At 38.6% G+C, this 72089-nt stretch overlaps 1 protein-coding gene across 1 annotated transcript; it reads left to right on the forward strand.

The window, feature by feature from the left end:
- Positions 1-28440: 28440 nt before the first annotated feature.
- On the forward strand, positions 28441-34195 carry mgat4c (mgat4 family member C; the record flags this gene model as incomplete). Its single annotated transcript, XM_079247288.1, has 3 exons — positions 28441-28572; positions 30554-30701; positions 33039-34195. The coding sequence occupies exons 1-3, from the start codon at positions 28444-28446 to the stop codon at positions 34193-34195; spliced, it is 1434 nt and encodes a 477-aa protein (XP_079103414.1). The 5' UTR covers positions 28441-28443.
- Positions 34196-72089: the final 37894 nt, after the last annotated feature.

Raw genomic sequence — 72089 nt, forward strand, 5'->3', positions numbered from 1 at the left:
AATGAGCTATAGCCAAAGCACGGCCCACAACCGAGGCATTTAACAGCACAATTAAATTCCAATGGCCTAGTATCTATTGAGTAATTAACCTTTTGTAAACCAATTACTACTGAGTATGTGATGACAAAAGTTAGGTCCTTCAGGAACCATGTCCTGTTTTAATAGACAGTCTTATGCCATATAAAAGATAGAAATGTAGAGCTATTTAAACACCCTGTTAGCTTAGCTGTGCTGAAACCCTGCCAGCTTGATTCAGCCTGAGTATTGATTAACTGGCACAAAAACGTCTCGCCGACCGGCTTGGTGACAAGGAGGCAACAAATGAATGAAAATGGATTGAGTGAAGTGCGGAAAAGTCAGGCCATCCAATCCGTTAAGGGCAGCTGTAATGGACAGGATCCAAGCCAAGTTGTTCTGATGGTCTGCATTGAGCTTTTAGCACGATGTCACCTCTCACCGACTGTTCCATCAGCCTTTGGGCGCCATCCTGTTGCTTGCATGTTCCGGATTTCCTGGGCAACTCAGATTTAGCTGCCATAATCACCTGTAAGCATCACTGCATTGCCTTCCGTATGATGATTCCAGAAGCTTGACATCTCATCGCAAACCCTTTCTGTTCACACTGCACTGTGTAAATATAACACATTGGCTGCCATTAAAGCATACTTAGTCATTTGAATGGCATTATAAATGACATGTTGATTTGTCACTAGAGGGTCATTTGTCATTTTAGTTGTGACTCCAACAATCTGGACAATTCCCAGCCTGTTACGGCCCTCATGGATATGAAGCAGCTGAGCTATAAATTTATCACAGGCAATGCCATTACCTTTAGCTTGACGGGCCTCAAGCAATGGCAGTGCAATAATAGAGAATAGATTTGATCCCATATAGGGCCTAGGCTTTCACTTGTGCCTTATTTGCTCCTTCCAGCCTCCAAGATAAAGGAGAAAATAAGGTAGCCACTGAAGTGTTATACCCACCTTAATGAAAGGTTTTAAACTGATACCGGTATTGACTCAGAAGCCCCGGGGGCATGCCGCTGTATCAAAAGCAGTGTCATAAATGAAGATCAAGAGAGCTGGTAACTTTCCCGTACACTAACCCAAAGGAAAACCAAATCAGGCTCTGCACTAATGAGTCTTATAATTACATTTTCTGTTGCAAAACAAAGACCCTCCAGTGAGATCACGGAGGAGATGATGAAATGCCTCAGATTACAAAAATATTGACTGTGATCATGGTTTCTGCATCTCTGACAGATCTTTTTCCTGTGAAAGGACCAAAGCTGTGGCTTTGACCCTATGATTTGACTTCTAGATCAATAATGAAAATGCAGGTTCATCAGTGGTTTATCCCAGGGGGACCAAAGAGACAGAGTCTGTGTCTCCTTGTGATGCATTGTGTATGAGATGTCATCCAGAATATCATTTCCTGTGTACCACCAGCACTTTGGTGATGATATGAGCTGTTAATGAAAAACTCAGTGGAGCCTGTCAACTGTCATCATATCCAAATGAGGCAGAAAGAGGGGTGGGGAAAGCAACCTAGATAAAGCCCTTTTCTTTTTCTTTTTACAAATATGAAGCTTAATTAGAATAATTGTTTTAAAAAGAACTTGTGATGTTTGTTTGCTGTTGTTTTCAAAAAGGAGAAGGAAGAATTGTTAAAAAGCATTGTCAACACTAATGGGAAGTGCCATTAGAATGCTAATGTGAAACTGTTGAAGCACACGTTTCTGCCAGCAGAAATGATGACAACTAGCCAGGATTAGCAACTATCTTTTTGTCACTACATGATATTCTGATTTCAGGGTTTTTTTTTTTTTTTCAGTTTTTCAGGCTTGTTTGCAAAGGACCTTCAGACAGGTGATTATTCGATTATATTGGTGCAAAAATTCTGCTTCTGTTATGTTGGAGTTCCTTTCAGTGGGTACATTAACATGCAAGGCAATGGTCTGTTATGAACTCAGTTAAGACTTAACTCTGAATAGGATGCTGCCATGTAAACAATCAAGATTATAAATGCAGCAGCATGCAAGTAATCTTACGTGCTGTTTTTAATGGTCACAGTTTTCACCTTACAATTTAGGTTCCATCTGTTTGTTTGTTTTTTTTCTTGGTCTAACACCAAAATTACAACCCAGAAGCCATTTTGTATTAGGTGTCCTCTTCCTGTTTGTCTCGCCCATTCTTTCATCAGCAGTCTCCCTAACTCCTTTCTTTTCTTGTAACAAGCTTCATCCAACCACAACAGTATTTTTGTTTTTATTTTGCACATCAATTATCAGGTTCAAATTTCGCCCACCGTTCCGCTGCACTTTTGTTTAGGCAGTAACGCATAAACAACATGTATGCTCATGTAAGCACACAGCCAATGGGTGTGTGATACGTCAGGGAGTAATATTAATGGGAAAGAATGTTCACTTTGAAGATGAATAAACAAAATTATTTACTTCATTCATTGCCTGCCAAGCTAGACATAGAGTTATCATTTGTATCTGCCAAAACACCAACTGTAGGTTACCAAACATGCTTTCTATGACTTATGTTGCTTTTTCGAACACCATTACTTTGGTTTATTTTTCTTAGATCAGATTTCCCACGGTTAAAAAAAGTCATTATTTGTGTTCTAAGGAAGTAAGTATGAAATGATGATGTTGGAAATTAGAAAGATTGAAATATATTGACAGACACGATGCAGACATGAGTCATAAGGACAGTGTTTCTTAACTTGCAAATGATACTATATTGATGTCAGTAATTGTATCCTGGTAATCTCAAGAAGTGTTTAGACTTGGAGTCATTACAGTTACATGTATCAATGACTCAGCAGATCCTTGTCTGATCACACAAAGTCCCCATTTCCTTTCAGTTGTATCAATCACAGGATGTGAACAGTTTTATGAAGGGAATATCTCTTATTCAACTCATGTAAACACCTTAATTGAAATGTTGTTCATTGTTCCAGTTAATTATCAGCTTGGGCTGAATAGAGGGTACATGTCCACCAGCTGGACCCGAGACAATAAAAAAACAAAGTGTACTCTACATGTCATAGTTCTTGCTGTTTTATTAGCACAAACTCATTTGTTTCTGATTAATTATGTATTAGTGTCAACTCACTAATGAAGGCGAGGTCAAAACGCAAGGAAACAATTTGAAAAGTCCATGTATCTAAACGAGTTAAGGAATTCAGCAGAGCTGAGTGCTTGAATATTTTTAACATTTAAGTGACTGCTCGGTGCCTTCGAGTGCAGATATCATGGGATGATGGGTGTGCTTGTTAAAGGTTGCACGGAGATGCTGGGCTCACCCTTGTCACAGGGCCGATTCCTCCATTCCTCCCTCTACCTCCCACCCTCTCTTTCTCCCCGCATGGTCCTGAATCAAGTGCAGAGCCTTTGCTGTGGAGCTATAGCCTGAGAACAGCACGACTCCTGTCCTCCCCACACCTTTTCACCCTCATTATCAGCCACCATCTGCCCGACCTTAGCCTCACATCACTCCTTTCCACCCAGCGAGCCCATCAACACTCCCCTCTCACACTCCACTGGCACTGTGGCTCACAAGGCAGGAGCAGCTGCTGCTTCTCTCCAACTTCTGCAATTGTCCTTTTCAACCACGTTTTACACTCAATAATCCATTTTTTTAAGCCTTCTCACATGAAAACGCTTTTTTTTTTTAGCCTCTCCACCAGAAACACTGGTCTTGAAAGTTGTATTGAGAGTGTTTTACCACAAAAGAAGTCAGATAAGTTAATGTGATACCCACTGCAAACTTCATTCATTCAATATCCAAACTGCTTCGTTTGATTAAGGGTCACGGGGATGCTGGAGCCTATCCCAGCAGTCTTTGGGCGAGAGGCGGGATACACCCTGGTCAGGTCGCCAGTCCATCGCCACTGCAAACTTTTGGAAAAGAAATCTGTCTTGTAAAAAGGCTTGCGCAGTGCTTCAATGTATTATAGACACAGAACTCTCACAGACTTATTTCAAAGTCACATTCATTTCAGTTCTAGACAGGCCCAGCATGGGTTTTGTACTGTCCTGGGTTTCCCTCAATCACCCAAACTTTTTGGTGTCAGTAGTTTGATGACGGCTATCTGGCCTGGGCTACTGTCTTCATGTTGTCTAAGACTTTGTGTGAAGGGACAGCTTACTGCCAGAGCTGGGAGAGAGTGGTGGGCTTTATCTGCTCTTCCTGACAGATAAACAGGATTTTGTGCCTGGCACGCTGAAGATTGTCAGTTCCAATCTCTTGAGAGAATTACAACCAACACTCAATGCTGGGACACCGGCTGAACAGACAGAACATCGGGCACCGTGTACAGATGAGTGGGAGATGCCGATTCCCTCGTCGAGTTTATTAATGGCTGATTGAGCCAAGGGTTCAGTTCAGTGTACTGGCAGCTCGGTTTTTCTGCCAAAATCATAAAATATGTCAAATGTGTCTTCAACACATTATAAAAAGCAGAATGTAAATGTCATCAGATATTTGTAAAACCATTGCATTTGTAGTTTGAGTTTGACAGAACAGTGGAGTGATGAAGCATATGGACGTGTGAATCATTTGAGAAATTTTTACATTTTCAACTTTCATCCGTCCTAGTGTTGTCTATGATTCTGCACCACAGAGGCTAATTTAAGTGCATAACTAGCATAAATATTTATTAAATTGGCTCCACTCTTAGTATTGTTCTCCCGAGCTTGTGAAACCCCAAGTTCAGATTTTGACCTTTATGTTCAGAAAAGAGCACGATAGGTCACTTCACTGTCTTTGTTAAATGTCAGCAGTTAGTGTCTCAAAGCAGTGGCTGACAGTTTAAGCTATGTGGGCTGGATAACAGGCACCTCTATGTCATTGTGTACTTCAACCAGGTCGGTGTTTCCTCTCATAAAGATGGTTGCTTTTTGATGCTCTCTAAATCAATTGGAACCAGTTGGCTGAAGGGCTCCTTTGGCTTTGAGTGGCGTTACCTAGAGATAAGGGAACGGAGACGTGACAGGCCATATTAACCAGCCAGCTTTCCTCCTGATTGGATCATCGCTGTGTGACTCGCTTGCAGGAGGAAGCCCAGCGCCTGATTGAACTGTCTGCTTTTCTTTTGACAAGACTTTAATTTTAATATATTACCAAAGATATCTTTCTCTTTTTCTTTTTTTTTTTCTTTGTGTGAGGTTCATATAAATTTGGGCCAATTTTTCTTTGACTCACACAAGGTTAGGTTGATGATAATTTACTGTAGAAGAGGTTTGAGGGAAAAGGGCGGTGGACAGGGTTAAGTGGATCAATGTCCATTTCTCCAGTCTACCCTAAAGCAAAGATGTTAATCTAATTTAATGTCTGATGGAGAAAGGGGGCACAAAAGAGAGATAAAATAAACTGCATTAGATTTCACAGGGGGTGGGACTCAGTTAGTTGCTATAGCATAGAATGACAGTTATCTGATTCTCACTGTCAGTGGCACAAAGGTGTGGCAAAAAGAGTCGGAGGTACCAGTATTTACAGACATGAGATGGAGGATATTAATGTTTAATCAGTTAGCTGTTTTATTTGCTGACCCTTTGAGGTTGACCAGTAAAATTATTTGCAGTATTTCACTAAAGCCCTCTTAGATCTCACTCAGAGTGGTTGTGTAAAATGTTCAATTGATGGGAGCAGCTGAAAACATCACTTTTAATCAAGCTTCAGTTTGTTCAATGGATTTACTTTAGTTGTGTGCACTTGAATTTAATTTAATCCAAAAATTTTAATGAAAAGGGGGGAAAAAATCTAATTAGCATATCTGACGTTAGACTGGCTTTTAAATAATGCACATTTGTCCTTAAAAGTTACTGCTATACTCCAGATTTGTGCTGTTTAGAACATCAGTTGCAAATCTCACATGGTTTGTTTTAGATAAAGAATTTTAGGATTTAGAGCTTGTTTGGTCTGAACTCTGGCAAGATCAGTTACCGACAGATGTATAAAAAGCAGCGCATAACTGTGAGGACCTCAATATTTATGCACAAGTCCCACATTTTCCTCATTTATACCCTTTACTTTCCACAAAAGTGGAAACTCATCTGGACTCATTAGTTAAGTCATTTCACCTGTGTCTTGTTGTATTTGTGTGTGTGTGTGTGTGTGTGTATATATATATATATATATATATATATATATATATATATGTGTGTGTGTACGGCTTGGTTTCTGTCCCTAGTGTCTGGATCATTGTGTTAGCTTGTGTTAGATCGTGTTTCCCTGTGTTATTTTAGTTCCTGGTGTTAGTTCTGTTCCCCGTGTCAGTTCTGCCTTCATTTGCTTCCTGGATTAAAAACCTCTTAGTTCTGCATCTCTGGCTCCCTCCTCCTGCATTTGGGTCCACACCTCCGCCACCACTGTGACACTAATCATTTTGACTTTTGAAATATTTATTATTGTTGGTTAAGCTAAATTCCTACTGAAATATCAGCTGAAAACTTTTATCTTTTGTGTGATTTAGTAAAAATTTGTCATGGCTGTATGACAATACAGTAGAATTCCATGTAGAGTGTGAGAGGATTTAAACGTGCATGTTATCATTGGCATATTTTTCTGTTTGTAACTAAACTCATTAAAAATTATGACTGAAAAGCAGCCTGCAGTGAGTTTTGCCATTCACATGTGTATAATAACTTTTCACAGAGAAAGCTGGAGTTTTAATATCTCTTATGCTGTCAGCAATGCTTTGGTAAATAAACACTTAGTTGCATGTTGGCTGGGACAAAGGTATTGGTCCAGTTACATGGTCTGGTTGAACTTAAACTGTTGACTTGACTGTGTGCATAAAACCATACTGAGTGAAATGAACAGGGCTTTCAGCCATTAAGGTGGGAGGAAAATGGGAGTGATGACAGATGCGCCCACAACAACATAACGTTAGTCATGCTTGCTTATATTATATTTTGTTAGTATGTAGGTCAAAGCTGCAGAACAAGTAAAGACAGACACATATTACATTTTTGACACATGCATATTTGGTCAAATCTTTACAAGTAAAACAAGAAAATGGCTTTTATCACCCCAGGAGCCTACAGTAGCAAAGGCTAACAGAGATGGACTCAATAAAACTGAACTTGTTACAAAGGGTTCACTACCTTTTCTGGCTTACTTTGGCTCATCTCTTTTAGATCCCAGCCAGATGGTCACAAGAAGCTATTCTTAATGTCTTTTCACAAAGTCTTTGGCCCTCTCTTTTTTTTATTTTTATGTGAAACTCTGAATTACCATCAATCAGTTTCACAATTCGATTAATTGGAACAACTACAGCGATTTCGGTTGAACACTACTTTATGCTTTACAGAACTCATAATGCAGATGTTTTACATTTGGAGACATGTCTCTGACATGTTTCTGTAGAGATTTCCTACTCAGTTTTTCAGAATCAGAAATGGTGAAGAACTTTTATACAATACTGAAATTTGTTAAGTACAAGACAGAAAGCAAGATGTTTTGTCTTTGCTAGTTTCATTATACTCTTACCACAGACTATCTCAGTGCTTTTTAACGTCATGCCTACATAGTGGTAACTTGTTAGCCTCTTATATTCTGCTTTTGATTAAAATCCACACAATCAGTGTTTATATTCCTGGTGAGAGTTCAGGTATGTTTCCAAAAAATGCAACTGATAATGGAAAATATGATCCAATGTACTTCCAATTAATTGATAGAGATTAATAATAAAAATTTGATTACTTTATCAAAAATTGGTAATTAAACATTGGCTCTATTGTTTTAGTCTTGTGCACGCTTCTGTTGTTATCCTGTTGCTGTTTGTTTCATTAATAATCAAACTGCTTGGATGAGCTTTTCCTGCAAGCTGAGAAAATATGAAAAACAAGTAAACATTTATTTAGAATAATGGGAAAATTCTGATATTTGCATATACATTGTTTCATTGTTAATTCACATTTTAAACAGTGAAACACTGTGGAAAACAATTTTCTGTCCTGTAATCCCAGTCATCACAAAGCTGTGTGAATGCACAAAGAATCGAGCCAGTCAAAGAAATTCTGACTTTGAAGCTGTCAGCTATCAGCAGCATCACACATCTATGTCTAATGCAATGTTTCAATATTTTGCAGGCTGCTGCTCCCATATGGTGCGTTACAGTTCCCCTCTCTAAGATCCCACCATGCATATTATTGTGTGCTATTTTGGGCGACTCCCTGCCATGCAGTACATAGAGCGAAACGTGGGGATTTCACCAAACGTCTGTGCCCACCAGGGCCAGTTGCCCCAGCAGCTGTGACTGATAAAGCGGATCCTCTCCGCAACAGTTAAAGAAAAAAAAGGCGAAACTTGTACTCTTCTCCCTCTTGACTCTCAACCCACAACTCCTGTCTTGTCCCTGAGGCGCAAACGTCCAACTTCCAAATGCCAACTCAGTCAGGAGTTACCGCTGCTATTTCCCTTGTGAAAAATGTCAGATGGATGGTGATTTTCTGCTTTACGATTTCACAGGAGTGGTGACCATACCGTGTCAGGGAGGTACTCTGTCCCACTTTGATAAGTGGGACATAATAATGAAAATGCCTTTTGGAAAAACTAAGGTAATGGCTCCTTTAAGCTTAGACAGGTCAGGTTGAAATTCCAACGAGCCACATTTAGCACACTGCTGCCGTTGTTATCTATTTACTTTTCATTCCTGACGCCATGTGCCGATTCATTCATGGTTTTTGTTTTGCCAGTTTGTTAAAAATCTCAACAGATATGCACAGCAGCCTTCTCCACAGAGGGTTGATTTTGGGTGTATTCCTCTGCCAGGTGACAGCCTGAGGAGGCTGCAGCTTAGCAAACACCGTCACTCTTCCTGAACATGGGGCAGTAATCATGCATGCAGTCCCAGTCCCAGCCAAAAATAAAACAAGGTGTGAAAATAAGCGCCACTGCATCACTGGATAGGGAGGGGGTGGGGGGGGAGGTGTTAAAGGACGCTCAATGACATGCCGGACACATTTAACATCCCAGTATTTGATATAAAGAAAAAATAAACAAAAACAAATTGTAGATTTTATGTCCACTCCAAGACCGGCAACATTAAGCCTCTAAAGAAAGCAGTCACAGAGCAAATTCTATGATTTGACTGTGGGTTGAGGCATACTGGCAGAGCAGAGGCTACTTAAAGCAGTTACAGTGAGATTTTACTGTCATTTGTCATATTTCTTTTTGAGAGCATGAAAAAGAGGCTTACAGGATATTTTTAAACTCTCTTTGATGGCTTATTAGCTGGACTGGAACACTTTGACTGGCTTAAAATGAAGTAAAAATATGCAATGTTGATGGCAAAAGACTAAAGATAAATTAGCATTTCTGTGGTTATCTGCCACAGAATGGAACATGTAGAAGATATTCTACAGTGTTTTAAAAGAACAAGTTCATACATTAGAAATATTACAGTAGAATTTTTTTTAAGATAGATGCTTTTTTGGAGAAGCTGTTTCACTGAAACTTTTAAATATCCTTTGATTCCTTTTTAATTGTCTGAATTAGGGATCCAGTGATTCATTGGCACAGATGGGACATTTGGAATCTGGCGAATGTTTGGCTGAACAGCATCTGACTATCAGTCACACACAATGTCAGTGTTCTTTTTGACACCAAATTTTAAATAGTATTTAGTCATCTGAATCCCATGAATTTCATTGTAGTTTTAGTAAAATGGGTTAAATAAAACATTAAACAAAATCTAGAGTAGATAAATGAGTGAATACGGGTTAGTAACAGTGGTTCAAAACATTTGCCAAAAGTCATTATTTACATCTTGATGAAATTGCAAATCTGTTAACATGGACTAAACTCAGCATCCCACTATTAGAATGAGGTCTTATCACTTCATGTATTTATCTGCAAATAGATTTTCAGGTCCATATTTTGCATCCAACATAAATGTAGCAAAGTATAAACATGACAGAAGATATATTTTTTTATGAATTTGGAATAATACCGACAACTTGTAATTATAATGCCTATTTTGTTATCCTGTCCACATGAAAAGGTTTGCAGGTACAGACTTGAGCCTCAGGCCTGCTGATACATCTTGTGAGATCTCCCCTGAAGCTATAGACAAATCTGGCAACTGTTTTGTATTTTGCGCCATCTTGCAGCTGTTTATTGAAATTTACAGCGTTGTTGAGAAGCTGCCTTGGTGAAAGCTTTCATGTGGATGCTGAAAGTCAGTCTGAGCCCATTAACACACCAAAGTTCTCTTTGTTACAAAATAGAAAAATCACAGTTTTGTCCTTCCTCAGCTGGCGGAAATTCTTTCTCATGTAGTTGTTTTTTTTTCTTTAAAACACACGAATAAAGTTGTTTCATCTGCATGATTGTAATAGTTTGTTAAAATTCGGACCTGTCTGGAAGCATAACTGAGTAGATGACCAAGAATTGATCCCTGGAGAATTCCACAAGTTCTAGTCAATAAAAGACTGGTCCAGAAAGTCCAGCCCAGTTGTTGACCCTCTTCAACAAGATTCTATGATCTACAGTGTCAGACACAGCGCTGAGATCCAGCAGAACCAGAACTGACACATGACCAGAATCCGTATTCAGCCGTTAGTCCTGCAACACCTTGAACAGAGCTGTCAGTGCTGCGATGAGGTTGGAAGTGTGATTGAAATGTATCCACACATTCTGCTTTCATTCAAAATTGCAGTAATAGAATACTAATGTTATAACTTTAGCAACAATGTACTCATAATTTTTTTCTGCTTTCATTCAGCTTGAATGTTCCACTGCATGTGTATATTTGTCCCCTCTTTGTTATGGATGATAACATGGACTTTCAAGCGTGAACATACCTAAATGCCACTTTAAATTTGTGATAATCAGTGTACGTAAAAACTTTAATGTAATCACAAGTTCAACAGTGTTAGTTATCTTTTAACAAAACATCACACATGGAATTCAGATAAGAGATCTTTTTTTTGTAAAATATTTTTAATGTTGATTTTAAATGGTCTTTAGGGACCTGTAGCTGCGTATGTATTTGATGCCAAAGGAAGCTGCTGATGCTCATTCTCCACTTTTTAGTGACCTTTTTGCATAAACTCTAAGTAGAAGCTCCTTGTTTTGCCCATAACTCTGAAATAAGAAATGCTGCAGGTGACTTTAGAAGTATAATACATTCTCACTTTTGTTGGACTCAAATCATGACATTAAGGCCTAACTGATAATGGTGCATTGTGATGATGATGAGCAAATGATGAGGATGATGACTGAGACTGCACACATACCATGCCATTATGACAATGACCAACCTCAAAGGACAAATTTAGAGACTAATTAAACAACTTTGTGTGATTTTATGTGACTGTTGCACAACAGCACACTTTAGCATGAAGGATATTTTACAGTGAAAGAAAGGAAATAAAGCATTAGGTTGAATCATTCTGGATGAGAGATCTTTTGTTCTTCAGCAAGAACTGGAGGTTAATAAACTACTGTCAGTTTTGATATTTATCAAAATGATGTAGCTAACATTAGCCTTAGGGGCTAGAATGCTTACTGTTGCATTACCGCAGCCCTTCTCAGCTCCTCTGGCATCATAGGTTTCCATATATGAATTCTTGAATGTCAACCATGCTTGATATTATCAGTCTGTGAGTTTTCAAGTAGATATTTTAAGGAGTCTAGGACTGAATCCGTTAAACCTCGGATGACTGGATAATCTTGGCTTAAGAGCTGTACCGACCAAGGTCCACTTTGAATGTCAGGAGGGTGAATCTTGGATCAATTACCCTGGAAGTCTTGTACTCTGAGAAAGGCATTTATACAATGTCACCTGATAAATTCCTAACTAAGCATCATTAGCTGCCTGGGAAAAATCTTAAGAGTGATGAGGAATGAGATGCTCAAGTGGTCAGAAGACTATAAATTTGCACTACTACTTACTACTACTTCTGGTTATATGCCAAACTGCATTTCATTACTATGTACCTGTACATATGTAATGACAACTAAGTTTAACCTGATTTAAGTCTATCCAGCTATTTGGTCAATCCAGAAAATCAGTTTTGCTTAACTTATGAAAGAATATTTCTCTGGTTTGTCAGATTTTATTGCACCTTGGCATACTCAGTAAAGCCAAGAAAAAACACCTCGTGCCACCTTCATTTATTCATTTTCATGGACAATTTGCTCAGTCTACCTTCACAGTTTTATCTCCCATTTGATAAATGGAGAAGTCTGTAGAAAGTACAGGTCAGATAACATACCGGAGTGCTCACTTATCCAGTAACAATGAAGGAGAACGTGTCTGAAATAATCAGACACGTTCCCTCAGAACCTCTTAAACTTGCTTCCCGCCCATCCTCTCATTTGTTCCTGGGGGTCAGGTGAGGATGGAGCACCTCGATGCAATTGCACATGCAGGCCACACAGACACAGAGTCGAGGTCATGAATATTTAAGAAGGGAGAGCACAACGCTTGAAGAACTCTAATCTCAATTCAATGGTCACCATGCATATTTGATTAGCTCTGCCCCTCTTGTTGGGCAGCAGGAAAAGGATAACTGCTGGGACCCGGAGTTTAGGAAAAGTAACTGGCCCTCTCCACCTTGATGAATAAGTAAACATATTCAAGCAGGCAGAGATTCAGTCGGCAGGCTTTGAGTCGATAACAACTAGATTTGTTTTCTTCTAAAGGCGGTGTTGTTTACAAGCTACCGATTACCCCTCAAATTTGATCCATCTCTCAACAGTTTTCACTTGGCTTCGACGCTCGGCTCTCATGGTCCGACCACATTCTGTTTTTTCCTTTCCGCTTGTCTAAGCAGCAGCCTGGGAAAGGTGGATTTCATGGTGCAATAAAGAAGAAATTAGCTTGTGCCTGCACTGAGCTCGAGTTTATGAGGCTCCATAAATATTTGTCATCTAAAATTTGGGTCAATTTTAGAGCAGCCCCCCCCCAACTGTGGAGACAGAACTTGATTTTCATGAGCTGTTATTCTTTGCGAATACTTGAATTGTTCTCTTTGCTTGAAGTGAGCTCCAATCAGAGCTTATTTAATTATAATTCAGCCTTCTATAAACAAGCAGCGAAAAAATGCATAGTAATCTGCAGCATTGGTGTGCAAGTCTGCTCCAGTGGCGACTTCCGCAATTTGTACGCAGCACGGCACAAGTTAAAAGTGCACATTCTTTACATCAAACATTGATAAGTGTTTTATTTCACACAGAATCTAATTCGTTCCATTGCCTGCGTGTCATCAAACAAATAAACAATGATGTCTACAAAATGGCTTTGTTGTTCAACATACCAGCTTATTAAAATGGTGTCTCATTAGAGGCATTGTGCAGCTGTTTTACATGAGATTAATTGTCTTTTTTTAAGCACTTTCTCATTATAATTCGGTCTTGCAAATGGGTTTGCTGGAAAAAAAAAAGGAGGGAAAAAAAACAATGCATATTCATTTTACAGGAAGCTTAGAAATTGTTCGGAAATGAGCCAAAGGTGGAGCCAGGCTTGTATGCCGACTTACGCAGAATAATAAACCACAAGAGCCTCTACTCTGGAGGTGAGAACGGCTGTGTCTGCGGAATATATTTGTGCTGAAAACACCACTCTCAAATCCAGAAGAGACAAATGCAGTCTGCATTTATAAGCCTGAAAAATGAATTGGTAAAAGGCTTAACTTTAAGTCATAAATATTGTTAAAAAGATGTGCATAGTAAACATTTGAGCATTGACAGGCTGTTTAGTGTTTCTGTTTCTGACTTTGGCAGGTGAAGATTTGGATTCAAGGCAACACTCTTGGCTACTTCTTTCACTCTAAAGACATTAATAATGTACATGGACAAGCTTTTAGGAGTTTCTGATTTGCTCTTTCATAAGGTATGAGGAAATCTGCAACATACTCTCCTGATAGAGTGGTCTGGATGCACTTTGAAGAAATGAATAGGGATGCTCGTCTCTTTTTCTTTTTTTCCTCCTCTGACATACTATTTTGGATGTGTAATGGGTATTTTTCAATTTTAGAAGGGCTCGCTTGGTTTGAAAGCCTGCCTGAGGCGGATAACTAAACAAAAAGTTTTTTTCTTTTTGCCAAGTTTATGGACTCTTACCTGAGGCTAGATGGAGCACATCAAAGGCAAAGGGCATCCTTTGTCAGCATCTCAAACTGACAACAAAAGATCCACCATGAGAATAATTGAGACCGAAAGAGAAGAAGTCCCTTTTGGCTCTACATCCAAAAACAAGGGACATGGTTTCACTGACCTCCGTGTTGAAATAACCCTAAGTGCACCCTCTTTCAAATCTGTAGCAAGACCTTAAAAGAAACATTAACAACAGTGTGATCCTTTGTCATTACCTTAAAACTGGGGAAATGAAAATTCCAGATAAACCACTGTAGCTCTCTGAACATCCTACCACACCACAGACTAAGTATCTGTCAATCAACATAGACATATGATCTCTACATTTAAATCTGGAATATTAAGTCGTTGGCAGCCAAAGATGTCTTTTGTGCAGTTTCTGTATATGGAAAGCCGATTTGGCCTGGTGCGTATCAAAATGCCTCCAAATGCCACACACATGTTGTGAATGTTCTCCGACTGCACATCCTGAAGACGTCCCAATGCAAGCACCCCGCCATTAAAATACTCTAACTTCATTAAAGTCATTGCTGATGTCCTTGCTCCTTGGAGTTTTATGACCATACCTTGATGGTCTGAATTCTTATAACAGTAAGGAAATAGTTAGTTGACATACAAAGTGCCATCAACGTGGAGACATCAGTATTTACTTCTGAAACACTGAATTAAATTATAAGTGTGTTATAGTTGGCTTGGTACTTAATTCTAACTGATTAAACCAATAAAATCCTTCACAGCTTCAAAATACAAGAGATACTCAAATACTAGAAGCTTTTGTAGTGATAAATAAAAATAAACTGAATATACCATTGCTGTAAATGGGGAGGAAAACCATCATATCAGTGGCATCACAGAATTAGATGAGTGTGGAAGCTGTAACTTTTCTGGCCACACTGCTGAAAATTACCACAGAGTATCTGCAGAAGAGGTGAAGAGATTAATAACAGTTACTGTACAATATCAGGCTCTTGGACAGGTGCTTAAATGTCGAGCCCTCCACAGCTACTGTGATTTTGTCATTTGGAGCAGAAATTTCCCATTACCTACAATTTCATATGAAAAGAACTGCAGCAGTTAAACTAGAGTGACAAATTGCTCTGTTGCGGCATTATTAAAAGGTTACAGAATTGGAATCAGGTTTTATGAGGACCTGTGAGCTCATTTCTGTCCCCACAAATGCCACAGTGTTTTGCATAACCAAGGTTATAAAATAATAGGCTGATGATGGAAAACTCAAGGTCTGGGCAGTGACCGCAAGAATTTGCTGAACACTCTGCTGTGTTGCTGCTGCACAAACACGGTCGTTAAGGTTGAGTAAGTACAGAACCAAGTCCCAGAATAACTCATTAATACACAGTATGTGCTCTTGGAGACTCATGGGAGGCCAAACTCAGTCTACACAGGCAGGCTAGATGTGCAAACAATGGGCTGCATTTTTTTCATTTTATGTTTTGCAGACAAATGTAGTAATACAAAAGAAACAAGCAGAATGCCTTGCCGGATTTTTAATGCAATATCAGAATTAAGTCAAGCTTATCATTCACACATATGTTACTGTGACATCAATGATTTTCTTGAAAGGCCCTTTTCATCCATTAAAGGTTTGTTTTTGATTACCAAAGGCAGAGCTCGGCAGGGACTGCCGAGTCAGGGGTATTGGAGATAAATGTCTTTTAGTGATTGGTCTTCCCAAACATCCTTCATCAAATATTCATGATGGAGACAAGGGAGAATCTGAGGATGCAGGGATATGGGATATTCTCCAATCAGTCAAGCACTGGGATAAGTAGTCAATGGATCAGCGGTGAGACGCCTCTAGGAGAAGTTTGTTTTTGAAACTGGGGCGGCTAACAATAAATGGGTTTCTCCATTGAGGTATTGTGCTGTTCTTCTTAATTTCGACTTCTCTCCTGTCGCCCATGCTTGTCAGAGGAAAGCATGTGTGTGTGATCTCTAGGGTTGTGAGGGTTGCTTTTGAAGTGTAAACCTTTACAGATTACAGATGTCTGGATTTGAATGGTGAGCACTACTGCACTCCAATGCATGTTGTAAACACAGTAATAGAGCCTGATTCCTTCTACTTTGAGATGCTTAGCTTCCAGAATCTATACAAGCTGCAGTTATTGATTTTGACACTAACACTGTTACAATTCTCTTCTTCAAAACTACTTAAACAGTGTCAGATTTCCCTCAAAATGTGAGTAGTCAGTTATTTCAATTTAAGCTTGATGCTATTATCCCTAATAATTTAGTTCAGGGGTTCATTTTTTTATGCTAACTAACAATTTGAGTTCCCATCCCATTTTTGAAGAAAAGTTTTGGTTGATCACACAACGTTAAAGAGAAATTCCGGATTCACAAACTGTAGGAGTACCACAAGCATAAATTCACAGAACCTGTCCTGATCATTAGATCCATGTTTGCACTTTTAATTCAATTAAGTTAAACTCCAGTGTGGATTACTCCATGAATGCAGAAGATTTTAGGAAGTGTAAAAGCTGTCGTCCACACCCTGGTTAGATTAAAGCCCACCTGTTCATGGTACCCTAGTCATATAAATGAACTCTGGTCTGAACTATCATCATGGGCAAAAAGCATTCTCATTATAAGCTGCCTCTTCTAAAAGTAGGAACTGTGTTACTCATAAAAGGTCTTTATAGGCACTGAATCCACTGTTTTGCTGCTGTTAGTGTTTGCAACACTAGACAGCCTGTTGCTATTTGAAATATTTTATTTGCAACATACCATCTTGCTGTATGCATATTGTTTGCAAATTCAACAAGCATGTCTATCAGTTTGTTCATAATTTATAAAAAATCTTGCATTGTTTGGAAAAATCTGTTATAAAATCACCTAAAAAATCAAATATAGATCCAGAAATTGGCGTTTGTTTTATTTTTTGTCACCAGCTTTGTTGCTCTGAAGTTGAAACAGGAAGTATATCTGACATCCTAATTTAACTTAGAAATACTAGAAACAAGAGTATCTCTGTTAAATTTCTTCTTGAAACATGTAAAAGGGACAAATATAGGATTTCTCAACAGCTGTTGGAGGGTCTGGACAGTAGTAAGCCTCTTAATACCACCATATTAGCTGCTGCTGGTACAGACAAGCTAGCAACTTGTCAGATAGTGTTTTTTTCCGGTTAAAAAATACTCCCTGGCGCTTGCTGTATCACTCCATTAACCATTCATTCATTAGGCCTTCCATCTTCCACCCTTTGGTGTTAACTTTGACCACTCTGCCTTTCGGGAGTTTTTCTTTCGGCATAGTTATGCGCTTAAAAGTCAGGATTTGAAAATAGTTACCAGTTGGTAATTTGTCGTGCTAATTCTGTCTGCTGAAGAAAAAGTAGCGTATTCGTCTTTGCATGATTGTTTGTCTATCTTATGTTTTAGATAGGTTAGAGCGCCCATAGTGGTTGAAGAAAAATCCACAGAATAGCCGCGCCTTTGTATAAGCCTCATAGTTCAAAACCTAGGGAAAAAGTAATGCTTTTCATAGGAAATCATACTAACCGTTTGTGACAGCAGCCTGCATGTCGCTATGACCAAGACATGAACAGTTTAGTATTTCATTTTGCACCTTAGGAACATGGTAGCAGATGTAAACGTAGTGTCATTGAACGAGTAAAATTTTTATTTTTCTGTTCAGTGATTTATTTTTGCAATGACTCTAACGGTTTTTGACATGTATTGAAGAACAAGGCTGCACCTCTAAATTTACCTGAGTGATTAAATTCAGAACCCAGCTGTGTGGGCTCACACTCAGCTCTTATGCTGTCTTTCCTCTCCTTGACCAAATACCTCATTCCCTTAGAGCACTTCACTGTGTGTTCTGTCATACAGGGGCAACTGGGCCATCTTATTGTGTCTTCAGTCCTCATTTCAACAAGAAAAAGCTTCCTTGTGCTTCTTTCTCCCCCTTCACTAAATGTGTAGAAGGAAGATAGTGCATTCTCGTGTTATCTGCCACCAGCCTCTTGCCCCTTAACCATTTTCTCATTTCACAGATTTGACCAGGAGGTGACCTTGGCTTTTTAAGTGCTTTTAAGGCAAGGCCAAGTCTCCTCAACCCTTCTACTGTCTCTCAAATGGAAAAAGAGAGTAAAGAAGTGTAGAATGGGAATTCTTTTAGACCCATTCTTCATTGGTCATTTTTCCTTCTTAAATTGTCCATTTTGCCTGTAGCCACTGTTCAGCTTTTCTTTTCTAGAGAGTAGCAAAGATGACAGGATGTTTTCAGCTTTTCACGTGGGTGTGTGTTTCTAATATAGTAAATGGCCTCAGGGGAGCAGCACAAGAGCATATGTTTCTGACACAAAACAGAGGGCAGTCGGAGAGATTTTGTTTGTGAAAAGACACAGTCCATTAGCCTATTGTGATTTAACAAACAGCTAATTGAATATGTTTTCCCTGGAGAGTAGTTCACAATTTTCAGATATAAATCTTTACATGTCTCGGCTGTAGTGAAAATTTTCTATTACGATCACACCGTCACAAAATGACACAAGGGATGGGGTAGAAATTTGGACCATATGCGAATGTCTGCATATTTATCAGGGGAGAACACATGCCAAGTATGTGTTTCCAGTGGAAATGCACAGGCATTATCATAGCTCTCAAACAGCACGCTGGCAGAAAGTTAATTTGGGTCAAAGTGCTAACTGCTTAGAAGGGCCTGGGAGAGGCCGATTCAAATCATGTCTTACATCTCCTCGTTTTCATTATGAGCACTACAGCCGGAACAGTGAAAAGCTTTTCACATGTCCTCTTAACCTTAAATGTGAACTTCCTGACAACAGTCTAACCCTACTGCGATTTAACAAAGTGACCGTTGTCTTTGATCTCCATCACTTCGAGACTTAGCGACTCTGCTCACCAGTGCGATGTCCGAAAGCTTCCCTGTGAAGAACGAGCGCTGTTTGAGTTTCACCCAATTTGTGCATTATGTTCTTTGATTGTTTTGGAGCCTCTATCATAATGCGGATGAGCTCCCCAGATGGCATTTGTCCATTCAAAGCAATGAAAATGCTGGGGCCTTCTTCTCTCCAGGCAAATAAGTACAAATCAGACAGAAAGGGGAGTTTTGTAACCTGATCTGAGGCAGCTCTTTACAAACATATTTCAGTTGAGCTGCACAATTGTAGCTCGGCAGAAAGAGTGCCACAGCTCTTTGTTCTGGGTGTTTTGACTCTTGATTGCTCTGAAGCTTGGATCAACAACTCATTCTTTCTTCATATTTCATGAGAGAATATTTCTGCAGCTCGCACCACCTGTGTCATTGCTGATAAATAGAAAGGGTTTGTTGATGTCTCCAACACATCCTGGAACTAGAACAAGGTATGTCCTTCCACTGTGTGAATGTATAAAGGGAAGGACAAAGGGACCATTAGGAATTCACAAAAAGCCTGTTTGGCAGTGGTTGAAAATATTCTCGTATCACGGCACCTGAATGTCTGAGATCATTCAGGCTTTTTAAGCTCCAAGGTTTGTCTTGTACAATTCCTTATGGGGAACAGCTGGAAGCGCCATTGTCACTGCCTGTTTTCCCCATGAGGGCCACAAAGAAGGAAGCAGTGGCAGTCGGTTGTGGCAGTGTGAATGGAAAGTGGTACACTTGGACAGTGTGTCTGTGGGGAATGCATCCCATTCGGCGCACACGCAGTCTTCCCTCCACCTCCTCGGCACCTCCTCCTCCTATTAGAGTGTGGGAGCTCAAGCTGTTGACAGCGGTGACAGGCCCAGTGCTGGGAGACAATGGAGGGGAGGGCAGCGCTGCTGCTGCGGTGGGGTGGTACATCTGTTTGGATGCTCAGCACAGCCGCCTGGCCTCAGGAGATTGATGCAGCCAGGACTGGTAAAGCACACCACGTCTGGGACTGCTTTCTGATCTGAACGCTACTTGGCAGCTTGCAGCAGGAAGGAAAGTTTGTTGTGTTGCCTCATAACATGATGAGTCCCTTTGGAAGATTACCTTTTCCTGAGATGACAGGTCATCAACTTCAAACATGACTGGCTGCTGTGACACAAAAGGGTTTGTGGGGATTACACAGTGGGATCCCCAGTAAGTGCTTTTAAGCATTCATTTTGCAAAGTCTTTGCTGATAAAGGCCTTTGCTGTCAATTCTTAATTGTAATCCATAATTAGGAAAATGGCTGTGTTTCTAAGGGGCGTGGATCTCTATGGAGAGTCTCCAGATCTTTGTAGATAGTAGATTCCCTGGGAAGGTATGCTATAAGACTTTAGTAATTGTTAAACAGTTTGACCAGTTTGAATTATTAACAAAGCATCCTCTAATAATAAATAAATTTATTATTCTAGACCACAGCGCAATTTTGTTATCAACAAGAGCCTCTGTTACTCTCGGCTTTTTATCAAGAAAGAAAATCCATTGAAAGTGGCTGAAGGGCTGACACAAAGCAACTGCTGATTCCCTGCAAATCTGCCGGCTTAATTGATTATTTGTGCCGAGCTGTATATCTGCAAGGTGCAGGATTCCCAGGAGAAATAATGTAAAACAGATAACAAGATGAAATGTGAGAGAATTGCTTTCTGCTGCCCGTTTTATTAATCTTTTCCCCTTTTTTTTATTCACAATGAGTTTCCCATTTAGGTTTTCCTATTACTGATAAATGAGGCGAAAATCATAAGTTCAGTGTTGATTCATGGGGGTAAGAAAATAGTTTGTTAGGAGGTTATTTGGATTTCTGAGTGACACATGAAGGGGCTCACAGCTGTGTGTACCTGAAATTCGGAGAAGCTAATTTCTTATTTTCAAATCTCATCTTCATTATTCCGCTTTTTCATTTCCCTGCTGGTATTTAGATCAATGAATTCATTAAGCTGACACTGTACAAACGTTTCTGAAAAAATGCAGTCTATCAATTTTGTTTTCCAATTCCGGCTGCAGGAGTTCTGCAGGGTATTCTGACATCGAGATTCCACTTTTGTGGGAATGACTTATGGAGTACAACCTCTGGAATATGTGATGTGAAATTGCGGTAAATTACATGACTCATGCTTGCGCCATGTCAGCATATTTCAGCTCAGATCTGGATTTTATTTACTCTATAGCTTCACTTTAACTTCATGGTTGATATGCAAGAGCACTGCTGGTACTCTGCAGCAACTGAGCTTTTATAAATGTGGAGGGAATGGCAGAGCTTTTGTTTTGTTTAGTTTCATATGTGTCATATTGGATACTTGGCATAGGGTTACACATCAGGCCAGACCACATAATTGCTTTCCCTGCACAGGGGAGCTCCTTGTTTTCCATTCGAAGTCTGTATCCATTAGATTTTACCATTAGAGGAAGAGGGTGTAACAGGGGAAAAGAAGACAATTCCTGAAACACTCACCTAATATGCACTGCCAGAGGAACATGGGGGATATTGAAAATTACTCTTGAGATATTTTGTCAAGATTTGTAGCATCAAACTCAGAAAAACATGTCAAAACTGCAAGAGAACCAAGAGGTATTTCTAAAAACCGTGTCTTGAAGACATAATACTGAACTTTTGCATTTTTCCTCTTCATGTGCCCCCTATTGACGGCTAATTCAGCATCCATCTTGCATCCTACCTGACCTGCAAGAGACAATCTTAGAATGACTTTTGTGTGGTCCCTTTCTCTCTTTTGATCTTCTTGCATTTCCTTGCTGAATCGGCGATGGTGTATATTCAAAACAGCCAGTGCATTTTCCAACGTAAGGCGAAACTGCACTGCAACGTCACACAACATCCCGAATGTAAAAGTTGTTGCAGTTCTTCAGCCTGGGGACACTGCTGGGCTCAAAAATGCACATGATAGATGTCACTGTGTCATCCAACAAGTCCAGAACGTGGAGTTTTCAGGTTAGAAAGTTCCATAACATTAACAATTGAATTAGGGTGATTAAAAACTTGGTGTCTTAATTTTAATGTACTTTTCCCATGTCCTGTCTTTATTGCATTCACTCAACTTGGAATAAAGTATTTTAATATGGTACCTGGAAAAAATTACTGTGAAAGTAACCAAAATCTTTATGTAAAACTCCAATTAAATTAATCAAACCTGTACCTGTTACCTGTTACCTGTTACCTGTATTAACCCTTTCATGCATAGTGGCCCTATCGTGGTCACCTATTTACAAGCTTTTTTATTGCATATTCATGAATGAGGATTGTATTTTTGTAAATAAACCACTTCAGTGGATGCGAGTCATCCAGTGTTTCCACTCACTGTAGAATAAATACATATATAATATAATTGAACATAATGTAATTATGTCAGCTTGCCTTTGCCTTAAATGGGAAAAGAAAATGATACAGCTAAATTTTATAGAATATTTACATAATATAATTATGATTATATATTTTATTAATGTTTTATAGAATACATTAAAATAAATAATAAATCATCATAAATTCCAAATATCACTGAAAAATAAAAGTGTCATTGCATATGCCTGTAGAGGTAAAATACTGTATTTCAATAAATATAAAGACTATGTGAGCTATAGGCTCTTCTGGTTGGGTCGAATTGCTTGCTGTCAGATGTGGAACAAGAAGAAGATAAAAGTTCTATTAGAAATAAAATCAACCCAAAACCACGAGAATTTGATGAATCTGATGCAACTCTGTGGTTTTCTTGTATGTGGTAGAAACAGAAGTTGCCCTACATTAACCAATACATGGGCCAATGTTCTTTTTTGTTGTTTGTCACAATACATGAGACACCATGTTACACATTTCCACTTGGAAAGTAGCAGTTTGAATTGTAAGGTGCCAAAAGATTCCCATTCATAATATATGAATTTTTATTTATTTATTTTCAACTGTGAATTTTTTTAATACTTTAGAAAAGTCATTCTGACTACTTCTAATGTATTCATCATACATATATGATATGACATTCCAAACATAACTCATGTTGAGACCAGTCTTCACATAACTCAATTCCCTTGTTTATCGTTTTCACTCCCCTCAGGTATCGGCTTGTCTGCACAACAACATGTAAGCTTGCTTTGATGTCAGGCACTGATGTACAGAAGATTTTCAGCTGAAAGCCATTTCCAAACCTCAAGGCACTGGTGTGATACAACCAGGTGATATTTTCCTTGAAGGATTTTTGGTGGCTGTCTGGGTATATTTTCTTATCTCATCCACAAGGAACTTATCACAAAGGATTTTAGCAGAGCTACAGCTAGAACGGTTATACAAAAGAAGAGTGTATTGAAATCATAAGATGCAAGTTATTGGAAATCTTCATCAAAACTTACCATTCAGTCGCTACAATAGGAAAGTAATTGAATTTTTGAGGTCTTTTGTTTTGCATGTTTGGCTTTTGTGTCAGTTTTGTTCCCAGAGAGTCCCGTTTTGTCTGTCTAACAGAATTTTAACCTCTTACTGACAGCAACGTAATCACAATGAGCTTTGGACTGACAGTTTAGGAGTTAAAGGCTCACTGTAGTGGAAAGCAGAAGAGGCAGTGCCATGGTTTATGTGGTCCAGTACACACACACACTCACACACATAGACACAATGTGCATAATGGATATTTGACTGCTCCAGCCTGCTGGAAGTGTGCGCTGTTCTGAAATGATGTTGGAACCATGTGAAGGGCTGTGTTTTTGCCAGGATGACACACCCATTAAAATGCATATTGTCCATTTCCCCGCTGCAGCTCCCCTCTGGATTCAGGCCATGAGAATAAACGCAACACTCAGACAAACCTCTTGTTCGTTGATGCTGACAGTTACCTCACACCCTCATCCATAGGTCTGTATTCTTTGTAGTGTACTCCAAGAATATAAAGTGGAGTGCAAATTGGCATCATAACGCTGTGGGTGTTGTACTGTGCCTCTCAGCCACAGTTAAATTTAAGGTAGCAGCAGCATGCGTGTTTCCCAGCTGTGCATTTGGCAGTGAGAGCACCTCATCTTCCTCCTGCCTGCACTGAATTATTGAAATAAGAGATGCCTTTCTTTGTCTTGTTTCGTTAAGATGGACAGTCAAGACTCGAGTTGTAGAGATCAGCGTCCTTCCCAACATGAAACACAGAAGCTGTCTTTTTGCATCTGATCCTGTGAGATGACCCACGCACAAAGAACTTACTTTTACTGCGAGCCAGACATTATTTTTATGCAAAAAGCAAAGACTGCTGCAGAGTTTTCACTGATCAGGATGAGGCAGGTGCTGCAGAGGAAAGAGAGCGGTGGTTGTCTGGAGGACCCTGGTAGTTGTAGCCATCAGAGGAGATTCCTCCTGAGCGGTCCTAATGATTTTTCTCATCATCATGCCGCACTCCAGCAGAATGCTGCAGCTTACAGGAGACAGGCTACAGATAAAGAGGAGACAATGCAATGCATTGTTCTTCTGCTCTATTCTGTTCTTTCTTACCTTTCTACATGTTTCATTGTTTACATTTCATTGTTTAAGTTAAGGAAAGACCACATTTTGCACGCAGTTGGATTTTATGAAATAGTTCATTATTCAACACAAAGTGTCGAAAACACTTTTAGTCAAATGCTGAAACCATTGTGCTGCGAATATGTCTGTTTTATTAACCCAGTCACAGCATCTTACTGGAGTCCTAACTGCAGTAAACTACTAAGACTTGCCTGTTCACACACTGTAGCTATTAATGCCTATTTGTTCTGTTAAATCGCACAAGCAAAAAAAATATCCCAAAATGTCGTATTTACTTAGATGTATATTAAGCACCACTGAGTTTCAAGTTGCACAGAACAGACTGCAGTGGTTGGATATGTTAAATTCAGTTTTCAAGTGTGCACAAAGAGGTATTGACAAGTCAAATCCCTGCTGAGACTGACTCCCAATGCAAGTGATCGATGTGTGCAGTCATTGAACTGAGCTTATAGGTAGTTTGTATTCTATTAGGCATCTCCGGGGCTTTGCAGCAGTGGAACAAAGCACATGCTGATGCCTAATTGCTGGCAAGGAAAAGACCAGCTCTACTGCTATGTCTGAAGGGTCTAAACATCTGCTGCTTTTTTTCTACTTCAGCCGATGTAAAGTTGCCAAGAGAATTTTGCCGGTGTGGTTGTGACTGAGGCTGATGCATGAACCTGCACTAGAAGCTTTCATCACTGCGTCGACAGACTGGCCATTTAATTCCTTTGGATTACTTTTGTTGGGGAAAGATAAACTCCCCATGTGCTGCAGATCTAAGTCTTCATATTTTCTATGTTGATGGAGCAATCTAATACCGCCATCATATATAAACAGGATGGTGCTCAAAAACTGAATATAATCAGCTTCTCTGAGTAAATATTGATTGTGTACGATAGTGCAGCTGACAGATGCTATGTACATCCTACTATACACAACTCACTGCTCCTGTTTCGCTGTTATTTATGGCAGCTTTTAATTCATCTTGGCTATGGAGAACTGCGTAAGAAATCCAGTTGAACATCTTGTGAGCACCAGTCTACTACATCTTGCTATCCTTCATATAAATGATGCAGTTTTGTAAGGGGCTATGGATTATCTTGAATTCATAGAAGTAATTGTTTTTGTGACTTCTTTATAGTACTATCTGGTTGTTTTTTCTGTCTTAAGTTTGCAGCTCCACTGTTTGAACAAACTTTACAACCCCAATTCTTAAAAAGTTGTGATATTGTGAAAAATGTAAAAAAAAAAAATATATATATAAAAAAAATAAATAAAAAAAACAGAATGCAAAAAGATGATGATCTTAGAAATTTGTAATGTTTCCAAAGGAACATGAACAATAAATCAAATGTTGAAGAACAGACATTTTTCCATTTCAAGAAAATTATTAAGTCTTTTTAATTTTAGCAGAAGCACATTTCCAATAAGTTGACACACTGGCAACAAAAAGCTGGAAATGCAAATGCTACAAATCAAAACAATGGAAGGAGTGTCGCCTCTCAGAAGTTAAGACTGGTAGAGGTTTACCAGACAGATAAAACTAATTGCTCTTACTGAAACTAATTGGTAGAGATGGCTCATGTAGGTTTAATAAAAAAGAATAATAATCAAATGAAAAAAATAAATAAATAAATGAATAAATTTTGAAAAATTCATCCTGGCTAGTACAAATATACCTCTACTAAATGAGAGACCAGGACCTTAAAGGGTTAACCTGTCAGTCATCTGCAATACTGAAACCTCCCCATTTAGCTATAACTTAATAGTTTGTTGGCAAATATCAGCCATTGACAGATCTTGTAGGTGATAAAATCAGTCTCTAAAGAATTATGTAGTGGGAGGTTTTTAGGATTTCAGAGACACTGTTTCTGTTCAACAGCAAGTATTTAAAGGTCATTTTAAAACTGTTCATTTGTCCGGGAGAAACTTTTCTTCTTACTAATCAAGCCAAATTTCTCTCTGCTTTGAATGATTCACGAATCTTTTGACAGTTCAATGTTCTCAGTTTTTGCAATGTATAAATTATTTTCATATATCTGGTGAAGCATCTCATTATGTTACTCTTGCTAAACTCCACCTGTCTATCTGTTTGTCTATCTGTCTGTGTCTTTAAAATAGCTATTTCTGATTTCCAAACATTGTTTTCAGAATAGCTGGTTATAGATGAGGTTTCATTGCTAATGGACAATCTTAATTGCATCTAATGGAATAGTAGTCAGATATGTAGATGACAGAGCGGATGCTTGTCTTGCCTCTATTACAGACAAGTATCTTTATGCCTTGTATGCCAAGATTTGCAAAACTTTGTTTTCCTATTGAAATTTCTATGGAAATAACATGAAGAATCTGTTAATGCTCAATGGCTTGAAGGGTAAAGTTAGCAACATCATACAGCATATGTTACAGAACTTTATGAGCAAATATTTATTAGAAAAACAGTTTGTAAAGAGATGACACTGTGGAAGCTCGAGAGCTGCATGTCAAGTTAGTCCTTTAACAAGGAGAACTGAAGTAAAAGGATCAGCTCCAATAAGTCAGTCAGAGTCCCAGAGTGTGTTTGTGAGTTGACATACAAAATGAGCTCATCTTTGTTTGTCCTATTTGTGTGGGTCATTTGAGTGTCAGCATCTTCTGCAGACAAACCTCCAGCGGGCAACACTCATTTTATCATTATTTTGAAAAAGAGTCTTCTTTTCTTTGTCATGGTTTAAATAATTTATCTTTAAAACCATGATATTTCCTGTCGTATGACTTTATTATTTGACAGGTCAGAAAGACGACTGACTAAGATTAATGACTACAAGGAAGTTAAAAAGTGGGGATATTTATGTGTTTTTCTCATTTGTCGCTATTATTGCACAGTTTTGCAGCTCATTTCAAGGTAATAACTAAATTAGGCATAAGGACAGTTATTCTCTTGAAAAAATCATGACTGAAGTGCTTTGATTTTAAAATTAAACAATGATTCAATTCACAAACAATTTCTGAAGAGTTCTGTTATATCTTCCCATTGTTGGTTGTCATAATGGTGGATATAATCAGTTCCTTTGTATAAAAAAAAAAAAAAACAAACAGCGTATGAATCAGCCATGACATTGATGACAAGAAATGGTGCATTCGGTCTCTGGTCTTTGTTAGCCTCTACGAGCATGCGTCTTTTACTACATCAGTCTATATTAGCATTTGCTAAATGTGAAAAAGAATATAACAAAAGGACTGACATAAATGTACTTATATTTTTATACATATGTTCATTTATTGTTTGATTTAATAAAAATAGATGATTGGCTGCATATTAAATGATTTCTAGAAAATGTGTGTATTTGCTGCACTCCAATTAATTACAAAGATTATGTTTATAGTGTTTATCTGTTATCAAGTCCAAATTTTATTTCCAGACTTAGTTGAAGATTTGGATGGTTTTTTTTTGTTTGTTTGTTTGTTTTTTAAAAGAAGTATAAAACAGCATAAAAACAGTCACTTATTGTTGAAAATGAAAATGATGTTGCTGCACTGATTAAATTCCTGATAATTAGTCAGGGAAAACAAAAAAATCTGCTTTGCACAACCTTTGATTGCCACATCCATATCCTCCACGCCCTGAGGTGCCCTTAGGTTCTTTATCATGTAATATAATAAGCATTTTGTTAGGTCAAAATTATTTCCCATGATCATTATCCTTTCCTCTCCATCTATAATATCTGGTTAGATTTGTTTAAGAATTATTACAATTACAATGCTTACTGACAATGATCACAGCACACATGGTTGCATGATTCCACAATTAATTTGCTATTAATCTGTTCACTCTTGATCAAAGAGGCTAATTATTTTAATCTCAGGCTCAGGAGGTTCAGCCCAAACGGGACTAACAAGACTTTTTCTCATGCATGTCTCCTTTAGATCGCAGTGATAGTGTGTACAAAATGAGGCTGGTGTGGAAATCCCTGGACAAGATGAGATGTCTCAGGAAACGTTCCACGATTCCCTTCCTTGGCTTCCTCATCACCTTCCTTCTCTTCTTGAACCTCTACATTGAAGATGGCTATGTCCTGGTTTGTAAACATATATTCTAATTGCCACTGTTTTCAGATCTCAAGCTCACGTAGTTGAATTAAACCCTGTTCTTCCAAAATATTTAAATCAATTGTAAACTATTGTGTTCCTTGACTTTTTTAAATCCTGCTGAAACAATTTCTGCAGGCTGCATATTGCTGTGTTTTTATGCACCTTTAGCACAGGGGTGTCCAAAGTCAGTCCTGGGGGGCCACTGCCCAGCTTGTGCAGCCTTTGACAACAGGCTGGTAAGGAAAGGCATTTCATTTTAATCTGATGTGTTGAATGAAGGAGACATCTGACCCCAGCAGGACTGCAGCCTACGAGGATTGGGAGCGGGACACTACTGCTTTAGCATGTCTTGCTGTGGCTGACTGTGCTGAATAGCAGGCAGTCAGGTGAAGTTATATACACTTCACATTTACTTGTTTATCTGTGGGATCTCAGTTTGATGTTAACCTAGTCTATGAGTCTGCAGATTTGATGTTATTGTAGAGAGGGAACTCTGTTTAGTGAAAATTCATTAAAAGCTGATATTTTTGTTTGTTGGTTTAACGTTTATTGTAAAAAAAGAAATCTAAAATACTTCCATACATCAGAAAATTTAAAGCAATGATTTTTAGTTTTGCTTGTTGTTTTCTCGAGTTTTGTAGCAACATAATAAACCTAACATCTAACCTAAGGTCATTGCAGGGTTAGTTATGTTTCCCTGTTACCAAAGCCCCTGTTACCACACCATATCACACCTCCAACAGTGCACAGTGACTCATTACTTCGAGTCAAGTGTATTGAAGCAGAGAAACATTAAAAACCTGCAGGATAGTCTCTATCTAATTCTGTCCCTAGTCTAATCTCTAGGGACAGAATGGAATAGCCCTGCTATACACAGCCTATATACAGCCTGGTAATGACAATGGCTATTATTATTATTATTATTATTATTATTATTGTTGTTATTATTGTTGTTATTGTTGTTATTGTTATTATTGTTGTTGTTGTTAATAATAATAACAGTAATAACAATAAAATTACTATTATTTGAATGGGCTACTTGACATCCCATGTTTCTTAATAAATAGAAGTCAGACTTAGAATATTTGCAGCCCTATTGTGCCATTTTTCTTGTATTTATATTTCATTTATTTTTGGAGAAGCATTTTCCAAATATGTTTCTTTTTTCCACGTTTGAGTGACGAATCTGATCAGATATGCAACTTGTGCAACTCTATTTGTTTACTGCTCCAAACTTCATCCATTTATAATTACCGGTTTTTAAATGAGATATTTAAATTTTTTATAACCTGGACCCAAGTTGAAATCATCCAGATGATCTATCTTTTATTCATGATGTCGATTCATGATGGTGATCCCAGTACATTATCTGGGTTTGTTATCTCCATTATGAAGAAGTAGGTTGCTTTTTAGCCTACTGGTGGTTTTCTTAAGGCCATCTGCTCAACTGTGTCAATAGGCTTTAAGATCCCTATTATTTAGAAAAAAGAGCATGAACTCAGCAACAGCTATTTTCATGGATTTGTATAAATATGAAAGGAATAGTTTTAAATTATTTATTTTTCTAAAGAATAAAAAAATGCAATAGTTACTGATAAAAAAAAATATTATTATGTTTCTCCGCTAGCATGTGTAATTTGTTTTGGGGTTTTTTTTGTTTTGTTTTTTTTTCTGTTTTTAAGTTTTGTGGTCCATAACAGAGTTTGCATGTTTTCCCTGAGTATACGTGGGTTTTCTCCGGGTACTCCGGCTTCCTTCCACCATCCAAAGACATGCATGTTAAGTTGATTGGTTACTCTAAAATTGCCCATAGGAGTGCGATAGACTGGCGAGCTGGCCAGGGTGTACCCTGCCTTTCGCCCAAAGACAGCTGGGATAGGCTCCAGCTTCCCCGCGACCCTTCATCGGACTAAGCGGTGAGGATAATGATTGAATGTTCCATAACTTGATTTTCATATTGTCTTCCAGGAAAGTGATAAAAGGCAACTCAGGGAAGCCTCAGTCCATCCTCAAAGCTCGGAGCGATATGTTCACACCTTCAGAGATCTCAGTAATTTCTCTGGAACCATTAATGTCACATATCGCTACCTTGCTGGAACCCCGCTGAACCGCAAGAGTAAGTTTATATTTTATTCTTTTTTTTCTTTTTGCTTTTGATTTGTTTTGGTTTTTTTTGCTTATGTTTTCTTTGTTCTAAATTAAAGGAAATGTTACGTTGGTATGCTTGGAGGTCTTTTGACACTGGGATTCGCAGGTTTTTTTCCACTGATGAAAGACTTAGAAAAACCCTCCCCGTCATTTGTGTCACACAGAATTAATTAGTTTACAAATTTCATCAACCAATATTTTATTTACAATAGAAGATATAGACAGATGTTGAATGTCAGGCATATGATTATTTCATAAAAAATATTCGCTAAGCTTAAGTTTGGTAGACATACAGTAGTATACTGAGACAGCATCCTTAAATCTTTTGACAAATGTCCCTAAAAGCCTGATCCCTTAAATTAACTTACAGACTTTTGGAAACAGAACTTTGTCTCAATTCTGGCTGATATAAAATTTGACTTGTTCAACAGTCTTTCCTGTTGTATTTTATGTCATATGATGTCGTCATTAGGTGAAATATTCGGACTACAGAGAGAACATTAAAGCACCCAGAGTTCTGTTATAAACACATGTCGCTATAGTAGAATCAGTTTAGCATTATATTGCTAATATATGCAGAGCCTATCCTGAAAAATGTGTCATTTTGATGGAGCATGTGTTTTGTTTTGTTTTTTTTACCTGTGTTGACCCTTCAGCATTGAAAGTTTCTCTACAGATGTGCAAGTTTTAAGCTCCATATGAAAAGCAGGCACTACTAAAATGAATGCTTACAGCTTGCAACAAAATACTGTAGTGTGTGTCCTCTTGGGTCTGCCAGAAGTAATGTTCATGATTTCCAAAAGGAATTTCACATTTTCATTCCCCTGAACAACACTTTGCCCACTGAGATGTCTCCAGACTCTCAGGATCTTCTGATAGCATCTTGATGGAATATTTAAGGCAGAAATATTCTATTTCTGTTCTCCAAGGCCTTTGTCCTTCAGAGTTGAGTTGTTTCCCTGGTTTGTCCTTTTTGCCGCTTGTTGTATAAAAAGTTCTTTATAAATAAAACGTGATTTGATCAGATTTAACACATTGGATTGAAATGAATGGTCTTTTTAAGGCTTGTGCAGAACTTGATAAGCAGATTGAGAAGGTCGCTTTCAGTTGAATCTGTACTGTTGGAGCGGGAAAGTATTTAACCTGAAGGACAGTGGCCCTAGGGGACTAACTGATATTCCTGATCAATGCCATCGAGTGGTGCTATTCTGGAATTGCTTCACAATTTGTAGACAAGGTTTTTCCAGATTTCTGAGTCTCTGTGCTTCTTTTTTTTTTTTTTTTTGAGGGACTCTGTCAGTTGCTCTTTGACCTCCCGGTCATGTTATTGACCTGCTGCCACAACCTAAACAGTTTGAGTTAGATTTTTTTCAGACAGTGCATAATAATGGACATATAAAATTTAGTCATACAGGCTAATTTCAGTCCCTTGTCTCTTGGCAGGCCAAAATAACTATGAGAAGATTAATAATAAAAAGAAATCAAATATCATAATAATGATGGGAAAATTTAAAAGGAAATGAGAGCAAAAATCAAAATGTTTTAAACTTGCAAGATGTTCCTGTGGCATTTTCTTTTTAGCTGTTCTTACTGCACCAGCTTTTTGTTGCCCTGTCCCATACCTTCTTAAATGTATTGCCATGTTGTCCATCAAGTTGAACCTAATATTTTTTTGTTTTTGGGGGGGTTTTCTTTATACAATTTCAGCCTGAATTCTTGCAGCACCATTAAAGAAGAAAAATATTTTCTCACTCTGGAACAGGGCAATGCAAGCTCAGAGTAGCGTCTTTTCTACAACAACACTGGAAAGTGTTGTTGTAAAAGAATTAGAAGCCACTCATTTTATCATTCAGACTTAAAAAACTTGCTGCCAGATGACACCCATTAATTACTGCAACACTTTTTCAATGACAGAGTCATGTATTTGCTTAGCTACCTCCAGGTGGTGACTTGTTTTATGTATTTGTTTTGAACGGGGTGTGTATGTCACCAGTATACAGACTCAGAGCATCTGTTTAAGAGTTGTCAGTTACACATTTCATGGTATTACACATGCAGATGGAATCATTCAATCGTCACTTATGAAGATGGCACAAAATTACAGTAAAGGGATGTTCTAATAAGCAACCCGTAGGAGAACCACTCCCGAATACCTTGAGAAGTACCTGAAAACTCAACAAGCAGTTGGTAATTTTACGGTCAAAATACTGTCCTCAGTGTCAAAAACTTGCACACTTTATTTTGCATTTTGCACATATTCCATCTGATATAGTTGTGCAATAAAGTGTTCATGTTTATTTCACAGAGTATCTCACCATTGGATTGTCATCGGTCAAAAGGAAAAGAGGGAACTACCTCCTGGAGACGATCAAGTCCATCTTTGATCAGTCCAGTTATGATGAACTGAAAGAGATTGTCGTGGTGGTCCATCTGGCTGACTTCGACCTGGTCTGGTGCGAGAACCTGGTCCAGGAAATCACCCGGAAGTTTGCTCACCACATCATAGCTGGACGACTCCTGGTCATCCAGGCTCCAGAGGAGTACTATCCCTCTCTGGATGGGCTGAAAAGGAACTACAATGACCCGGAGGATCGAGTCCGGTTCCGCTCCAAGCAGAACGTGGACTACGCTTTTCTGCTTAACTTCTGTACAAACCTGTCACACTTCTACATGATGCTGGAAGATGACGTGCGTTGCTCCAGGAACTTCCTGACGGCACTGAAGAAAGTCATCACATCCAGAGAAGGTTCCTACTGGGTCACTCTGGAGTTCTCTAAACTGGGCTACATCGGGAAACTGTACCACTCCAGAGACCTGCCACGTCTGGCTCATTTCCTCCTCATGTTCTACCAGGAAATGCCCTGCGACTGGCTCCTCATCCACTTCAGGGGTCTTCTGGCCCAGAAGGACGTGATCCGCTTCAAACCCTCACTGTTCCAACACATGGGCTACTACTCCTCTTATAAAGGAGCAGAGAACAAGCTGAAGGACGACGACTTTGAGGAAGACTCCATAGACATTCCCGACAACCCTCCTGCCAGTCTTTACACAAACATCAACGTCTTTGAAAACTACGATGCCACTAAGGCTTACAGCACAGTGGACGAATACTTCTGGGGGAAGCCTCCCTCCACTGGAGATTTCTTTGTCATAGTCTTTAACAAATCAATCAAACTTAGCAAAATTAAGATTGCTACTGGTTCTGACGACCGGCAGAATGACTTCCTTCATCACGGGGCTCTGGAAGTTGGAGAGAAATTAGTTGGGACAAAAAAGGGAAAACAGTGTTCGTCTTACATCACATTGGGGGAGTTTAAAAATGGTAACATTGAGGTTCAAGATGTCGACCATAAGATTGCCTTTGACATTGAGTGTGTACGTATTGTAGTGACAGCCAGTCAGAAAGAATGGCTCATCATTAGAAGTATAAGCTTGTGGACTACACAACCCCCCAGCCAATGAGGACTGTACTCAAAGACTCTTAGTATGCCACAGAGGCAGATAATTTTATTATAATTTAGTAAATTATGTTTTTCTAGGTTTATTTATTTTTTAAGTCTTTATTGATGCTCATTTTGCCAAATCAAACAATGTTTTTGGTTTTGTTTTTATATGTGAAAGTTGTAACGTTACTGGACCATATTCACAGTCATTCTCAGCGACTGTCCAACTGACCTCAGAGTTTTCATTAGCAGCTATTCTATAGTTCATTCATTCTGCTCTTCAGCCTGAAGCAATTCCCGTCATACGGCAGGGCAGTTATTCAGTATTAGGTTATGGTTGTGAACGTTATTATTATATGGTATTGTGTTGTATATAAAACAAGAGTTTTTTTCCAAAACCAAACTAGGGTTACATTTTTCTGTGTCTTTGGTGGCACCATGGTGTGGTGGTAGGCCCTGTCACCTCACACCACGAAGGTTTCCAGTTAGAATCTCAGCTGGAGCCTTCTTGTTTGGAGTTTTCATAAACTCCATGAACATAAGGAAGGTTTCTTTGGGTACTTTAGTTTCATCCCTCGGTCCAATAACATACATATGAGGTTCATAGATGGAAGGTTGTTTGTCTCTATTGTTTTAACCCATGATGGCAGCAGGACAATAGAGACAGATTTGGCTCATGTCTCTATTGGTGAGTTTGCAAGAGGGATGCTTTGGAACAGTCTGCTCTATGAAGGGAAACACAACAGATCTGTTTGCTTTTTAATAAATACGGTATGAAGAACTGCAGACATGTCAGGAAAGGTAGGTGATGGATTTTGTAAAGTTAAATAGCAGGCTGCTTTCGCAAATGGTTCATATGATTTCCTATGAAAAGCAGTACAAGGATATTCCTATTCCTAGGAAATTCTGAGCCAGTCATTGTCCAATGGCCCTTTTCCGTTAGTTTTGGCTTGTCTCGACTTGCCTCGGCTCGGTTTGTAGGGTTTTTCACTTGGCTTTTGTAACCGTTTACCGATACTTTTTTTGTAGCTCCTCAACCCAGGTTCTAAGCGAGCTGAGGGTTGTGTTACGTCGCCAGACTGCATGCTGCTATTGGTCAGGGGCGCGGCCAATCAGAGGTCAGGGAGTGATGTCACTGTAAGAGCGACTCCAACTTGCAAGTTGTGTACATTACATGACAAGCAATGGCGCAACAAAAGTCTGTTCCATGGTCCAACATTGAGGTGGAGACATTTCTTTGCTTGGTTGCTGAGGAAATTATACAGAGGGAACTAGAAGGAGCGACACGAAATGAAAAAAAATCTATCAAGAGCTTTCCGACTCAATGGCCACGGCTAGCAAAAGAGTTTTCAGCAGTGTTGAAAGAAGCTGAAAAAGCTCAAAAGTGACTTTCGGCAGGTCAAGGACCACAATGGTCAGAGTGGATCAAACAGATGAAACTGGAAGTGGTTCCAACAAATGGATACAATTTATGGTCAGTGACTGGCAAGCCGCAGACCAAGTAGCAGATTACCTCTAGGTCCTGTGTTGCTATAGAGCTTGCCCTGCACAACACTGACATCACAGTGATTTCACACAAACCCTGCCCATTTTAGACCTGGTACTAAATTGTAATGGAAAAGAAACAGGACCAAGCTAAGAGGAGCTGAGGCGAGTTAAGTTGAGACAAGCTGATACTAATGGAAAAGAGGCACAAGTCTCTGTAAGCGCTCTGTTGCATTTTCAGCAGCACCTTTCTGGTTCAGAGACAACAAAAAGGCAGAGAATGCAGAAAAATGTTTTACCTTTTCCATAATTTCCTTGTTTAACTCTGGTAGACTAGCAATGTTTTGTTCTCTAATGTCATTTTTGTGTTTGTGTATGTGTGTTTTTTATTTATTTTTTTTATTTATTTATTTTTTTTTTTATACCTCAAATCATTTTGAATGAAACTATTTATTCATGGTTGTTTAATTTACAATATTTAAGGTAATTATATGATTATTTAATTATTTACCGCTAATAATAATAGTAATAACAAGAAATAGTCTAGAAAGACTCAAGATCCGGTCTAATGGGAATCCAGTCTGTCGGCAACTCCTCAGCATTTCGGCATGTTGTCAGGAAAACTACACAAATTCATGAGATTTAAACTGTGACTATGATGAAACTATGATAACAATGAAAAGGTTGCTTCTCATCCTAAATGGACTTTAAACAAAGTAGATTATTTAATATAAAAACAGTGTTTATTTCCAAAAATTCTCAGGTCTGTTTCCAATGTGGTTGCTATAGATGCTGCTATGTGCATGGCACGTTCCAATTCTGTTTCTGCTGGTGATGAGTGGGCTTCTATTTCAAATTACTGTAGGCTAGCGGTAACAAGACTTTCATAAGCTTTTTCTATGTCTACTGTCATGTATATTTTAGGAATATGTTGGAGGTTTTTACAATGATTACTACATTACTATAAAAACATGATTATTATTTAATTATACAGATTTTTATAAACCACATCCTCATTAAAACCTGTTTCTCTTTAATTAATTTAATCAATTTGGACTTAGTACATTAAATTAAATGCCCAGCTGTGCATCATGTAATTATTTATGAACAAGCAAACACCGAACATCTTTTATCTCCAGTTTAAAGCTAGGTTATGCTGTTGCCAACTGTGAATTTTTACATTCTAATTTAATTTCAATGAAACTTTTGTCTTATGTTTTCCACATTTCCCAAGGTTTTGAAATGGTAGTCTATGAACAGGTATATGATCATCTGGGATGTAACACTTGACTTTTATCAATGGGTTGTGTGTTGACCCTAAATCCAGCATTTTAGGCCTTGTTACAAGCCAATATGAACCTTCTAGATTGTGAATATTATTAATTATAATTCTAAAGGTTACTCATTTTGGAATATACTTCACAAAAATGGATGGAAAAAAATCAAAAGGCTTAATTTTATATACAAAACTTGCATGTGTTCTGTAAAACTAAGGCTCTGATGGTCTGTCAATTAAGTGAAAGAAAAAAATCCAAATTTAAGCTTTCACTACCAAACACATGACTGGAAACATCTGCATCTGGAGAATGAACACACTACATAAGGCATTTGAACTTTCACCTCGAGACATATTTGAAGTCTCATAATTTAATGACAAAGGGGGCTAAGGATGTGGAGGAAAACAGTTATAGAGAGCTCTGGACCTTAGCTAATATGTAATAACTCACATGTTATACCCAGCAACTAGGAATCCTGTCAAATATGGATGAAATCCATTTACACCCATTTAATAATTAGATAACCATGATCTGAATCAACATTCACGTTCACATTCTCTTTAAAACCCAATTCTTTTGTCAATTCAATATTTACTACTTTAAGATGGATGCAGAACAGTCCTATTAAGAACCACAACTACCTGTAGCAGCTCCATGCAGCTGAAAAATCAGCACCATCACTCTAATTTGTTTGTTTTCAGAGCAGCTTTTAAGATGGAATCTGATTATAAGTGAGAAACATGACAACCAGAAATTATGGAGTATCCTTAATAATATGTTAGGAAGTAATGTTAAATCTACTCCATCATTTATTGAATCAGATGATTATTTATTATTACAAAACCAATGGATATAGCCGATCATTTAAATAATTACTTTTGTGGTAAAGTTGACAAATTACGAGGTGGCATGGAACAAACAAATAATATGGATGCAGAAGCTTTAATTAAGAACAGAATTATGATCGGGAAAAGCTGCAATTTTGAGTTTAATAATGTTACTGTGGATCAAGTCAAAAAGTTATTATTTGACTGCAAAGAAAAACTATCGGGTGTAGATAATATTGACTCAAAATTATTAAAACCTGTTCCAAAGAAAATTGCTGTTCCGATGACTCACATTTTAAATTTGAGTTTTAGTTTATCTGCTGGCTTGGAAAACAGCTAAAATTGCGCCTTGACCAAAATGTACCTCCACTTCATTTTGTGGCCCAAACAGTAGACCAATCAGTCTGTTACTTGCTCTGGGTAAAATCATGGAAAGGATTGTTTTTGGAAAAGTTTAAAAGTATTTTTTGAAAACAATTTAAATTCAGAGTTTCAGCATGCATACAGAGCAGGTCACTCAACCACTATTGCCATGGCGCAGATGACAACTGGCTGGTTGACAGCATTAGATAACAGAAGGTTGGCAGCAGCTGTTCTATTAGACTAGTTTAGCTTTTGACGGTATTGACCACAACCTTCTGTTGAGGAAGATACAGTGTTATGGTTTCAGTCCAGCAGCATAACTTTGGTTTCAGAGTTATTTAGGAAACAGGTCTTTTTCAACGGAAGTTTCTCAAATGGAAAGGCTGTCTGTTGTGGTGTACCACAAGGTAACTGCCTGGGACCACTTTTGTTTTCTATATACCCAAATGATTTACCATTAGTTTTTACAAAAGACAAAAATTGCAATATATGCCGATGATTCAACTATTAATCATCACAAAGTATAGTAGAACAACTTGAAATTGTTTTAACCGAAGAATTAAAAACTGTATTTAAATGGGTTACAAATAATAAATTGGTACTACTTTTTGGAACTAGACACATGCGACTGAATGAACCTAAATTGAACATTTTTGTTGAGGGCATAAGTGTTGAACAAGGGCAAGTGGCCAAACTACTTGGGGTTGAAGTGGATAATAAACTGCCATGGTCTAAACACATCAATAAAGTCATGTGCAGGAAGGGAAGATGTCTTTCGCTGGTCAAAAGATACCCCATGACATGATTGGAGATGTTATAAATTCACTTTTGTCTCAGTTAGACCATTGTTCTGATGTTTGGTCCTGTATTGCTACAACAAATATAATAGCCTTGCAAATAGTTCAAAACAGAGTCGCTCGATGCACACTTCGGTACTCATTTAGAACTAGTGTAAACTGGATGCATAATGTATTGTCCTGGTTAAATGTAAAAGAGAGATTTACAGCCTCATTGCTAAATTTAACCAGAAATATTAGTACAACTAAAATTCCAAGAATGCTTTACCAAGAGCTTTGTTTTAGTTTTGAGGAACACAACAATGAAACCCGATATGCTACGGAGGGCAGATTCAGACTACCGAAAGTACAAACTATGGAAAAAGCACTGTTATCTATAGAGCTATGTACAACTGGAACTCATTGCCAAGTAACATTATTAAAGCAAACAGTAAATATTTGTTTAAAATTCTTTTAAAAAGGCATCTCCAAACACATTAAATTGTTGTGTCTTAAATATAGTCTTGAATAGTAAATACCATTTAGTAGTCATTGTTTAGTAACCACTCTCATCATTGCATAAACTACGACTATAAGAGACCACAAAGAGGAAGGTTATCTCTCTTTTATTGCAGGAATAATAGACTGTGTGACCACAGAGTGTGTGAGTGTGTGTGGATAGGGTGGGGGTGGGATGTGCTAGTTATGTGCTATCGCTGTTAGGTTGTATAGAAAACTGGTGTAATCATATTATTAGAGGAATGTTGTATTGACTCCATGAAGAATAGCTGTATTGCAACAGCTAATGGAGATCAAAATAAATACAAATACAAATGGGGGTACCTAATAAATCCAGACAAATTTTTACCTCTAGATTACTTATGTTGATGCAAGGTAAATATCATGATTTATTTGAGATGAATAATCTTTAATTAAATAAAATCAGTTTAGCCTGGTCAATCATTCAGTTTACTGCTGTAAAAAACGTTGAAAAATTCTTTTCAAATTCAAATTCTTACTTCATATTTCAAAAAGATTGTACAGCCGAACTGGTAAATATTCAGTAACTAAATAATCTTTTAAGAGAAAGTAAAACTGTGGGTTAATAATGATATTCTGGTCAATCATTCTTTAAATTACAGCTTTTGGCTGACATTGACAACAGGAGAAGCCAAAAAACAAGAGGAAGGGAAAAAAACTCCTGAAAGAGAAGCAACTCCTACAGAGACGGCCATGTAGAACACAATGTGACATACACGACTCACAAAAAGTTAGGGATATTTGGCTTTCAGGTGAAATTTATGGAAAATGCAATATGTTCATGCTACAGTGATATAATATCATAAAAGTAAGACATTTAAGTAGAAGGATGCACTACTGATTTCCTCATCTCAAAAAATTCATTCAACACAAAAGGTAACAACAATGGTAGTTACACCACAACAAAAAATTTGAACGTCTTAAAATCTCGTCACGTGCCCTTGAGCATCAATTACAGCTTGACAACGACGTCTCATGCTGTTCACAAGGCAACTTATTGCCTGCTGAGGCATGGCATCCCACTCTTCTTGAAGGGCAGCCCTCAGGTCATTGAGGTTCTGGGGTGCAGGGTTTCGAGCCTCTACACGACGGCTCAGCTGATCCCACAGGTTTTCAATGGGATTCAGGTCTGGAGAGAGTGCAGGCCATTCCATTTGAGGTACACCAGTCTCCAACAGCCGTTCCCTGATGATGCGGCCTCGATGAGCAGGAGCATTGTCGTCCATGAAGATGAAATTAGGCCTGTGCTGTTCATGTAGGGGCACAATCACTGGATTAATGATGTTATTCAGGTAGTATGGGCTTGTCACTGTACCATTCACAAAGTGTAGGGCAGTCTGTACCAAGTGGACACCCCTGCCCACACTGTAACACCGCCACCACCAAAAGCTGGCCTGGTGACAACAGTGGCTGATGCATAGCGCTCTCCCTGACGTCTCCAACATCGTTGCCGGCCATCATTTCTGCTCAGTGTGAATCGACTTTCATCAGAGAACAGCACTGAGGCCCACTGGTTCCTCGTCCAGCGTAAATGCTCCCTGGCCCATGCAAGACGATGATGCCTGTGCCTGGTGGTGTGGTCAGGTACCCGTGCAGGTCGTCTAGCACGCAGACCACGCTGATGTAAACGGTTTCGAATAGTCTGACGTGACACTTGGGTGCCTCTCACCTCTCTTAAACGTGCCTGGAGTTGAGTGGCATTCATCATCCGGTTTCTCAGGGCAGTGTTCACAATGTAGCGGTCATCAGCACGGGATGTGGCCAAAAGACGTCCACTTCTAGGCCTTTCTGTGACTCTTCCAGTCTCTCCATATCTCTGTTGCAACCTGCTGATGACACTCTGTGACACTCCAAGCTCAGTGGCCACTTCTGTCTGAGAACGTCCTGTTTGAAGCATCGCAATGGCAAGGGACTGTTGTTCCATTGTTAGGTGTCGTCTTGGTCTCATGATGTCAAAATGTGAACAGCATGATGAGGACAACTGTTTAAACACCAGCTCTAATTGAACCAGGACATTTATTGGTCAATTCAAGGATCACACACCTGCCGTGATTTTTGCCGTTAAGCTCCTCGTTAGAGAACAGCAACTTGTGCAAAATGTATTGAAACATTTAACAGTTGGACATGTGCATTTAAAAGCTTAGAGAAGATCACATTAAGTTCACCTGAACAGGTTTGAATGCATTTTAGGCTTGTTGTGAAATTTCACCCAAAAGCTGAATATCCCTAACTTTTTGTGAATAGTGTATGTTGTGCTGATTATGACTATAAAGCTTGTGTAAAGGACATTATTATAGGGGAGTAGTGACATCTGGCTCAAAATCCTCCTGGATGTCTCTCTTGCGAGAAGTACCTGGCAAGACCAACCGGAAGGAGAGTTTATGTAAGCTCTAGGATGTGCTAGAGCAGGGGTGTCCAAAGTCGGTCCTCGAGGGCCGCTGTCCTGCAGGTTTCCCATGTATTCCTGTTCCAACACATCTAGCTTCCACTAAATGGATCAAACAGCCAATGACGTGCACAACTGATTAAGCTCTACTACTAATTAATTTGAATCAGGTGTGTCTGAGCAGGGATACATAGAAAACCTGCAGGATTCTGGCCCTCGAGGACCGGAGCTGGACACCTCTGTGCTAGAGGGACTACTTTTTTGCTGGCATTTGAATGCTTTGAGATCCCCCCCGGACAAACTGTGAGAAATGATTAAGACGAGCTGGAAGAAGTGTCCAAACAGAAAATCCGCTGCTTCTGTGCTCCAGACCCGGACTTGTAGGAAATGGATGGTTGGATTGACATTAGTGGTAAAATGACACACATGCACACACAGACATTATCAGAGAGCAAAACCTTTGTAGTTTACCAAGAAATTTTAACATTTTTTGTCATGTGAATGCATATTATCAATAGTTTCTTGTCCCAGTCAAAGTTTTTTTCACCGGACAGGATGAATGAATGTCCTAGCGGCGCAGGCACACTGAACTCTCATGTTCCTGGAAATTCAAAGCAAATCGCACGCAAAGTTAACCACTCGCATGATTTGCTACGAATAAGTAATAAGAATGCATTATAAAAGCACTGCATTTATACAACACTTTTCTAGTCATATGTTGACCTCAAAACGCATTTACATTACATGTCTCATTCCTACAGCTGTTGCCTAGATCTGACCAACTGCAGCAACCCCAGATCACAACACTGCTGCACGTGTTTGTAGAGTGGGCACTAGGCAAGGTCGCTGCATGATTTCATCTGCCTCTCTTCTGATGCTCCCATCACAGTTAAACAGCATAAATCTGGACTCGTCGGACCACCTGACATTCTTCCATTGTGCAAAGGTTCAATCTTTATTCTCACCCCTGGGAAACTGAAACCTTTTCTTTCATTTAGCTCCACTAATGAGTGGTTTTCTTATGGCTATACTGCTGTTCAGACCCAATCCATTGAGTTTTCTTCACACTGTTCTTGTGGAAATCTTCTTACTTTCACTGTTAAACACAAACCTGAGTTCTGCTATTGACTTCCATCATTTATCAGTAACAGTGAAATTGTTATTGTCAAAGATGACTGGACATGAAGGGAGCGAAGTAGAGCGAAGCTTATACAAAGAACACTAATAAATCTCCACATTTCAATGCATTTTTGGAAGCCATGCCTGATTGTGTAACTTACATCATCTTTAGATAACAGTTTAACTTTTTAATTACCTCAAGATAGCACAGTGTTTTCTTTCTCTCAGCACATATTATCTGGAGATAAATTTGCATTGGTCTTTAGGGTCACAAAAGAACTTAGCCAAAAGGCGACGCTATTGATTTATCGGTTGATCTACTTCTCTACCCCTGCAACCCCCCACCCCACCAACCTATGATCACAATGTCTTGGTAGTCACCAAAAGAACAAGATTGTTCTGCTGCTCCTCAGCATGAAGAAAAGCCAGATGAGGCGACTCGGGCATCTGATTAGGACGCCTCCAGAGGATGTTTTCCGGTCACGTCCCAGCGAGAAAAAGCCCTGGGGAAAGCCCAGGACATACTGGAGGGACCGTGTCTCTCAGCTGGCCTGGGAACACCTCAGGATTCCCCCCAGGGGAGCCTAAAGAAGATGCAAGGGAGAAGGCAGTGCTCTACGAGGTAGAAAATGGATGCTTGGATGGTTATCTAAAGATAATTAGTTTGTTTACTCCGGAAAATGGGTTACATTAAAAAAGTATAATGAAACAGAAAATTCTTTGTTAGATTTCAGGACAGACATCAGCAAGCTTTGAATGAATGTCACATCCACAAAGTACTGTCCTTGATTCTTTGTAATTGTGACAGTAAAGAATTAAAATTAGGTGCAAACATGAATCACTCATTTTGAAGCTCACATTGATCATCTTGTCATGTTGAGAAAATAAAGGTGCTTATTTTAGAATGACTAGTTACACTTGGAGGTTGCCTCCATGAAACAAAACTGAATTTTCAAGATACACAAAAATAAACTTCTCATAATGAAAACAAGCTTTATTATCCCAAGATAACAGAATTATTAATCCATAAACTCCACATACCAGCATCAGAACAACTGACTGCAACATACAGCAGCTCTCGGCTTTCGTATGTGCTCATTACAGTTCCCAAAATATAAAGTGGGCTAATAAGCCAAAAAAAAAAAAAAAAACTAAAAAAAGTTATTCACTAATAATTAAAAGTTTCTTTCAGTGAGATTCCCAAAACAATAAAAACGGTTAAGCTTTTTTTAGTTGTAAGGAAAAGAAAATGAAAAACTGCTTCAGGCAAGTTTTCCATTCAGAGGCTGATGAAATGTGTTTAGATATATATATATATATATATATATATATATATATATTTTTTTTTTTTTTTTTTTTGTATTTGCTGAAAATATGAAAGGCATACAAACAATACCAATCTAAATTATTTTCATTTCAACATAAATTACAAAAAAGTATTTTTAATGTTTTGTTTAACTTATTTAGTTTAATGTAAAACATCCATACCAATCTTTTTTAAAAGAAGTACAGCCATGCATGATTGTGCTTTCATGTATCATATGTTTCAGTTTGTCTTTTAATATCATTATATTGAGTTCAGTCATATCACCCAGTCCCACCACAGTGACAGAAGTAATCAGTGGATGATGAAATCAGCTATAAGTTATTAATGTTTTTAAGGCTTCTCAGAAATAGGCTTTAAATGAGTAATGAACACGTCTCATTAAGAGAACAGCAGACTTCTGATTCACTGGGTATTGTTAAGTTTGTTAGGCATTGTGAACTTATAATAGTTTCTAAATACCAAGAGAAGACACCAGTCAAGGCAATTTTCAAAATTTCATTGAAAGCACTGTTTAATTTAAATGATTATATTTTCATGTATTTTTGATGGCTGTATATATTGACCTTGCAGAAGTGGAGCCTCAGCACTTTTCTAATTACTCATTTTTCTCCTTTCAAACTCACCAGGAGGCATCAGCGGTCATTGTTGCCTCATATATTCCTCATAACACACCAAACTTTCTCCTGTCTAATCATTTTTTTCCCCGTTTTTATTACTTCCTAGGCTGGGGTTGTGACTCAGTTTAGCTCTCTAAAACTGTATGTTCTGCTCAGCCTGCTGACAGGAAACCAATGTTTGTTTTCGCCCATCTTCTCGAAGAGCTGAGATTAGACCTCACAGTGAAGAATGGCCCTGGTCTGTGCTTACGTCCACCCCCCTCACCCCCCTTTCTTCTACAACACAACCCCCCTCTAGTAAATTGGTCTGTGTTTGCCTCACTCTCTACACCAGCAAAATAATATCTTCCCTGGAGTTGCAGGATCTCAGTTTGTCCTTCCCCAAAGCCGTGCTCTGTGTTCTTTGTTCTCGGTTCGCATGCTCTGCAGCTGCTTCGGAGGAGTTCGCTCATCTCTCCTCTGAAGTTTCTATTTAAAATCTCCACCTGGGTCTGCATTGTGTTGTCACACAGCTGTCGCTTGTGAGAAGGACCTGTTAACTTGGCCATCATGGGGATGCTCAATGCATTAAAAACTAGAAGCAGTCAGAGAGTACAGGCCTCCCACAAGCCATTGCTTTTTTTTTTTTGCTTTTTTTTCTTTTTATTGCCAATTATCATAGGCATTATTTTTTAGGCAGTGATCCAGATCATCCCCAAAATCTAATCATTTGTTTTTTTTAATTCAACTTCTGAGATTATCTAAAGATATTATCAGAATCCATCCTGAACTTTTTCAGTTATGTTGCTAACAGGAAGACAGACAGACAAGCCAACACCGCTGAATACACGACTTCCTCCTCGGTGGAGGTAATAACCTAATCATTCAGCATGTTCATGTAATCAGTCTGTTAATAAGTACTGCTGGATGGCACATTAGTTTCTACCCTGAATTGTCTCCAGGATGCATAGAAGAAATAAATGTTAACATGACAGTGCCGTTGTTGTCATTAAATATGCAGCGACCGTTTCCTGGAGCGTTGTTCGGCTGCTGCGAGCGCCACCTGTCCCATGTAGTCCCTTAAGGTCTTGCTCAGTGTTTCAGATTGAGACCTTCCATGGATTGGCTTGTTTCACCATCACAAAATCATTCCCTCCAACAAGTAGGTAGGCTTGTTGCTTTCCTTCACCATTTCTCTCTGAATGTGAGTGAAATACTGCATGACCTACATGAATCAGTTCCTTGGAAGAGGAGGGTGTTAGATTGGATGACGCTTGGAAACTTTCTCTAAATAAGACTGCACTATGTGTGGCGTTTGTCATTACACACTCAGTGTTGTCAGTTCTGCAGTGTCTCTCTGGCTTATGAGCTATAAGCACACAGCATCATCACAGGACAGTCACTGTAGCTGTTGCGCTCGTGGAATTGATGGTTTTGATGCGGCTCATGTCCAAGCAGAGGGAAATCCTCAAAATTCTCCAGGAAATTCTGCTGTCTGATCTTTTTTTTAAAATAAGATGCCAGCTAAAAGTAGCTGCACACTGCAGATTTATGGATGGATTTACATCTCGGGGATAACAACAAAAGCTACATAAATTCCTCAAGTGGATGTCAGCAAACTGCTGAGCTCAGCATTCTGTTGCTACCGGTAGCATGTCTGTAAACCTCAGTCCATGCACAGCCTTGGGTGAGCTGTGTTGGCAGGAGCCCTTAAAAATGTTGTGTAATATTTAGAAGATAGTTTATTTCACTTGTTTTTGTTAAGAATGAATCAACATCAAGCAGGGCTCTGTGAGAAAAGGGCAGGAAATGATGAAAACACAGTTGTTAAAGATGGTTATAAATTGCCTGTTGGAGTCTCGGCCCTCAAATTTCTGTACAAGTGATTAATGTGAATATGTGTGGCTTCTGAGTTAGATGTCTTCCAGGTGAGCATGTACAAAGTGCATGATCAAAAGCATTTTCAGTGGATAAGAATTCTCTTTTTATATGGCAGGATCTTTGATTTACTGTCCAGCTTCTTCTGATGAAATGATACTGAGTTTGTACGTAGAAGCCTACCGATACTACCTTACAACAGGTTAACCTGCTGTGTATTGTTCAGTGGAGCAAGTGTGTCCAGATGTTTCTGTGTCTTATCTACTCTCCATTGTTCTCTAACTGGTACTGTATTGTAAGATGACATATATTTTTTTACACATATCATTTCAAATGTTGTATATATTGTATTTAAATTAAATTAGATTAAAGCGATAAATGCCAACTTTGTGGTGGTTTACTGCTGAGATCCAGCTGAGACGACGTATCGTACAACAAAAAATTGAACATGTGTTTGCAGCTTTGGGGTTTGAATTTTGGTTTAAAAAGAGCAAAAACTTTTTACATGACCCCAAAATCCCAAATATTGTCCTTTGCTTGGAAAATGCTTTGTTTCATTGTTAAAGTGTTGATAAGAATGAATAGAACATGAAGCTATGATGTACATTTTGAATAAAAAACAAAAAACAGATTACTGGCATTTGAAGTTCCTTTTAAACTTAGAGCGAGAGCAAGCATGCTTGACTCAGATCATGTTGTAGCCAAAAGCAAAAAGCATACATTATTCATTTAAATATTCATATGCCTCCTGCTTTTTTTTTAAACTGCATGCTTAATGAAGGTGTGGTGATGATACTTCGGGGGAATACTGTGCTGTTTAAAGCTGCATGCTTTTTGTGTATTTGTCAAAAGGGGTCATATATTTTCTTAAAGCATGCTGTCAGACGTCCACAGCAGTGTTTGTTTATGAGGTAGTATATTCAGAGAGTTATTTAATATTTGATGTGGCCGGTGCAAATTGACCATGAAGCTCAGTGTGGTGGGTGTCTGTTTAACCTGTGCTCTGGGGAATTTATCAGAACTTGCAAAGTCTTCATGAATGCAATTTACATATTGTATATGTGACTTACAGTTAAAGCAGTGCTTATAATAACAGTCTAGTCTCAACAAAACAGGAGTGGCGGGTATGTTTGTCTACAAGAAAAACGATGTAGCATGTACAGAGCTCCTCTGGTGGCATGACCAGAAAATGTATTACTGAAAAGTGTTGCTGATACATAGGAATTAGATCATCCAGTTGTGGCCATGTGTAAGTTATGTATAATGATTTATAATTCTATCACATGTGTAACATTTTCATTTTTTTGTTTATTTCAGTTTATTTCAATGCTGGGATGGTAATAACTGAGCTTATTGGGTTTCCCTAAGCAAACAGTTCGCTTCTCAACAAATGGAGATGGGGCAAACTTTAAAAGCAGGATAACATGACCCCCCCCCCCCCCCCCCCCCTCACATACACACACACACACACACACACACACACATGCACACACACTTACAAGACCCCATCGTAATCATCGCACATACGCCTGGAGTAATATGTGTTACTCCATGTGTATTTTTTGTTGTTTGCTGCTGTTGTTTTTTTTGTTGTTGCCGTTTTTAATTATTGTCATTTATTTATTCATTCCTTTTTTTAGTCTGTTCATTGCAGTGCTTTGAAATTTGATTTCAAATGTAAAGTGTATTATAAATAAATTTATTATTATTATTATTATTATTATTATTATTATTATTATTATTATTATTATTTTGTTGCTGAGTACAGAGGAGCCAGTTAAGGTAACACTATCACAGCAGCTGTTCGTACCAGGAGTCCACAAGTCCACAGCAACCAGGACACCATCATAGGCACTAGTTGAAAATACATAAAAATAGTAAAACAGTACAGACCAAATAAAAAAGTTATATCAATTATAAAATGCATATTATCATATCAAATAAAATTTAAAAAAGGAACCGTGCTAAACTAAAGACATAAAATATGCACAACTTTTGAGCTCACTCTTAAAAACATGAATGTTCTATGCAGCCCCGAGATCCTATTGGTTGTTCCAGATGTGGGGGCCACCACTGACACCAAGTACCACCAGGTACACCATTTAAGGGCTACGTTCCTTAAGAAATACAATTCCCATAAAAAAAAAAACTACCAACAGTCTGACTGCACTGTAACCTGGGGTGGAGTGGACACATTTCCTCATAGAAAAAAAAATATATATATATATATATATATTCAAGAACAAAATGGTCTGTTACAGTTAAATAGTTCTATCAGAACAATCATAGATTGCTGAATTTCAATGGATTATTGAACGAAGATTACAAAAATACTAAAAAAAAAAAAAAAAAAGATCAGGCAATTGCCTTGTGACCTACATTGTATTACAGTTTGTTTTAATAAAAAGTCTATCTATCTTCAATTTTAAGTAAAACTATTTTAGTAAATTGTTTGCGCACTGACAAAATGTGTGTCTGTCTAGATCTCATAAAGTTTAGAGGTTTGAAGAGCAGAATTTTGTGGCTGCATCCACCCTCCTCTATCCTTCTTTTGGACTTTTGGGTCATTAAATATCAGTGACTTCTCTGTATTCTCCTTATGCTGCTGGCAGGATATTCATGATATTTTCTATATAATGTCAGAGAACAACATGCTTACTCAGATTTTTATATAATGTGACATAAGTAAAGATAAACGTGATCATTTTTTTCTTCATAACATCCAGAACTACAGAAGTTAATATGCTATATTAATCCAAAACTTACATTACAACATGAAAAAGCAGAGCGCCACTCCATTCAGGATTATGGGGAAAAAAAAGAGACTGTTTAAAACTTAAATGTCGCCTTTAAACTGTGATGAATGGTCTCTTTTCAAAGTCCTGTGAAGCTTATCAGTAATAATTGACACAGTTTGTCTCATTCTCTGAGAATTATGAGCATAGCATGATAAATTTCCATTTCAAAGCCAACAGTCTGTCTCTCCCTGTAAAACTTATTTTAGTATGATTGATTGATTGATTTATTTTTGATACCCTGGGAATGAGAACAGACTAAATTGACTGGCGGGAGCTTTGCCTGGAAGTACCATATTTTTTAAATAGTTTCTCACTATATTTATTTGCATGTTCAGTACTTAAACATTTTACTGTTGTATTAATATAAATCTGCAAAACAATACTGTAACAGCTGTTCCAGTATATAACTGTATAACAATGTATATAGTTATATATTTAAATATATGTAATATTCAAATATAACATATGCTTAAATAAATAAATAGAATGGATCCTGTACTGATGATGAAGATAACACCACTGGAAATTTAAGGAGAAAAAGGAAATGAGTGTATTCTCTTTCATCAGTTTTTTATCATTCATGTCTGTACAGTATAATATATTAATATTGTAGAACATTGCTACGGTTTCACTGTAAATCTCATAACACACAGAGCCTGACAAATGTTAGCAATATCCATTAAACAGACTTGAATACACAGTAGCAGTCTGAAGTGTCCTAATTAAAAGCTGGCATTTGTTCCTGCTGGTTCAATGAAAGAAAGCTCAAACTGTTCACATTCAGCCATGCAGTTATCCACTGGCAGTTAACAGCAGGTACATATGGAGGACCAAAACGGCCATAGTGAAAATTAAATCCAGAGATGTAAAGAGAGTTTAAAAAACAAAACTGATATTTCAATAAATTTTACAATTCTTTACATGTTTCTTTTTGTGAAGAAACCCATAACATGTGTCACATTTACATTTTCTTTGTGATTTTCAATTTAGTTCAAACGTATTTGTTTAATGCATCAAAACAGCCCCCGCTGACCAACGTGTTTACAGTAACATACATTTTAAATTCACTCTGTGATAATACTCATATTCATTTACTTTTCTGTGTAATTATCAGTTTATTTATTTTGTGCTTTTTAAAAGTTTCTTTAATCCCTCATTTTCTAGATTGGGGGTTTTTGGATAATGCAACACAACATTTTATGAGAAGTAACTGTGAAATAAAAATATGTATTGCTAAATATAATTTCATATTCAACAAATTACACAAAAAATATCAATTTGTTAAGTGTTTTTAAATGAAATTGCAAATTGACATATTAAATTAAAATTGAATTCTGTGGTTTGTAAATGTATTTTCAAATGCTATTTGGAAAAAGTGAATTCAATTTGGTTTGAAACACATTTGGTGCATCCGTTTTCTATTAAAATTTTTTCCCTGCATTTTTAATGGTTTACCCTCCTTTTTAGCTTTTGCATGACGGTTATTTTAAATAATAGTTATTTTAAGTCATTACCAAATAATAAAACTTTATGATTTTGTCATGTGTGCAGATGTCAGTGACATTATATTCCAGTAAGATATCATCATTTTGTTTTACTTTACATAATGAGTAGTAAATGTAATGAAATTAAACTGTGATGACATTCACAGGTTTATTAATGCACTCTTCTGCCAGTTTAATGCCAAAACCTGATGAAGGGTCAAACTCTGACACCTCAGTTGGCGCATCTGGTATTTCATTTAAACACACACACATTTCTTTGAAACTAGACTGGAAATCAGATAATGTGAATGGTTTTTTTTTGTTTTTTTTTCATATTTAAAGAATAAAAATTTATATATTCTTATTATTATGATGATTATACACTGAAGATCAGCTGGATTAATGCACATCTAACTTAATTTAAATACAATTTTCTGTAGTAGCTTTATTTCCACTTCCTTTTACACATTTACTAAATTCAATTGTTTTTGTCTTTACTGTGTACCTTGCAGACAAACAACAATCTCTAGGAGAATCTTTTTTCTTCTGTTGTGCCAGCCAAGAAAACAGGAAGAGAACCATGTCCATCTGACACTGCTGATGGGCTGTTACAACCATCTGATCATCTCAGGCCTGACATGTTCAGCAGATGACCTTACAGCTCCACAGTGATTTCATTTTGCCAAAAGAAGATGCAAGAAGTTTCCACATTTATGCTTTTCCAGAACCTTTAATAAATAGTAAGAAAGTTACCAAAAAAAAAAAAAGAAAAGTTTCCTAAAAAAGCATCCAATTACTTCATAGAGGCAGTACTGACCACTCTGATGAATTACCATGAAAATAATCACTATCATGCCAAGCTCATGGCATTGTTGAAAGAGTTTGAAATGTGGTTGAAAGGAAGTAAAAGAGTTGTTTGAGAAGGAAACAAATAGGTGAAAAGCAATCCTAACATGATTTTTTTGCTATTGTAATCTTACTGGTGACAGAAAACTGCCCTTTGAATGGAAAAACGGTGGCGCTTTAGCGCAAGTGATCCTGCGCTAAGATTTAGCACATTGGCCCTTTGCTCTATATTCAGGAATAACTGCAATAAACTGCAGTATTTGTTTAGATAATTTCCTTTTGGGTCCAGATGGATTTTTGTACACATTAAAAACTATTGGATGAGTTATGTTAAGAGTAGATTCACTCATCCATTTCCATGTTCATCTACAGGTTTTCTGAATTCAGTAAAGACAAGAAACTCTTCAGGAGAGAGGGGCAGGGACATTATTAGTTTAAGCTGAAGATCAGAGCTGTTACATAACATTGGTACACAGGGTGAGTACTGATTTTAAATTCCTTGGATATTATAGTGTCGTCTTCTAAGCCGTCCACACAACAATTTTGCACACCAGATCACTCATTGCAGCTAAAGGTGACTTGTGACTTGACTTGGACTTGAGTCAGAAGACATTAGTCTTGACTTGGACTTGCAAAAGAGGACTTGTAGACATCACTGGATCCTAAAGTGTAATGTAGCTTTTGGAATCCCAAGAATGTGTATTTATTTTCAGTGTCTACACATAAATTGCCACAATTCTTGCAAAACACGTGACCCATACCTCCCAAAATGTGGTCGAAGACGAGATGGGAGAGCAGAGCAGCTCTTCAGAAGTGTCATAGAGCCAAAGGCCTTTGTGAAAAAATTAATGTGGAAATAGTAAGTACATTTGCGATGGACTGGCGACCTGTCCAGGGTGTACCCTGCCTTTCGCCCAGAGACTGCTGGGATAGGCTCCAGCTTCCCTCTGACCCTTCATCGGACTAAGTGGTTAGGATAATGGATGAATGAATGAATGAATAGTACGTAGAGAAAAAAGGCTGAGAAGAAATTATGGTGAGTCATCGGCCAATGTGCAGCAGTAAGTGTAAATACAGACAACTTAAAAACCCAGATAAATAAGAATAAAACAAACAGAATAAGTGTAAGAGGATCAGCAGTATATGCGCTCCTATACACACATTACATTCAATTGGCTGCTCTCATATTTGTGTTCAGACGCTCTCATTGGACCTGTGTTAAAGAAGCGACAACTTCTTCAGATAGCTCCTTGTAATCATCCTGAGGAAGTGGAGTCTATATTGCCCTGTTTTTTTTCTTTTTCTTTTTTTTCTTTAAATCACAGCAGTCATGTTAGCAGACCAGAAGAAGTCCTCAGCTATAGGAGGACACCAGCTGAGCAGAGTCCTTGTTAACCCTCTAGGGTTATGTATAAGTGACTATTTTTGATCACTTCATTTTCTTTCATATTCAGCATGAAACTATTTTTATTGTTAATGTAACAACAGAATGGAGGTCTTGGTACATACCAGAAGGACAATTTTAGGTCAAAATTTCTAATTTCAAGGTATTTCATGGAGTGCCCTATAAAGGGTTAATGTGAAGCACAGCTTGTTTTCCGCCTGTGTTTGCTGAAGATCACTTCCTTTGTTTTGCTGGTGTTAAGCAGTAGGTTGTATTCGGTACATCATCCTGCCAGCTTTGGACGGCCAGTGTGCTGCTTTTGCGGTGTTATTTAAAGGTGTTATCCTTGTTGAACCCTTTTCTGCATACTCTGTACACATGATTGCACTTACACCCCTGTAATGTCAGGAATAATGGTATAAACCTTATAACACCATATGTATCACATGTGACACGTACAGTTTCTGAGACCTTTTGTGTAACTTCACAATTAAAAGAAAAACTTGTCTGAAAATACTGTTGGACACAATCTAATACTTGTCTTCACTTCCCTGATGGATACAGTAATGATCCAATAATGCAACGCAAAAATCACATGGTGATAAATAATAAATAATAAATATACAATATACGTAGTTTTAAAAGAATATATATATTGTCCCTGTTTTGTTTGTTTTTTTTGGTCAGGCTTTAAATGGTTAAGCTCAAAGCTGTAGTCTATGAACAGCATCCTGGCTGATGATGGCTGTATGAAGAACTGTGGCATCCTTCATTGATTCAGGTTTGGGGGGGAGGCACAGACTGAAAGCAATACTGAATCAAAGCATTTCATGACTACTGACAATAAGGTGTTAGGTCTATTGTCACCGATAACCCTTTTCTACCAGAGATAACTGGTTTGTCGTGTCCTTATAAGCAAGCTGCTCTTGTTCTTCCAGATTTGCCTTCAGTTCCACTGATGAACACTGACATCTGTTTGTCAATGTTTGATTATCAAGCGCAGATAACGCAGACTATATTGAAGGATAAAGATCATTATTCAAAGATAGTTTATTATGTTTATAGCCACTGTTAGCTGCTATGCAGCTCAACTTAGACCGACACTTTGATCTATTACATAGTAGCTATACAAACATAATCATACCAAAAACTGTTGCAATTTCCTTCTGGAATTAATGAAGTTTTTTTATTTAAGTTGTTAGAACACAAATTCTGATGTTCAGTCATCTGAGCACATTCACAAGGATGATGATGACCTCTGTTCTGTGACCAGTAAATGGTACTGGCTGATCCTGGAGTGTGAGTGGGCTGTGACTGGAGGTCTGTGGTGGCAGCACAGCTGAGTTTGGACTCTTTGCTTTGAAGCAGGAGTAAAAAATGTAATTCCTCTCTGCCAGAGAGGTGTTAGTGATAATGGGTTTGGGGCTTTTGTGTTGGTGATGTGCTGCAGCCCCTGCCACATCATTCAGCCTCCAGCCACAGTAGAGGCTAATATTATAAAATATATTGTTACAGAAACCTATGTCTCACAGCGTGCTTCAGGTGCAAGCAGACCTGCCAGCGGGAAGGTTTATAGAATATGTTAGCAAAGGTAACACTTAGGGTTTGACTCACCTTTCTTTCTGGAACTGAAAACCTAAAAAATTAAGCACGAGTTAAGTTTCCCTTAACTCGTGCTTAATTTACTCAGTTTCAACATAACCTGTGTCTAGAACATTTTAATCCTTCTAAACACCTGTGTTGTCCAAAGACAAAAGATATCCTCAAGATGGAATCTTTCTCACATGTCTGCACATTTCTGCAGCTTTTCCAACCAAACCGGAGCTCCACAAATGCCCTGCTTGAAGTTGGCACAAGGAAACAAATTTTGCCCTAGTAAATGAATGTCAGTCCTTTCACGGGTGTAGATCTGTAGCCGTCTAACTTTTCCTTGTCAGCTATGTCAGCCTGTGTTAGCTACCAGGAACAACAAATTTACCTTCTCCACCTGCAATAAAAAAAAACAAAAAACTTTCAGCAGCATCATGGACTGCTGCTTAAGTTCCTTATGATGAATGCAAGGATAACGGCAGGGGTGAGCAGTGATAACTGACAGGCAGCAGAGGCCTGCGTTTGACTCATACTCTCACCATTTCATTAAAAACATTCAGCCTGTTCTGCTCTGTTTGGTGAGCCAGAAGGAAAAATATTCATCCTTGCTAATAAATTTGACCAAATCCTGCAAAAAACAAAAATGAAACAAACAAACAAATAAAAAAGGATGTTGAGCAAATTTGATATATATTCTAGTGTCAGGAATCGCAAGTCCAAAATACCTTCACATTTGTCAAGTAGAGGCTGTTTCACACCCATTTACACCTTGAGTCATTCAGCACCAACATTTCCCATGACAGGCAGGTAAGTAACCAATTTACAGCTGGTGGTTTGGTCAAAACCTTAAAAACTTACAAGGTGGGAGTCATCCCATATGAAGCTCAATGTCTGTAATCCTCAAGTTCCGCTATGAGAGGTGAAATGTCTATGATAACCACTACGTCAAGGATAGAATCACATTTCTGACAGATGTCATCATGTGTTTGGTGTAGCCCAGGAAAGTAGGATTTCAACATCCTGAAATATTTCTAACCCAACTGTATCCATTGACTCTACTGCTGCTTATCTGGGAATGGAGTGCAACCATAACAGGCTGAGAGAGACTCAAACTTGGAGGTTTTGGTTCTGCCCGAGGCATCCTCCCCATGAGATGTGCCAGAAACATCCTCTGTGAAATGTCTGGAAGACATACTGACCAACAGGCTCCCTCTGATGTGGACATGGAGCAACTCAGAGACTTGAGATGTCATTCCCTGGTCTTTACAAAGAACATCGATCAGCTGATAAATCACCACTTTGATCTTTCAGCCCCGCTCTCACGTTAACACAACAGACGTACCTATGAATCTGACACTCTTACACCTTCTTATCAACAAGATTGTTAACTGTCAGACAAAAAATGTTTCACACTAAAGGTGAAGCATGTACCTTTCCAAGGGGGCTCAAGCAGTTCACCCGTATTTCAAGGAGAAAGGATGTGAATTATCTGAGCAGAGAATATACTCTGCTCAAAAAAATAAAGAGAACACTAAAGTAACATGATGTAGATCTGAATGAATGAAATATTTTTATTAAATACTTTTTTCTTTCCATAGTTGAATGTGCTGACAACAAAATCACACAAAAATGATCAATGAACATCAAATGTATGAACCCATGGAGGTCTGGATTTGGAGTTATACTCAAAATGAAAGTGGAAAAACAGGCTGATCCAGCTTTGATGTAATGTCCTTTAAACAAGTCAAAATAAGGCTCAGTAGTGTGTGTGGCCTCTGCGTGCCTGTATGACCTCCCTACAACGCCTGGCCATGCTCCTGATGAGGCAACGGATGTTCTCCTGAGGGATCTCCTCCCAGACCTGGACTAAAGCATCCACCAACTCCTGGACAGTCTGTGGTGCAACTTGGCGTTGGTAGATGGAGCGAGACATGATGTCCCAGATGTGCTCAGTTGGATTCAGGTCCAGTCCATAACATCAATGCCTTTATGTTCCAGGAACCGCTGACACGCTCCAGCCACATGAGGTCTAGATTTGTCTTGCATTAGGAGGAACCCAGGGCCAGCCGCAGGCAGCAGAACGTTCTCCACGGCGTCTCCAGACTCTGTCACGTATGTCACATGTGATCAACGTGAACCTGCTTTAATCTGTGAAGAGCACAGGGCACCACTGGTGAATTTGCCAATTTTGATGTTCTCTTGCAAATGCCAAACGTCCTGCATGGTGTTGGGCTGTAAGTACAACCCCCACCTGTGGACGTCAGGCCCTCACACCACCCTCATGGAGTCTGTTTCTGACTGAGCAGACACATGCACATTTGTGGCCTGCTGGAGCTCATTTTGCAGGGCTCTGGCAGTGCTCCTCCTGTTCCTGTGTGTGTGGTTTTTGAAAAGATCCTTACTAGTTTCCAATTATTAGCGAATTGATTTTAAAATCTGTGGCATGTCTTTAAAGCTACAGGATTATCAGCTGACTGTAATTCTGAACTCCAGCTTGACTCTGCAGAGCTCGTAGATCTTCTGTAAAAACTGCTCTGAGTCGTTATGTGATTGAATATATTCAAAAAGGGAGATTACATCTTTGCAGTTGAAGCTCCTAAAGATTTCAACAGTTTTCCTTTGTTAATTAAATGCATCTTGTTTATGGTTTTAAAAAAACATCTAAAGGCATTAGTTCTCCTTGGATTTTAACTCTTTTCAAAGCTCATTGTATTTGATAGTTTTTATCCTTATTTCCCAATTTAGTTATTTCACCAGCTATCACTTTGTAATTGCTCAAATTCATTATTAATAGAATAAGGATATTTTCTCTCACCTAGCACTTTCATATGAGAAGATCAGGAAATTCCAGGTGGATACCTCCACAACCACCAGGTTTATGACTATCCAACAAACGGACCAGTCTTAAAATGTTCTGTGCTGAAATGAGCAGAGCAGGCTGTATGCTCACTTTTTACTCTTTACACTGTACACCTCTGACTCCCAACACAACTCAGAGTCCTGTCATCTGCAGAAATAGTTTGATGACGCTGCAGTTGTTGTGTGTACCGGTGCTGCGTGGAGAGAAGTGGTCAGTCAGTTTGTGAAATGGTGCGGAAACAATCTTGAACACAAACAAAAGAGATGATTGTTGACTTCAGGAGGAAAACTGTAAATACAAAACTGTTTACATCCTGGAAGAAGTGGTGGAGGTGGTGGAGAAATGCAAGAACCTCGAAGTTCAGAGAGACTATAGACTAAATTGGAAATGAAATGACTAGGGTGGAAATACCAGTTAGCCCTTTTGAACAAAACATTGACAGGTATTTAATTATTATAAATATTTTCTTTACAAAGAAAAAACAAATACTACAGTATTACAGTTTACCTCTAGGATGAATAAGATATTTTTCATTCATTAATTGAATTGGTTATTGTTGTTTTACATTTTCTGCATTTTCTGTTGTTCTTGTGGATGTTGTTTACAGGACGAAACTTGGTAAATGAAATGGGATTTGACTTGAACAGAGATGGCCTTCACCATCACTGGACAACCTTTTAAGGACGTTGTCCATACTGGCAGAGTCAGGAAACTTAAAGTGGAGTGGTCAGAATGGATTTGTGATCATTATTGGGGTAACATGTTTCACTAGAAAACACAGTGTTATATGAGACACCAAAATCATGCAAAGATCAAATACTATTTGGCATATTTAAATTTTTTCCTTATTCGCTTATATTAACCAAATGTTGCACATTTTACAGTATTACTGCTTTGCTGAGAAGCGATCAGCAGCATTATGAGCCCATTCTCTGTGTATCAGCACCAGGAAATAGACACAGATACATAACTTATTTTTTATAATGGTCTGATCAAGCCTTACACTACCAGTCAAAAGTTTGGACACACTTTCTCATTAAACTAAATAGGAGAAATAGTGCAAACTTTTACTGGTTCTTTACACACACACACACACACACACACACACACACACACACACACACACACACACACACACACACACACACACACACACACACACACACACACAGTACATTACACAAAATCTTCCTCTAATGTTAAAGCTTACCTGCAATTAACAACTGAAATGTTTCCAGTCTCATGTGCAAAAACCACATGGGACTCCTCCAACCAGCATTCATTACTCTCTTAATTATGATGTTGTACAATAATAATTTTAATAGTATTGTCTGTAAAGGCTCTGCTACATATTCTTTTAATTCCTTGTGCAACTTTCAGATTTTCTTTTGCAGCTTTCACTCTTTTTTCTACCTCTACCTCCTCATTTTACATTTTCATTTATTTAAACAAGAGACATGAGCAATGTGATTAACATGGTTCCATTACAGAATATGAAACTGTGCCAAGGCATGTTTTAGGATTCTTTTCAAAAACATTTACAGCATATTATAAATAAATGTAGGGTTCAGAGGCCTAAAGCCAGATGGACATAAAAATTAACACCACCTGTACACAACACACTCTATCTTCCATTCATGAACCTTAGTAGTGCATTAACTACACTTCTGGCCTATAAATTCCATAACTAAATTATTAGCTTGACAGTTAAATGGAAACTGCTCTAATTTGATATTGTCCAAGTTATCTGTTTTTATTTTCCTTCTTTAGCATTTCCAGTTATCTGAAGACTGCTGTTGCAGCACAGGAAAGGTTTCGCATGAAATAAAAAAGAAAAGAGAAATAATGGTTATGATGTAGTGCTTGGGGTGTTCACAACTTGAATCATGTGACACCAACATGATAGGTCAGAAGGTAAAAAACTGTCTTGTGATTGGTGAGGTTGTTGAGACCATAAAGGTGGATTACTGAACCTTTTATTTTTTTATTTAAGAGCAAATAAAACACAAAACAGAGATTTTAAACCAGTATTTGAGCGTAATCATACATATAAAAGGCTCCAGGACACCTTTAATAAAGGTCCCTCTTGATAATGGAGTTGGCCCTTTACACTGAAGAGCCAATGTTCTTTCAGTCCTTGATCTCTTTGTCACAGCCATCGCCGCCTCTTTCCACTTTCTTTGTTCAAAGTCATCCAGAACTAAATGGAAAGTGAGTGTACACACCACAACCCCGTACCTGCAAAGCCTAAACTAATGCACACTATGAAGGTGCTGGATATATGCGTATAAACATATATATATATATAAATGTATATACACACACACACAAACACATACACATATTCCCACAAGTCTTGCACCTTGCACAGTACCAGGCAGTTGGCAGTGAATCACTGTGGATGCCACATTGCTGGCAGCAGATATCAGCACGAGAGCGAAAAGCCCACGATACCTTGCTGATATGGATTGTGCGGATTTCCTCATTTGGCTTTTGATCTATTCTGCTCTCGTGTCTCTGGCGGATCTCTCTCTATAGAGGGGTTTTAATTCTCACACAGTCACTTCCATCGTCAAGAAGCAGCAGCAGTGTGTGCTGCAAATCAAAGAAACGATGGTCACAGCCTGTTTCATTTTCTTTTGGGGGAGTAGGGCACCTCATGTCTTATAGAAGCAGTTTGCCATCAGACACTTACCAGCACTGCATCACATCTTGTCGGTAGCTTTTGATTGGATCTATTTTGTACTGCGTGTTTCATGGAGTGTTTGAATCTCAGACTTCTATGTGTCAGGTGCATAGGGTAAAGCGAGGGGAGATGGGTAGGGTAGCTAAAAACAGAGGGTTTACATGTTGAAAAATCTAAACATAAGAGCTCAGAACAGGCAAACATAAACAGAAAGAGCTTAAAGTACTGATTTGTAAAGGAAGATGAAAGCAGAGGAACATAGAGCCATCACAGGAAGACGAATAGCTTGTTATAACCTAGCCAGCATCGTGTGATTCTTTGTCTGCCAGTGATGGAGGGGCCCTTTGGTGTTCAGGTGCACCCGATTTGATGAAAAGCCAGTCACAGTGGATACCAAGACACCTGAGCCAGCCTGCGCCACTGGCTACTGAAGCAGTTTCCTGATGAGAGAGGAAAGGGACATATTCTTAACTGCCAACGCTGGGATGAAAAGGGCTGAGGGTGAGGATGAAAGCGCATCAGGCATTCAATCATCATTTGTTTCCAGATGGCCAGAGAGGCAGAGTGGTGGAACATGTGCAGAGCGGGCGCTCGAGCTGTTGCACATGGTAGAAAGGGAGGATGTAGAAGTATGCAGGTCATAGGTTTAATTACATGGTTTCAATCTCAGTGTTATGAGAGCTGTGCAGACAGCTTAAGAAATTCTTTTAATTTGCTGGCATGATGTTGAACATTAACCATGAACCGGTTCAGCAGAACACGATGCTTCTCTTTAACTACTCCCCGTGGCGTTTATAGGTTCTCCTTGAGGAACAGAGATAAAAGGAATGGTGCTGGAAGCAAAGTTAGGGCCGGCTTCTGCCTCAAAGACTCAGTCTCGACAGAGAATGAGAATTTAATCGCTCCCAATTGCCTTGCCTCACAAAGGTGTGGACCCCCCCCCCCCCCCCCCCCCCCCCCCCCCCCCCCCCCCACCTCCATCACAGGCTTCAGCCACCACCCTCCCATCTGTCTCTCATTGCTGCCAGAGGACAAATCTCACCGCGGGGAGATGTGCCGCTTCTTTTCCCCCATCATCTCTCTCCTCCCCAAAAGCCTTTGCTTTCAGCTTTGTAATGCTTTCATCCAACTGGGAGCAGAGGAAGAAGTAATCAAAACAATTACCCAAGTCTCACTTAGTTTCACTGGAGACTCTTTTTTTTTTTCCATGTGAGTCTTCCACCAGAATGAAACAAGTTGCGTTTTGGGAACTTTTTGAAGAACATCACACCGGCAGCAGCTGTCACAACACAGAAGCTTCATCGGAGAGCGAGCGTTACCTGCAGGTTGATCACATGGCTCTTTCAGCAAGAGATTTGCAAACCAATTACCAAAATGAGAGCAAAATAGACAAGAAGTTAAAACATTATTCATTTCAAGCATGCACTTTGATGTTTTCACATAGGGACGTAGACTACAGTGGGCTGGATCATTGCACAGTACACTGATCCAAACAGTGTGCGCCGCATTCTGGGGGTTTTTTTTTCCATTCTCTCAAAAGCGTAAAGGAAATTATTTTTCACATGGCCATGTTTACCTCAGAGCGTCCCATGATCAGCTAAACAGTTAGAAAAAACAGCCAATGTCTTGGCGAATCAACAGAGCCTTGACTTGGATGAGACAAAATGAGCTCATCCCAAGAAATAGTACAGTGCCCAGCCCTCCCCACTGCAAACTGTGCATATCTACATCCCCTGCAGTAACTCTCATACTCTCGGGCATGTCGTCCGAAATTGTAAAGGCCTTAATTAAAGATTAATGTCAGGGTTTTTTCCGTCGGCACTGCTTAGATAAGTCATTTCCCAGGGTGCGTTGCTAAAAACCGTCCATGCTGGACACCAGATTTTTCACCATTCAGAACAAAAGCCTTCTGCTCGCTGGCCAGCATGATCCGTTCAGCTGAAGGACAAGCAATAACAGCTTTATTGGTGCTTATATGCAATACAACCAGCTTGCCTGGGAATGAGGAAGGGTTGAGTCATGATCCCAGGCAGGAGAAGTGACATGCTCAGTGCACTGCACCAACCCACTGTCCCACCATCCTTAAATACAATTATTAACATTTGTCTTGTTTGTAGTGCCTGTGTTAAATGTTACAGCATGTTGAGTAATCGCTCTGCTGGAAACCAGCTTTATATTTGCATAGTATGAGGGAACAGTGACGAACCAGTACTCTGTTCTTTAGAGTTTGTTTCCAAGCAGCAAGACTTTCATCTTTTAAAGTGGTTTTGAGAAATATTTTTTCAGTGTTTCAGAAAACCTTTCAAAGTTTTTCTTTGGCTGCCTTTTTCTCCGCTAAGTTTAAATCTGGTCCTTGTATTTTTCTATGGAAGCCGAGGGCGGTCGTGGTTGCATGGTATTTTTTTTTTTTTTTAACACAGATAAAACAAAGTTAGTTATGCCAGAAAAACAAGATAAATATCCTATAATCTTGAGGAAACAAATTTGTTTTGCTGTGATAACGAGATCCCATGATCACAGCAAACAGCTCTTCGTTATCTTGAGATAATGAGAAAATGAAGTCGTTATCTAAAGAATATAAAGAAAAGCAATGGGTGAAAACGACTGCTCTCGGCTTCTGTAATTTTCAAAGAATGTCCTTTTATTTTTTTATTTTGTAAGGAAAAGGCCACTTTACTTTATATGAAACATTAAAACCTGAAGAGGGCACCTTACTCAACGGATAACAGATGGATAGCCCCTTTTTAAACTGTGTTCCGGCTCCTTGTTACTTGCAGCTTGTTGTTGCACAGGCACATCAATTTCTCCTATTTCCATAGCTCAGGATAATGTACAATTTGACAGCTTTTACATGTGCAGTATGTGACAAAATCAAAGACAAATTATATAAAAATGTATTAAATCATTAAAAAACTGTATATCCATTGGTATATAATCATTTTATTAAATAACACTTTCTACTTTCTATGCGTCCACATAGCTGCCATATTTGTGCTACCATTTTTTAGTGTTATTTCTGGGATATGTAATTACTTAAAAGACACATCGAAAAAGACATTTCTAATGTCGACTAAAACAGATAACTGTTGAACATTGAATCTGCTCATGTTTAACATGATTTTGTTTGGAAAAGTTTTGACTACCAACTGTCACCGTCCATCAAAGCTGTATTTTGTATACAAAGTCATTTTTATGTCCGTGTTGAGCACTCGATGCCAGTAATTTGTACATACTGTTACTTTTAATTCCATATCAGTATTATTATTTTTATATATATATATATATATATATATATATATATATATATATATATATATATATATATTTATATATATATATATATATATATATATATATATAGATATATAGATAGATATATAGATATATATATAGATATAGATATAGATATAGAGATATATATATATATATATATATATATATATATATATATATATATATATATATATATATATATATATATATATATATATATATATAGATATAGATATATAGATAGATAGATAGATAGATATTATATATATCAGTATTATTGTGACATTTTGGGAATATGTTATCACAGGAGGAAACAAAAAATCAGCCAACATCTGCAGTCCTTCAAGAAGTCTGGGGAACCATTCCTAATGGCTACTTAATAAAATGGCAAAAAAAAAAACTCTAAGAGTTTTTTAACACCAAATATTTTTCTTCAGAATTGTTATTACTTTCCTGCCAATATATTAAACCAACAAAATATGGCTCAAAACTTGAACACAATATTGTATCTACCGCCAGAGCCTTTTAGTCTGCTGAATACATGTGTGTAAACATGTGCTTTAGCAATTTCAAACAGATGTAGATGAGCTTTGACTGGCTCCAGCAGTCTACTGCCACAGCACTGCACAACAAGACTTGTTGTTTTTCATCTAATAACAGATCCTTCTTCCATCATCTCAAGGTTGTTTCTGCCATGAACTAAACCCCAGAGAGTGGCACGAGGCTGCCATGTTTACAATCAATATAATAAGGCTCATGGTGGCAGAGCCTTGTAGAGGTGTGGAAAAAAAGGATACTTTGATGGTCTGAAAGCCCTGTAATACACTTCTGCCTGTACACCTCCTCTGCGGCATTTTCAGAATAACAATCCCTCAAATAACAATTCTGAGAGCCTCTCATAGATGAAAAACATGAACACCCTGCAATATTCCACAAGCTGGGCGAGCCGGTGGATAAAAGGAACATGGAGCCTAATACAGTATCCATGCTTTGAGCAGGTGGATCTGATCGTTTCATTACTCACTCAAAGACAAAATGAATGTATTATAGCAAGCGATGCGTTGGTGAAAGCCAATTTCTAGCCCGAGATTCATAGTGACTGTACTTTCACACTTTAATGCAGTTACCTTCCAGTTAGCTGTCAGGGGGAGAAATGAGTTTGCCCTCTGCTGTAGTGACTTTGTCAGGTAGCGCTGACGAGATTTCCAGCTAACTAGGAAACGGTGTCAGTCCCCATACTGGTGGTGCAGGTGTGTACAGAAACAAAAAAGTTTGCTCGCTGAAAGACTAACCAAACCTGACAAGTTGTTTTTCTGTTTGAAGGGAAGAGATGAGTCGGAGTCAATAAAGCTCATTGTTTTCATTTATACCCCTGAAGACATTATGGCTGTTTCAACAGCGACAATTACCAAACAAATGAAAGACAAACTTTGTGTAATAGGTTTAAGGAAAGGAACAAGAGACATTATTGAAATGTGATAGACCTGTGAATTGCTATCCACTGTTATTTGTACATCCAACAATGAATCACTGTTTTATGAATGCAGCTCCTGAAAAGCTCAAGTTGTTTTTTCCATAGGAATAAATTACCACCTAGAAACACAGCATTTGAAAAGCAGCTTTTATTCTATCCTTTCTGTTGTTCAGACCTAGGACAACTGGAGTGGTTTGCCCATGAGGAGTGGGCCACATGTCGACATGTGCAAAAATCTCACTAACAGTTGAAGGAAATTGTTTAATTGCAGTGATTGCTTCAACAGCGTTTAAGAAAATATTCAGTTGGGGGGGGGCCTTCATATCTGTCATGGCCTGTTTTATTCATTTGTTTATAAAATGTCTTTGCTGAACAACAATTCAAAAGCAATATCTGATTTTTTTTCTGTTTTCTATTTCAGGATTGTGGGAAGCTTGAGCATTTAGCTTCCCCACAACCCTGGACATGTCACCAGTCTGTCACAGAGACATAAAGCCATTCACACTAATTATACCATGCATCTTTTTGGATAGTGGCAGACTACCTGGAGAAAATCCCCACATAGCGGCCACTGTTCAAACCAACCCCCAGCCGAGGCTTCAACCAGCAGCCTTCTTGCCGATACGCCATGGTGCTAACCACCAGACCACCATGTGCACCTGTCTGAGTTTCATTCTCTATACATTTTTATTGAAGATTTTTTCATCAACAGATGGGTTCTAACAATTTATTCTATCCCATTGTCTTTTCAGACTGGACAGACGCATCAGCCCACGCATGTCTGTTGGCAGCACAGGCAAACAGAATTTACAGAGAAATGTAAGATTTAATTTTCAGAAAGTTTAAAATTATTTTCCATAAATAATAATAAGCAGGTGAGGTGTCCGATGCAACGTTGGTACAGAGCAGGATTGCACCGGCGTTGCCAGAGTGTTCTGCTTGACTGTGCAATGCATCATGGGTAACAGTGGGAAGTATCTTTGGAGCTGGGGAAATGCTGGCAGTGACGGATGCTGGACTTCAGATAAACTGAACAAGTTCACATTCCAGTTCCTGGTTTGCAGATATGTTCATTCCAATGTTTACAGTAAAATGAAGGCATTCCTTTGAACTTGTTTGTGCACAGCAACATTAATCAGCAAATAACATGTCTGCAGTTCAATGCATTTAGTCACACAGACATGGTAACAATGGCTTGTTGCGCATCCGAATGAGAAACACAGAGAATTTAAAATGACTGAACAAGCTAGAGATGGGCTAAAGCAGCAGAAGACTTGTGTTACCTTCACTGATAGTGTAAATTTATGCAGAATGCCAGAAGGAGATTTAATTAGAACTAGTTCATTTCTTAAGCTTTTTATTATTAATGTTCTAGAGAAGGACCTTTTAGGCAACGTAAGACATTTAAAGGTAATAATAACAACATTTTATTTATTCCGCACTTTTTAACCCGCTTTACAAGAACTTTTCAAGAAGAAACAAAAGCTAAAATAGCTTATAACAGTTCATCTTCAGGCTGCCGTTCACCAAACCAACATGAAGAACCAGCAGCAAAGAGAAAGCCCCTGCTGTGTCTTCTGAAGACGGCAGCACACAAACGCACCACAAAGATTGTGTCCACCTGCTGGCCATGATGTGCAGTCTAAGCACATCATGTCATGAAGACACAGCTCCCCAACACAGAAGAACATAGCTGGAAGGCTGAGTAAACATAAAACACAAACAGTGCATGTCTTGTTTTTCAGGCAGGTCATGCAGAGCTGCTCTCACTTGAATCATGGTCATCAGTTGATCTTCAGTATCTCCACTCATCATTGCACTGTGGTGAAATCCTTAGATTTACAGAAATAAAGATGACAAATGAGAGATCAAGTCTGACATGTTAAGTTAGCCATTTGCTCTCTGTTGTCACGACTGCCTCCCTTCTCATGAACACATTTGCATTGCTGTCAATCAAACAGCCAATTAGAGCGAGGTCTCTCCGTTAAGTCTGATGGTGATTTAATCTGTGAAAGTGGATGAAAAAACATCAGCGAAGTTGGATGACGCAGATAATACATTATGAACCAAAATTACGCTGATCCATGTGCACATCTACTACTGCAGGTTGGATGGATTGCTTTGCTTCTTCATCTTTAATCGGCGTGGTACCACCAAAGGCTGTTAAGCCAAATCAACACCTTTTGAAACGTCGAATCAATATATTTTGCAGACAAGTCTTTATGGTATTTGCTAGATCTAGTCCCTCTTCTTGGGATGCTGATTGTCATATATATATATATATATATATATATATATATATATATATATATATATATATATATATATATATATATATATATATATACATATATATATATACATATACATATATATATATATATATATATATATATATATATATATATATATATATATATATATATGTATATATGCAATTGTACAAAGTCATGTAACAAAACTCTACAACAGTAAATAAGACAGGTGTCATATGAAAGCAGAAACTGTGACAAAAACTCCACTAGCCAACAGCTAAAGAGTTGTGAAACAAAAAGATCTCAAAAAACAAAACAAAAGCAATAAAAAAAAGTCAGTGTGTTCTTCTTTGACTCCATGAAAATGGGTCATAAAAATCCTGGTGGTTTCATTGAAGATGAAGGGGGTTTCACGTTTTCACTCTTTACATGATATACTACCTTATGGCTCACTTCTGTCTGTCCTCATGGTGTTTCTGAAGTCGAAATTGTGGGCTCTCCTTTACCTTGCCTGACTCTGACAGTGACTAATGTCCATCATCAATATCAATATCCCCCCGCCCGTCAACATCAATAAAGCTGCTCTGATTAACTTTTTAGCTTGTACTTTTCCACAGTTCCTCATCGGATATGACTTTTCAAACAACTTGACTGGGGTGCCCAGCTCTACTCCTCGAAGGCCACAGTCCTTCATGTTTTCCATGTATCCCTGTTCCAACACGCCTGACTCAAACAGGCATTGATCAGAATCAGTCATTGTGCAGAATTTCATTTGCTGTTGGATCCATTTAAAGGGAGGCAGGTGTGTTGGAACAGGGATACATCAAAAACCTGCAGGACAGCAGCCCTAAAAGACTGACTTTTGGCACCCCTGACCTAGATGAACTGAGCTACCATCTTCTGGTTTTTCATGAAGTAATGTGGTTTTCTTTAACAAGGAGATATTTCTGTTTTCTGTTGTGGTCTTTGTGTATTTTCTCAAACAGTAAAATGCATTTTGATTCTTTAACTTCTATATATATTGCCCTTGTATTGGTGGGAAAAAAAAACTTAATTTAGGGAATCGCAGAAAAAAAATACACCTTGTGATGAAGAAGTCCAGTTTATACAAGGTCTGTGACATCCTCAACAATCATTTTTGATGATCTCCAAATATCCTAGTTAAAATATTTTAAAACATTTGTAATTTCCAAAAGTACCAAGCTGGCTTGCAGTTAGGACGATGGTCAGTTATAACAGGCACACCTGTTCACCTTTCTCTGTGAGAGGAATTGGCATGATTGACAAATAATCTATTCCACTTTCCAGCATTAACTGCTCACTTTGCTTCTTTTGGTCATTATAGAAATGAATCATCCATGTCAGTGTTGACATATCAGATAAGATAAGATAAGACTTTATTTATCTCACAGTGGAGAAATTCACTGTTACATAGGCTCTCAGAAACAACAAGGAGGGTGCAAATAGTAATGAAAGGTGCAAACAAAGAACAAACAAAGGTGCAAATAGGTAGTAAATAATAATAATAAAAATAAAAGTATAACTAAAATCCACTACGAGTTAAAAAAAATCGAAAGAACAAGCAAAACGAGCAAAATACTATATACAATGCACATTAAAGATGTGATATACAATATATATATAAAATATAATATATATTTATATATAAGATATATACATCTGTCTATACATACGAGATATATACATCTGCATCTGCACTATTTACACAGTGGAGTTGTACAGTCTAACAGCTGTGGATATGAAGGACCTGCGGTAGCGCTCCTTCCTGCACTGAGGGTGTCTAAGTCGCCCACTGAAGGAGCTGCTCAGCTCCTCTACAGTCTGGTGCAGTGGGTGAGAGCTGTTGTCCATGATGGATGTGAGTTTGGCCAACATCCTTCTCTCACCCACTTCCTCTACAGAGTCCAGTGGGCAGCCCAGGACAGAGCTGGCCCTCCTGACCAGCTTGTTAAGTCTCTTCCTGTCCCGCTCTGTGCTGCCCGGGGCCCAGCAGACTTTGGCGTAGTGGATAGCAGAGGCTACTACAGAGTCATAAAATGTCCTGAGCAGAGGTCTGCAGACTCCGAAGGACCTCAGTCTCCTCAGAAGGTGGAGGCGACTCTGGCCCTTCTTGTACAGGGCATCAGTGTTGTGAGACCAGTCCAGTTTATTGTTGAGGTGAACACCTAGGTACTTAAAACTGTCCACTACCTCAATGTCCTCCCCCTGGATGTTCACCGGTAGGTGTGGTAACGTCCTCCTCCTGAAGTCGACCACCATCTCCTTCGTCTTACTGGTGTTCAGGCACAGGTGGTTGCGCTCACACCAGTTCACAAAGTCCATGATGACCGACCGGTACTCAAGTTCGTTTCCCTCCAACACCCGTCCCACAATGGTGGAGTCGTCAGAGAAATTCTGTTGATGGCAGCGGTCCGTGTTGTAGGTGAAGTCCGAGGTGTAGATGGTGAAGAGGAAAGGCGAGAGGACTGTGCCCTGAGGTGCCCCCGTGCTGCAGACTACCACCTCTGACTCTCAGCCACGCAGCCGCACGTACTGTGGACGGTCAGTGAGGTAGTCGATGGTCCAGGCAGCGAGATGCCCGTCTACTCCCGCGTCCTCCAGCTTCCCTCGAAGCAAAGCCGGCATGATGGTGTTGAAGGTGCTGGAGAAGTCGAAGTCAGTGCCATGTTTATGTATTACTCTCAGAAATGCCACTTCATCAGCACATTGATGCACACTCCTAAAAGGCTCACATTGGTAAATTTGGCCTTGAAGGAAGTAAAACTATTTGAAAAGACAAGAACATTGAAATAAATATTACAAAGGTTGTCAAAGACATCTCCGGAGCAGCTTGATAACAATATTTCTGAACCAGCATAAAACCAAAGATGTACTGTCAAATCAAAAAGATAATGTTAGCTGGTTTTCTTTCCCTTTTTTGTCTTTCCTGTAAAGAATTAAACAATCCTCTTCAGTGGGATAAAAGAAAGAGAAAAGAAAATCTTTTGCCTCTACTGCAGTAAGATGTATATGGTGCTTATTTTGTATTTCTACTGATAAAGTTCTGAGTTGTACTGCTAGCTTACATTTTAGTGCTTATCTACATCTGCTTGGTTGCTCTTCATTATGAATCTCCAAAAACACAGAACTGAATCTTAAGTTTTTTGTGTTGTTCTTTGTTTCTATCTGCTGACCAGGTATCTGCATGGGGACCATTATCATACCACTGACACTGAAAGCTTTACATGTGAGACCGACATGGCTTCCCCTTCACTGCCATCCTTGAATTCCTCTGTAATGCCAACAATATGTGAGGCCTAATTACTTTCTGAACCAGCCCCTGCAACAAGGCCGCACCAGTGACACCACCGTCCCATCCACACAATCAGATTTCTAACAAAGGGAGCTAATCTCATTCTTTCACTAACCATTATCTTGATCAGACTGGCTTTTTATGCAATTTGCAACGCTGTCCAGATGAGAGAATGACTTTCTTTTAGCAGGAGTGAACATATTCATCAGCACCCTAGTGAGAAGCTTCAAACTGTCAGACAACATCTACCAGCTCCAAATTGGAGTTAAATTGAAGAGGCGCCCGGCTGGAGACAGGCCAAGACAAGCGGGCCCGAGCACTGCAGCAGTGGCAGATGTCGATGAAGGTTTTTAATGGAGTTGAATTAATTCACACAGGGTGTAATTCGTCCTATGGATGTGGAAGGTGTACAAAACCTGAACTTTTTCAGGGTCACAGGAGTGTTGCATTGATAGACATCTGCAGATGGAGCCAGCAAATTTGCAAAAACTGACAGATTTGTTTGGATGTGGAGATAATGATAAATTGCTTCCCTCTGACGTGAGCCTTGTTTTGAAGCCATATGTGCACCCTCACATATGTTTGCACATTACTTTGCCTCCTGAAGCAAATAACAGCTGATTAACTTTTCTTTCCAGAAATAAATCCATGTTATCAGAACTCCACATGCTGAATTTTTGGGGGTATAAATGTGAAGTGAAATTGAAAAAGGGGTTCAAATAAAGGAAAAACAATATTTGTGTTTGTTTGTTATGTTTGACTTCATGGAAAAACAGAACATAAACACATCGATTGGTATGTGTTGCTTCCATCCTTTGCTTTCAAATCAACACAAGTTCTTCTCAGCAGTCTTTGCTGTTGCTGATAAGAGGAATGTTGCAGGCATCATGAAGAACTTTCCATCATTAGTCCAGATCTGGGATCAAAGTGTGGAGAAGATGTTGATGATGCTATGCTGACTGCCGCACTGAAATCCAGCATCCAGTGGCAATCTCGTATCTCCTCAGTCTGAGACCATATTCTATCCTGCAAGATGAAAATGCTTACTTAACAAGCATATGTTTGGATGTCGGGAGGAAAAAGTAAATGAAACTAGAAACAGCTATTGTTGAAATAATAGCAACTGTGAATTTCCTTTTATTGAACTATCCTGAATGATTGAAATGAAATTGCATAAGTACAAGAAATTGAAAAAAAAAAAGAAAGCATAACTTACAGGTAGTGGGACGAATGAAGCAGAGCTGTCAACAGACAGGTATGTAGGCGGCTGATTCATTCAGGAAAAAAAATTACATCAACAAAGCTAAATGAATAAAGACGCATACGTACCAACTCATGTTCGGCCAATCGGAGAAGTATTCTACGTCGCCTCTGGA

The sequence above is a fragment of the Telmatherina bonti genome, assembly GCF_933228915.1.
Source record: "Telmatherina bonti genome assembly, chromosome: 2".
NCBI lineage: Eukaryota > Metazoa > Chordata > Actinopteri > Atheriniformes > Telmatherinidae > Telmatherina > Telmatherina bonti.